Genomic DNA, 72,089 nt, shown 5'->3' with positions numbered 1-72,089 from the left:
ATTTATTTGCCAAATCAGTATCTAAAGCAGTTGCAAGTTTTCTAGAATCGTAGTTGTTTTTAGTAGAGAAATCATGAAAAGAAAGGAGATCAACCTCAAAACTTTCTTCATCAAAAGAATGAACTAATCTTAACTGCTATAAAAACGTAAAAATCTTGAGGTTTAATGGGATTGTGATATTACCACTTATTTTCCTTGTTCTTGAGTGGGAGGTACGTAAAAATCTTATTTTGAATTATGAGGTTTAATGGGATTGTGATATTACCACTTAGTTTCCTTGTTCTTGAGTGGGAGGTACGTAAAAATCTTATTTTGAATTATGAGGTTTAATGGGATTGTGATATTACCACTTATTTTCCTTGTTCTTGAGTGAGAGGTTGGAGAAGCTTCGATGGATTTCTTCGATCATTTCGAAATCAGGGTCTTCTTCTGAATCACCCCATTCAGAACTTGGGTTGGATCCTTTCACCGCTTATCATCTTCTTATTAATTCATCATAATCTCTCCTTGTTGCATAGCCAAACAATACCTTAGAACAGATAATAGAAAGCAGAGATTATGTTACAACATAAATTACAGCGAATAAAAAAAACTACATAAATCAACAAATCAACATAAATCACTAAAAACTACATCAGAAACAACATACAAATATATAACAAAACACAAATTAATGTTGTATAAAAAAAACAAACAAAATCGGCCAACTGCGTCCTAAAACCAAAAAAAATTCATCACAAACCCAGCTGAAATTCGAAATATGTCAAGAACGGTAAAATTAAACCCAAATAAAAGTTATTACAAAAGTAGAAAAGAGAGAACATAGTACTAATTTTACGGTATGGGGCAGTGAGAAACAAAAAATTGAAATGATGATGAAGAAAGTGGTGGGAGTAGATGAAGTAGAAAGTATGAACATAAGCGGTGGGAGTAGATGAAAAAGAAGAAAGTATCCAAGTCAAAGAGATAAGAATGAATTTGAAAATAGTGACTTTACTACCAATATCAATTCATTGAGCCAAGAGAGTATAATTTAGAGAGTATAATTTAGGGTTACGGGAAGTTGAAGCGTACATGTAGGTATTATCAGCCTAAATATTCAAATTAATGAGCTTTCATTTTCTTTAACATAAACCAACAAAACTAAATATATTGTTACCCAATTAAATGCTGATACATAAGCCCGCATTAAATGCCAGATGAATATGAGTTACTTATTTTGCCAAATGTCGAATTTACCCCTAAAATAAGACCAGTTGAAGTTATTTGACTTGTGTGGTCTTTTCCAAATACTTTACTTTTTATATATTATAATTAGGGTAATGCTAACTTGTGCCCCAAGGGCACATGTTTAGAAATTTATAAATGGAATGTTTGTGTTTGATATAGAAACTTTGTGTTTGAAAATTATGTATTGATTTGATTAAAAGTTCATAGTTAATTAATTTATTTACTTTTTCAATAAAAACATTCCATTTATAGATTTCAAAACACGTGCCCTTGGGACACAAGTTATCATTACCCTTATAATTATAATTATAATAGAAGCTTGTATTAATACTTTTATTTTTTGCACAAAATAATTGAAAAATTATTTTGGTTTTCTTTCGAGTAATTAAGGAGATATAAATATAGTGTTTTAATACTTACGGATAAGTCTAGCAAATAGAAATAACTATTTAATCTTAAATTTTTAATTAATTAGTAATATTGCTATGATTAGAATCTATAAATTTTTAATTAATTAGTAATATTGCTATGATTAGAATCTATAACAGTTTTAAATATTAATTATCATACATTTTAATAATCTTTGCAATCTGTTACAAAGTTGATAGGGTAGAATTTAAGATATTTAATAGTCATTATTAAAATTTATAGTAGTTTTAAATATTATTTATTGTAATGTTTTTTTGCAATATCTTGCAATATTTTTATTCAGTTTTTCTTAGAATAGTAATAGTTGGTTCTACAAAAACAAAACAAAAAAAGTTAGTAGTTAAAATTTTGATACTACAAAATTAATCGAAATTATTCAATGGATTTTTGCTAGGTTTTTAAAATATTAAACATGTAACACAAATGAAATTATATGATACACACTTTATACTTTTCAATGTTGAATTAGTTGCTTCAAATAGATTAGTTAGTAATATTTTTGCATCTACCCTGTGTATCATTAATAGGATGAAACGGCTTAGGCACAGGCAAAGCTGCGGTGAGTAAGGTGGCTTCGTTATTACAATTAATACAACATGAACAAGTACGGTTAGGCACATCTTGTTTGCATTCACAATTGGTAGCCATAGTCCATGATCCTATTGCAAAGAATTCATCCCTACATTTTCTTAGGCGTAAAGTTGTTCCTTCATCACCACATTTACCATCTGCCATCATTTCCATTAGACAATAGGTAGTTTCAACATCTGTTGTTGAACCATGCTTTTCATCTACAAACACTGTTAACCATATTAGATCATACATAATAAATTAATAATAATAATAATAATAATAATAATAATAATAATAATAATAATAATAATAATAATAATAATATTCTAGTAGCATACCAGACCCATTGCCATAGGTAAGAGTGAAAACAGCAGCAACCAATACAGCAATGCATCCTAGTTTCATCATCTTAATTATTATAAAATACCGAACAAAATAGAAATTACTACAAGACGACATATTATATACAAACATAATAACTGACTTTAAATATATTTAATGATTACATTCAATATATACTTAATGATATTTATATTTACATTTAATATATTTACATAGGGAGGGTAGCGGGTCGGATCGGATGCGGGTTTTGAACTACCCAAACCCGCATCTGAAATCGACACTCGAACCGAACCTAAAGACTGTTCGGGTGGTAAAATAACACTCACGCTCATATTCGTTAGATTCGGGTTTTTTCATCCAAGCCCGAACTCGCAACAAAATATATTTTTTACCACTTTCCACAAAATATAATATATATATATATATATATATATATATATATATATATATATATATATATATATATATATATTATAAGGAAACTTATTTTTTAAATAATAATATTCAAATATGATAATTTAAAAAAAAATTAATTATTTTCTTCAATAAAATAATGGAAATAAAAATAATAAATTACCAAGGAGATATTTTTATCACATTTTCTCCAATAACTAACCAGTGAATTTTGTTATCAATCTTAATTTTAATGATGTTTAATTATAATTCACTATTTTATTTTATTTACCAAACCGAGTTTCATATTTTAAATTCAATCAATTTTGTCTCTATCTCTCTTATAATTGTTTTTATTTTTTGAATAATAAATTTATTGTCAAATATGACAAATCATTGTATATAAATTTATGATAGAATTTTATAAATAAAAATAAATAAAAAAATGAAGATCTTATTAAATTTCTATGAAAACGTGAGAAACCAAAACTGTTTTAAATTTAAAATATGATGATTAATTTTGTGAATCATATAAAATTGGAAAAACAGAAAAAACCATTTATCGAAAAAAATCTTATTTTGATTTTATTGACAACAAATGTACTCGGTACTGAGAAAAAATTTTATACATAAAAAGATTGAAAATCTCTCATTATTTAAATCATATATTAAAAAATTTCTATATATCGATCTCACAATAATGTACCAATTTGTAAAATTACTTACTTTTAATTATTAAAATAGATATTTGAAGATATTTATTTTTACATTCAATATATTTAATGATTGGACCCTATTAACTTTAAAGACTATAAAGCGTTTTGATTTCACACTTTTTAAAATATTGATTAATTATATTAATTTTAATGATAAAATAAGTATTATTTATTAAAATAATTTCATTAATACTGAAATAGTTATATAATTTAATATATAATAAATAACGATAAGTTATCGAAAATAAATAAAAAAAAAGTCATGCTAACTAGCAGGGATACTCTTTAGAGCAGGGATACTCTTTAAGTATCTCATAAGAAAATATTTCTTAGGTGAATTGAATACGAGTAATTTGAATAAAACAAGTTTTGTTTATAAAAAAAAAAAACAAGTTATGTCTGACAAATGTCTTTGAGGCACTCATTAGCCTTTCCTTAATAAAAATTGACAAATAATTTAAAATAAATAAAACAAAAAACATGACACCTAATTTGTAAGAATTATAATTTTATTTTGTTTTACTAAAACGGTATTTTTATTTCTGTTTCATTTCAATGGTGCGTGATTCTTAAACTACAAATCTATTGTGTTGCTTTCGATAACAAATAAATTTTATTTATTAATGTTGGTCGAATAATTATATTAGTTGAAATACAATAAAATAAATAAGATTTTATTAAGAAGGAAAAAAAATTTTAAACTAATTTTTCAAAAGACAAATATTGTACATGAGAATTTTTTTTATTTATTTAACTTCAATAGTCTAAGTAAAAAACTCACCTTAATTATATAAATTAAGTTTTTTAAGAAATAGTTAAAATGTATTAAAAAAGTCAAATTATTTTTGACCGGAACTAAATCTAATATATTACTTTCATTTACTTTCTCAACAGGATAATACATTAAGATTGGAGGGAACAAAAAGTAGTTGTTGAGCTAGAAAAAGAAAGTGAGAAAGAAGGAAAAAGAATAGAATTGGAGAAAGACCCAACTGAAGAGGCACAAACAAAAAATCAAAGAATAGAGGAGGAAAATTTGAAGAATTCACCTGTTCAAAAACGGCCTTATCCACAAACTCCAATAAAAAATGAAGAAAAAAAAAATACTTCCTCCGTTTTTATTTAAATGTCGTTTTAGAAGATTTTTTTTGTTTTTATTTAATTATCGTTTTATAGTTTAATATTATAATTTGTTAATTATACTTTTACTTTCTCAATAATTCCACTTTACATTTTTCATAATTAATTATTTTCTTAATTAGTTATTGAAAAAATAGAGAGAATATGATTGAATTTATTTGAAAAGAGAAAATAAATGAGGGTATAATAGGAAAAATAACTCTAACAAATTATCTTGGTTGAAGAGTTTTATGTTAAAACGACATTTAAAAAAAACGGAGGGAGTAATATCCAAGGTTTGTAGGCATTTTCAAAGGAATATAAAACACATTAATTTATAAAATATTGAAACAACTGCCTTCCTATATCAAATTCCTAAGAGAAAATAGGAAGAAGGAAAGAAGATATATTAAGGAACCTTAACACACGCGTCAAGCTGATGATGTTAAGCAAGTGTTTGTTGGGAGGTAACCTAACTTTTTAGCTTTAAATTTTATTTTAAGAAAATTATATTTCTCTAACATAGGTAAAAAGAACGGGTTTTAAGACTCTGTTGAACTTTCACTGAGAGAGCTCAACTACCCGATAAGTGAAAACGGTGGATCTATGTGCTTACAGATATTTTCAAGATGATCCAAGGTGGTGAAATTTCTTGACAGCAATGCTGCAAGTCAATTGAGTATTTGTTTAGTTTTGATGATGACAATACCTAATATCAAACGACAACCAGTGAAGTATTTATCTTGTGAAGATAGCCCAAGCAGGAAAAGATGTTCAAAATGGTTCATCAAGCTATCCCCTATAAGATTTTCTTGATGAACAAGTTATATTTTTAAAGTCAACACTTTGGGCAACCGACTATTAAGTGAATACTTTTGTTTCAAGAATTGTTGGTGGTTTAACCTCTCAACTCTCATACGATGGCAATCAATATGAAGTATCTTAAGACTCATTAAGAAAGTTCAAGGTTCTTGTGTGATGCTAAAGTGAAAGATGATGATGCCAAGACGCGAAGCTTCAGAGTTGTGAAAGAGAGAAAATGTGAAAGCTTTCTTAGCTGTTTCCGTCTGAGTGACCATTATATTGTAAAGAAACAAGGGTACTTTTGGAAAATATTATGGAGAAATAATACACACTAAAAATATTTGAGAAGCCTCTCATATTTGACTTAAACCTCATAAAAATATTTGTATGGCCTAACCTGATAGATTGAAAAGCTTTTTCCAACTAAATATTCGATTAGACCACTAGTATGGAAAAATGATACCATAATAGTTGGAGAAGCTTTACCACAACGACTGAACAACCATTGTGAGGTAAGGTGTACGGTTGCGCGACCGTTGTGATAAACTATGTATTGCACTACATATCACAATGGTTAACTAAAACAAATGTTGTCATAAATGTAGGGTCATGGGTTCAATACCCACCTGCAACCAAAATCAAAATGCTTAAAAAAATACTTTTCACTACAGGTATATATTAGAACCGTTGTGGTATATATATAAGAGATTACTATAAAATATGGGATTGTTCATTATTTCTTACACCTCATTAATCATATACAACAATTCAAATATATTTTTAAGATAATAATTTGAAAAATTAAATTATTCTTGAAAAACAGTTTAAACGATCCAATGTTTTTTTAATTACATGCATATTGTAATTCATGATCTCCTCGTTAACCCATAGAATTTGATTCAATCACAATTTTTTCAAAATAATGTTGATGAATGGATGTCTTCTAATTCATTCACACAAAATTTGATTTCCTCTTCTTTTCTAGTTTATTTTTCAAACATCAAGATTTGTGTGAAAGACTCAATCTGACATCCATTTATCAATATTGTTTTGAAGAATTTGTGACATTGAATTAAATTCTATAGACTGAAGAGGAAATTATGACTTACAAGATGGATGCAATTCGAAAAAAACATTGGATCGTCATAGTTATTTCTCAAGAATAATTTTGTTATTATTATTAACTCAAAAATCTGTTTAAATAAATGCATGTTCAATGAGTGGTTAGTGAAACAAGCAATCACATATGAATAACAAACTCACTAACAAAAACATCAAATAATTAAGATAAATTGAGAGAACTTGATAACTTACCGTTCTTGGAAACTATGTGTTAGAACAAAATTTGGTTCTGCATTTAATCTCTAGTTTTGATGATAACAACGCATATATTTTATATGTAACAATTTTGTACTCTAATACTTTCTTAAGTGTGCAGATAAAATATTTTGATTGATTTTGGATTGCTATCTAAAAAGATCATTAGAATCAGCGCTTGCACATCTCAGAGGAACTATTCATCCTTTCTAAAGTAACACCAACAGTTTTGAAGAATGTTGAATGTTCACCATAAAAGGATTTTCAAGTTTTTCTAAAATAAGCTACTCTTCCTGATCAAAAGTTAATATTTCAAGCTCTGATAACCTTTTGCTTCCAACTCAAAAATCAAGATATGTCATTTAGATATGCTATTGCGTTCAAGCTTTGAAGACTAAGTACTGACTCTGAGGACTCAAATACTCTTGGGAATATCATGTTACTTGATATCTTCTATGTTCTCACTACTTCATATCATAAGTATATTTTTAAAGGAAAGATCATAAACTTGCGTTAGAAGCATAATGGTACAATAGTGCACTACCTTCACCACCAAACAGGGTTTCTTACCACCGTAAGCAAGCCCTAAACCACCAATAAGTAATATAATTTTCTTTTTAAAAAAGAACAACAACTATTTAAAAAAAGAACATATCGTCTATTTAAAATGAGCCCTTAATAAATAATATAATATTCTTAATATCTGTCTACATACATTAATATTTAAGGTTACTTTTAAAATAAATAAATAAACAATATAAAAGTGTATATATGATGTCCCTATGCCTGAAATGACAACAACAATAGTCATCCGATGGGATGCAATGGTAACACGTATATTCTTTTCAATATAAATTGTATATACGAAATTTATTTTTTAATTTATAAAGCCCGTGATCAATAATTTGAGGGCCTGTTTTTTATGGCCCTGGGTTGTGGGCCTGGTTGCCCTGGCCCAGAGTCGGCCCTGTGAATGTGTGTTGCGAAAGAAGTGGTTTTAGAAATATCAAGAATTGAATCTAGATTTTTTTCACTAGCAGAAATATGTTTTCCTTCTAGAATAATTGATCATCTATTATTAGAAGGATTAGTACATTAAAAAACTTGTTTTGCGTGGGATGCCATAATGAATGGTTCGTTCATATATGTTTACTTATGAAGGTCAACCCATGTGAGTCATAATTTATCGATTTATACATGAGTGTCATTGACAATCCACTTTCACTTAAATAAAAGACACTTTAAATATAACATAATCAATCTCTCAAATCTCCTCATTGACCCTCAGAGTAAGATTTATATGTTTTTACATGATTCTTATCTTATTAACCAGAAAAGTACATAGACCCCAGCCTCAACCATAATTCGCTATTTAGCATGGCACTGTGCTCATTCTTTAATTTTGTATAAAATAAATATTTACTACGTTATTACATTAAACTTAACCATATATGATATTCATTAGTTTTGTCAGATGCACTCTTATATTTAGAAACTCTTTCATCGAACTCTAGAGTAAATATTTATTTTGTAGGAAGTTATTTTTGGTTGAGAGTTAAATCACTAAAAGCTCTTGTTTAATTTGGGGATTGTCTTAGGAAAATTCCATTTGGTTCGTTAGTTTCTCCAAGAAAAACTCTTTTTTGATTCATAAAGATCAACCATTAAAATCTCCACAACGGTTCTTGAGCTCAACCCAATTAAAAGTTGTATCAGTTCTAGATTATCTTGGTTAAAATCTCAATTGGTTCTTGAGTTCAACTAGTAAAAGCTCATTTGGTTAGAGATTAAATTGTATAAAATCTCAACTTGGTTCGTGATTAACCTATATAAAACCCCGGTTTAGTTCATATAATAGCCAACTTAAAACTCCATCTTGATTCGAGATTAGCCATTGAAAAATATTTGTTTAAATTGGAGGATAAACACTTAATACCTTGTTCACTGTTTGGTCGAAAGTTAACCGGTAGATAAATATTTGAGCCTCGTTAATTGAACGAGAAAATCATCAAAGATTTAAACTTTATCCAAATGTTCGAGGAAGCCAGATTAAAGAACTTCATCTTTGAAGTACCTCAAAAAATATTTCCTACCTTAGCGAGATTGTTCTATGCTAACCTCAAGTATGTGTATTGAACTCTTATCTCTGAAGTAAAGAAACATAAAATCCACCTGCCCCTTGAGGAAATTGCACAAACTTGCAATCTTCCCTACAAAACCTTTGAGTATGATGACATTGAAGAAGGTAAACTTTAGTTGTGTAGTGTTATATTTTAGTGATAAATATACGTTACCCCCTGCATATAGGCGATTTAAATTTTTTTTTGGATTAACCCCTTTAAATATAAAAATTCTATGTTTTTGCCCCCTATTACCCCCTGTAAAATGGTTTTTTTGATTTACCCCTGGTTTTTACATGCTTAGGGGGTACCCTAAAATTACAGGCGGGTAATCCAAAAAATAAATAAAAGGGGTAACCTGAATCTCGCCTATATGGCAGGGGGTAACGTATATTTATCCATATATTTTATCGGGCTCTCCAAAGAAAGGGGGAGCCGCACCCCTAGCGCTAGAACTTGGTCACCCAAAAAAAGGGTGAGTCACCCCCCAAGACTAGCACCTGGTAGCTCAATGAGGGGAGAAAGCTCCTTATTGGACTTAGGTTAAGATACCCAATCCAAATAGTCAATCAAAGGGAAAACCATTTCCTTCATGATTCTAGGAAGAACAAATTTTCCGTTGACCTTGTTCTTGGTAATAGTGTTAGGGGATAACGACATACTAACTCTGCAACTTAGGCCCGATAGAGCCTCTATAAATACCTAAACTCTAGCAGAGGTGAAATTAACTCATACAGATAACACCTTATGTACTCAAAAGCATATAGACAGGACCTCTCACATTACGTGAGCAGGTACTCAAAAAAATCATAAACACCACCATATATGATTTTTTGCCGCTATGGGCAAACCCTAACTATCATACATCGTAATATACCTACTAAAGTCTTTGAGTGTGCATACCCTTATAAGGGTAACATGCAGACCTATACTTTTGTACAAATACAAATTGTAATGATGTTGTTTCCTTTTTGGTTGATTAAACATCTATTATTCCTACTCCTTTTACCGTCGACATAATACGCATAAATATTAAATTAAGTCACTATACAAAATCATGTTCTTTTTTTAAAAAAAAACTCTAGTCACACTATCAAATCAGACATATAAAAAGTATAATAGAAAATGAGAAGTGGAATAATGAAATATGCTAAAAAAGGGATATGACACTGAGTATGCAATTTGAATCCTCGGCAGCCAAGGAATGTGGCAGCCATTTGTGCAGCCCATTGTTGGTCATTAGATGCATCAAATTAATTATTTCAATAATAAATATCTTAATTGTTTCAATAATTGATAAAAAGGGTAATTAATTGTTATCAAATCAAATATTCTATTTCTCAATAATTAATTAATTAGTGAATGATAATTCAATTTGATATTTTAGTTTAATTATAATTTTTATCTTTTTAAATACACCAACTTTTATTTTTAATTCATAGATAAAACCAATCAATTTTTAATTTAAGTTTCCCTTTAAATTGCAGTCTATATATATTTTGTTTTGGGTTAATATCTATTTTCACCCCTGTCATATGGGGTTGGCTTGAAAAACCCCCTGTCAAAAAAAAATGCATGAATTCCCCTAACAATTGAAGATTCTCTGGTTTTAAACCTTATAAAAAAATTATTTTTAAAACCAACCTTGCCACTTGAAGGATTCTATCATTTTGAACCCTGTAAATTATTATTTTTTTAGTAAAACCAACCTTGCCCGTCATACTCCAGAGGATTTAAAATGACATAATCTACAAGATTATATGATTTAAAATGATTGAATCTTCAAATGGCAAGCTTGGTTTTAAAAACAAAAATTTTACAAGGTTTAAAACGAGAGAATCTTCAAATGTTAGGGGAATTCTTGCAATTTTTTTTGCAGGGGGATTTTTCAACCCAACCCCATATGACAGAGGTTGAAAATAGGTATTAACCCTTTTGTTTTTAACTCAAGTAATGAACTTATTGATCTAATTGCTCCAAATATAAATATTTGAATGTTAAATCATCAATTTAATATTCATTTTAAAACTACCAATAAAATAATATAAATTAAATAATTAAAATGGAACTAAAATTATTATTGAAAAATTTATATGAATTAAAATTTAAAAGATATTTTTAAATCAGTATAAAAAAATATATAGACTTCAATTTAAAGGGAATCTTAAATTAAAAATTGATTGATTTTATCTATGAGTTAAAAATAAAAATTGGTGTATTTTAAAGAATTAAAAATATAATTAAACTAAAATATAAATTTGAACTATCAATCACTAGTTAATTAATTATTGAGACATAAAATATTTGATTTTATAATAATTAGTTATCTTTTTTTTTTATCAATTTAATATAACTTTTTTTTTATATTTTAACAATTTTGTTTTGAGATAATGACAACTCAAAAATATTTGAATGAAATAGTAGATTTTTTTCTTCTTTTAACCAAGGTTCTAGGTTAAGTTATTATATAGAGGGTGGTATAGTAGGAAATATAGGAAATTTTTTGCTGAATTAATCATTTTGTTATACTTTTCTTTTTGTCATTTGTGAGGGTTAGATCCAAGCGATCACCATTGTAATTATGTGACTTTTTGAATTAATCAAAATTTTGTTTGCTCAAAATTATTTTTATTTAAACCAAGCACTTGGGTTCCAGTGGTAAAGGAACTTCTGCAAAGGACGTAATTCAGAGAATATCAGATTCGATTCCTAGGTGGGAACTAGGGGTGGCAAAACAGGCGGTGGCCTGCCAGGCTGGCCCGCACATCCGCCAAAAAATAGCGGATTGGTTTAGGATTTTGGGATTGCCGCCCGCCCCGCCAAAACCCGTCGACCGCTAAAGCCCGTCTCACCTATTTGTTAAGCTCGTATCGCCTTAAGCCGCCCTCTTTTAGTTAATTCTAGTAATTCAAATTCTTGATTGTTTTATTTTATACATTTTTTTAAAATATATGCAATATTTTTTAGGTAAATTTTATTTAAAAGATGTTTTATAAAAAAATTGTACGAAAAAATAAGTGAAAATTTTAATTGAAAGATAAAAAAAATTAATCTATTAAAAAAATTTAAAAAATAGGCGGATAAGTCCGCCGCCCACCACTTTGGCGCGACGAACATGATTTGTATGTCCATTTTACTTGGCGGGTTTACTCGCCCCACTGGCTTCTTGGCAGGCTTTAGGTGGGGCGGGCACAGGACGGGGTGGGCGGCCCGTTTTGCCATCCATAGGGGGAACAATATTTGGCCAGTACCTGTACTTCTCGGTACAAGTTTTAGATTACTATGACCCATTTTCCCGGAAACAAAGCCTAAAAAATAATAATAATAATAACTAGTTACAAAGTTGATAGTGCAGAATTTAAGATATTTAATAGTAATTATTAAAATTTATTGTAATTTTAAATATTATTTATTGTAATTTTTTTGCAATATCTTGCAATCTTTTTTAAAAAAAATTCAATTTATTTTAATAGTAATAATTGTTTTTACAAAAAAAAAAAATATTAGTAGTTAAAATTTTGATACTACAAATTTAAGCAAAATTATCAAATGCATTTTCGCTAAGTTGAGAAAGATGAATGAAGTTTTTTTATTATGGACTGACACATAAGAATTCTTGTTGATCTAAAAGAAATATAAGTATGTGATACATGATGGATGACATGTCAATGTAAAAGATTTGGAGTCTGATTTAAGAAATACAAACCTTATACATTTCAATGTCAAATTATTTGCTTCAAAATAGACTTCAAAATTATTCAGCCGCAAAGTTAAGATTGAACAAGTAAAAATAGTACCATTCTTATAATATTCATATAGGTCAATGCTAAAGATAAATTGAATAAATTGATAGATAAATAGACTAGTTAGTAATATTTTTGCATCTTCCTTGTGTATCACTAATAGGGCGTAGATCCAAAGCATGGGTGAGTAAGTTTGCCTCGTTATCACAATTGATACAACATGAACAAGAACGACTGTTAGGCACATCTTGTTTACATTCACAATTGGTAGCCATAGTCCATGATCCTATTGCAAAGAATTCATCCCTGCATGTTCTTGTGCGTAAAATTGTTCCTTCATCAGCACATTTACCATCTGCCGTAAGTTCCCTTAGACAATAGTTAATTTTAACATCTGTTGAAGCATGCTTCTCATCTACAAACATTTGTTAACAATAATAGATTATTCATAATAATAACAATAATATTAATAATTAATTAATTAATAATTAATAATAATAATAATAATAATAGTAATAATAATAATAATATCGTACCAGACCCATAGGTAGGAGTGAAAACAGCAGCAACCAATAGTATAACAATGCATCCTAATTTCATCATCGGTTAGCAAATATTAAACCGAAATCAACCCAAATATATATACACACACATAATAATTGACTTTAAATATAGTTAATGATATTTATATTTACATTCAATATATACTTAATGATATTTATATTACATTCAATATATTTAGATTCAATGTACACACAAAATGACAAATATTATAAATGAGACAGTTAGTTAATGTTTTAATATAGACAACACTCACGTTAATTTTGATCGAAAATGAATATTATTACTTTCATTTTTCTATTATTTTTATAATGAATTATTTTTAAATAATACTTACTATTTAAATATGATGATATTAAAAAGAATAAACGATTTAAACAAAGAAATGAAAATAAAAAACAAATTCTGAAGTAGACAGTTTTATCGAATTTTCCCTTATAACCCACAATTTAATTTAAAAAATATTTATTGAACAAAATTTTAATTTGATTTTATTAAAGTTTTAATTTTGTTGACGGTGGTGATTCTGGATATAGAACCAAAGTCTTAGAGGTTAAAAATTATGTTTGAAACTTAGAATCGATATTTGGAGATTTATCTAAAATGAAATCTAAAAGACGTGGTAAGAAAACTAAACCTTTTCTTAATGGTGAGATATATAAGGAGGCTTATTAAAGAAAAAATTTAGAAAACAATTGGTTGCCTCCATGGTCTCAATGGAATCTCATTCTAAAGGATCATTTTCACGATCCATGGAGAGTTCTAGTTATTTGTATGTTATTAAACCGAACTATTGGTTTACAGGTACATTCTTTATTGTTTTATGCTGATGTTTTCCTGTTGGCCCTGGCCTTATTATGCCATGTTATTGTATCAATCTGTTTTCTGATTTGCTTTAGAAGGCTTTACTGCTATTGTTTGTTGATTTGGCTTCTAAACTGTTTATTATTCCCTTAGAAAGCATTGCTATAATGAGAATGAGACTGTTTGGGTAAACAATTTATTTGCAGCATATAGCACAAGTACTTATGAAAATAAGCGCTTCAGAGAATATATTATGATTAATAATTTTTTTGCTAATCTGTTGATTCTTTTAGAAGCTTGTTAATGACTTAATTTTGTTTATACAGTGATGCTGCTGATGTTATTGGAGGGAGTGTCAACGTCTCGATGATCACAATTCAAGTGTGGAATTCTCACTTTTGTTAAAAAGATCTTTTCTGTCGTGTGCTATATTAGAAAAAGAATAATTTTGTTATTAGGATCCCATATCATTGATATTTTTCCTTACTTTTAGGCTACTTTGTTTCTTCTATCAGGTATATATATATATATATATATATATATATATATATATATATATATATATATATATATATATATATATATATATATATATATATATATATATATATATATATATATATATATATATATATATATATATATATATATATATATATATATATATATATATACTCTCTTGTAAACTCGAGCTCTAATAATAAAAATTAAGTCAAGATGGCTATTTTTCACTCTACCAATCACATAATGACATGTAATATGGTATTAGGGCCTAGAGAGTGGTCAATTTAGCCACAGGAGAGAAAGTTTCAAAGAAGTTCATACCTTCAATATGGGTAAAACCCTTAACAACTAACCTTGCTTTGTGCTTCTCAATAGTGCCATCAGATTTGAATTTAGTTTTGTTAGACCCATCTACAACCAATTGTTTTCTTACCATGGGGAAGAGTAGTGAAAATCCAAGTCTTATTATCACTAAGAGTTGTTAGTTCATCAGTCATGTCCTGCATCCAATGAGGGGACAAAATGCCCTGCATATACGAGGTGGGCTCACAATTGACAGTAATAGCATAAATAAATTCATGAAAAAAGGAGAAGTATTATGATAGCTAATATAATTAGATATATCATATGGGTGATTAGATTTAGAAGTGCTACGAATAAAATCCTTGATATATGCAGGTTGGTTTACTGATGGTTCTGTTGGATTTTCTTATGGAATTGTTAGAAGTTGAGGTAGGGATAGTTTCAGGGGTGGAGATAATAGGAGTGGCAGTAGGTGGATTTGTGGAAATAGGAGGTTCAGTATTTTGGGACTTGGGTGAAGTGGATTGAAGGGGAAAGTCAAATATGAAGGGGTTGTCACTATCAAGGGACGTAGGTATAGGAGGTGAAGGAGAATGGTTATTGAATGGAAGGTAAGAAAAGTGTGTTCATAGAAGGTACAATTTTATGGAAACAAAGGTGGTTCTAGTGTGATGGTCATAAAGAAGATAACCCTTAATGGCGGCAAGCTATCCTAAAAAAAATGCACCTGGTGGCACGTGGGTACAATTTATCTTTGTTTCTTATGATAGTAGAGGCATAAGTGAGGCAACCAAAGGATTTGGGGTTGGTAAGGTTGGGAGGTGTTAGACGCTAGACTTAAGATCTATTGGGGGTGAATAGATCCTACTAAAAAATTATTTGTTTATAAAATTATTTTCAAAAATGGCTTGCGGAAGCATTCCAGGATCGACTTGCATCTATTCTGAACCGCTATTGGTAGAATCAGATATGTGGCTAAACATTTAATAAATGTGAGAAATGCTAAATATGAGAAGTAGCTTGAATCACTTGGTTTTTGAAATACAGTCGTTTGAATAGTTAAACACTCAAACACATACTTCCAATGAAATATAATTGACAAATTGACTTAGTCAATTTATCGAATACTTGTTGTGCAAATGTTGTTATGGACAAACAATTTCACAAACAATTGGTGTGCAATTATTAGCCAGTCAATATGATCTGTGTTGTTGATTGTGAAATCCAATTGTAATTAACAATTGCAATTCTCTACACAAAAACAGTTTTATATCACAACTTAAACACTTAGAAGTATTAGCAAGTTAACAATTGTATATCAATATCTATAGCAAGTAATAGAGAAATTAGGAGAGAGGAACACAAATAATTGTTTAGGCAGTTCACCGTTCGTCCTTGCTACGGTTACGTCTTCCCCCAATTCCAAATGAGAATTGAGATAGTTATTATTTCTTTGCAAAATGTTATTACAAGAGAAGTTAAAGCAATATATAAACAAACTCAGTTTTGATGTCATTTCTTTATCTTCTCTGCCTTTGATCTTAAGCAAGATCAAGTCTCCCAACAATCTCGAATTAACCCTCTGGTTACCAGTACTCCCTTGACCGAACCCACCGTTCTTAAAGGCTTTCACTCGGCTGAATTGCAATTGCAAATTGTTGTCACCCTAGAACTTTGATTGATCCTCCGTCTACCGTTACTCCCTTGAACGAACCCATCGCTCTTCAAGGCTTTCACTCGGTTGAATCGAATACAAAGCTTCTTGTCAAAAACCTTTAAGTCAATCCGACCTTGGAGGACAAAACCTAATGGTTTTATTCAATGAATCCCCCAAAATTCTTCACCTAATCATAATCTACAAATTCCTAACCTTTGATGTTATCACTCTTAATCTACGATTACTCAAGCAAAAATGATTATGTGTATTTGATGAATGAGCAAGAGAAATAATGAAGATGAGAAAAATGTTTGTCTCTTTCATGTTTCAAAGCTATGTTGACAAAGATGCATGAGTGTATTTATATGTGTGTGAGAAATGAGGCAAAAACTGGAAAATTCGTGCAAAAAAATGCCCAGTTTTAAGCGATGCGTCGACCTCAAAGACTCGATCTATGCAGATCAGTAAGGTCTAGGGGTGAGCAACACAGTATGCATCGACATTTGCACTCATGGGCGTCGACCTATACTCTCATATACGTTGACCTACACCTTTTGTGTGTCGACCTATGCTTGGCAGAGGTGTTTTTCATGAAATTATATTTTTCATGCTCAGTGGAGGTCAACCTCCAAGAGTTATGCATCGACTTCTAGTGTGAATATTCATCCAAAACTATGTTTTTAACTAGTGAAACTGACCTACATGCATATGAACAAGTTTAGAATGATTATGTAAACATTTTTATGCAAGAGTGCACCTTAGGCTAAGAGGATACCGTCCAATACATTCTACTTCTAAAGACCTAGTTTTGACATCACTCAAAATAAACTACTTGAAGTATGCACTCACATACTCCCCCTTTTTTATGATGGAAAAACATGGAGAAGTGCTTGTCTTTAGGTAGATCCCCCTTAATATGTGCACCAATTAAACACTTCCTCTCTTTTGCACTTACTTCTCCCCCTTTGACAACATCAAAAAGAGGACAAGCACAAAAGAAATGTTAGAAGTATCAAGTATGGTTTTCAAACGCACAAACAAAATTCAGAGGCAGTTTCTAAGGAAATAAACATTAACAATCATTCATATTAAATGAGGTTAATCCAAGATAGTCAATAATTAACCGGAACAAACAATTTAAAATACACACGTTGTGCGTAGAAATAGAAATTTGTTCAAGGATAAAATACAGGAAAATAAAAAGGATAACCACTAAAAATATGAACAGGTCTCATATGTATCCATCTAATCAACATCCTCTATCATAAGTTATCACAACCTCGCAAAAAATATGAACAGGTCTGATATGTATCATATATCATAAGTTTGCACAAGATAACCACTGAAAATGTGAAATTGTCTAATCGACATAGTTTATCATAATTTACCATAAGATAAATGTAGTTTATTATAACTCACTTCAACACACCCAACAAAATATACTCCATGATCCCTGTTTAACAATTAAACGACATGTCTTTTAGAAGCGAGTCAAAACAATAAATGGTCCATTATGCTAAAATGCTACTCTTATCAAACACAACTTTCAATAAAAAGTCATACGTACTTATATAAAAACTTATGCTTTTGAGTGTTATGAAGATTCTCGAAAGTTCCTTGAAGCTGCAAACCATTTAAACAACCAAAAATTTAATACTTCATTGTTAAATAAGTAAATAGTTAAAATTGAAATATCATTAAGATTTGAAAGACAAACAAAAAATTTACTGCTATTTTTGTTTAACAGTATGATACTGCAGAAATTTAAATATTATATAATTTAGTATGCAAATATTTTTTATATTCTTATCTAATGGTGACTAAGCTCAATAATATATTTAAATAATCAATTTGTAAAATATGAATATGTGTATAATTTTATTTCATCATAATAACAAGTAAAGGGGTTAGGTTCAAAAATACAATATTAAATCTATCTTTTAACAATTAAACAACATGTCTTTTAGAAGCGAGTCAAAACCATAAATGGTCCATTATGCTAAAATGCTACTCTCATCAAACACAACTTTCAATAAAAAGCCATACATACATATATAAAAACTTATGCTTTCGAGTGTTATGAGGATTTTCGAAAGTTCCTTGAGGCTGCAAACCATTTAAACAACAAAAAATTTAATACTTCATTGTAAAAGAAGTAAATAGTCAAAATTGAAATATCATTAAGATTTGAAAGACAAATAAAATTTATTGCTATTTTTGTTTAACAATATCAAACTGCAATATTTGAAATATTATTATGATTTAGATACCATTTGGCCTGACATTTTTCATCATAATAACAAGTAAAGGGGTTAGGTTCAAAAATACAATATTAAATCTAGTTGTTAGCAATCAAAATAACTTACAAAATACCTTAGGTCGAATGAAGATTGTAGGATATGATAGAGGGAGGTGAGGGTGCGAGGGGCTAAGGTATTAACCTAAAGGCCCTTAAAGAGTATTATACCTCTATTACTTGGGACGAACATTTGTCTTGAGGAAAGAAAATTGATTAAAATTAAACGTTATATTATGATACTATTTGGTAACCTGTTATTTTCTGAACGTACATGTAATAATGTAAATTTTATGTATTTAAGTTTGCTTGGGGACATTGACAAAATAGGAAAGTATAGTTGGGTTTCTGTTGTCTTGGCTACTCTTTATAGTTCGCTATGTAAAAAAGCCAAATATGATACTTGTATATTTTATGGATGCGCTTTCTTGCTCCAAGTATGAGGTTGGTGGAGAATGTCAATACTAGCCCCGACAATAACGACCACTATATGCTCCCATATGCAACAAAGTAAGTCTATAATGCTATTTCAATTTACTCACTTTATTCTAAAAATAACTATAAATAATTTGTTTTCTCTCTTTTTGGTTAAGGTTTTGTGTTGGATGGATGAATTACAACAAAAATCTTAGAGGAAATATCTTGATGTATCGCCAACTTTTGGATCACCTTCGATCGGAGAATGTATTACAACAAAGCTATTCATCTTCTAAGTAATTTATTTTTAATATTCACCTTCTTTTTTAAATATTTTTTCCTCTGCACTTTTATTGGAGACCATACCCGAGTCTGCAACATGATCCCAACCCCGAAGATGAAGAAGTTTGGACTGCAAAAACGACTATCATGCGGTACAACATTATGGAGATGCACCATATTGACCGTGTCAAACTACAACTCGACATGCATCAAGATATCTCAGATCCCCCACGTGTTTAGGCCAATGGCATCTCCATAGAGTCAACTACCAATGGAATGTTAGAAGTTGGAAAATTTTCGCTCCAGAATGACGTCAGACGTGGAAGAGGCGTCACTAACATGTCCTACAATACCCTGTTGCGCCCTTCAAAATGAAGCCAACTCAAGAATATATGATTTGGTATAGATTTGTTACCACGCTTGATTCGTTTGTGTCCAACCCATAGTATTTGATCAACCCACGCCAACACACCTACAATCAACCCAATGACGACAACGATCCGCTAACACCCTACCTCAATACCATGACCAAGACCAATACAAAAACCAACCATACACTTAAACTCAATACCAAAAACAAAGACAATACAACCAACACCCCGGTGCAGGCCCATCCAGATCACAACCTAGACCTAACTTGGGCCAACCTGGCCTGACTAATACAACCCAAACGACCCATTAATTCCGCAAACGTCACATCACCATAGTACCCAACAAACATATGACTTCAACACGCCACAAGAAACCTTGTCTTTTTACCGAGTCAATTTAAGTGCCCAGTGCTACCAACCAGCCATCGATTCCCCACAACAATAAACCTTTGACGGACATGGGCAACCGACTTTTTGACAACGATTATTCAGAACAATTTGGTGACCTGACAAATTACATGGACCTTGAGCGCATTGAGGAGATATTCCAAGGGACATCGACCTAAACACAACAGAAACCTCAAAGGGTTAGGGGTTAACGAGTTAGGCGAGCGCCTCGATGCGGAACCCAGGACCATTACGGTGAACCGAAACATTAAAATATATGTATTTCTTATTTACCAAATGTAATGGTTTTTTTATAATTCAATAGTAGTACTTTTTTTATTATATTCAATATTTAATATTATTCATGAAAAAAATATAAAAAAATACACATAAGCATCATATGAGATAACATATCATAAAATTTTACACTTAAACGCCATCTCATATGACCTGTACACATATTCGTACACATAGGTGCCATGTGGGATGGGCGAGTACATCCATTTTCAAACTCAAAGTTGATTACTTTTACTTGGATAAATTTTTTGAAAAAATAATCATTTATGTACTTAGTTTGAAAATTCTGATTATTTCAAAAAATATATATTGAAAGTTGAAGGGTAGCCATAAAGAGTATTTTAAGGTCGCAAACTTATTTTATATTTTATTTTTACTTTTTTATTTTTCTTTCCATTCATTTCAAAAAAATATTATATTATTTTGTGACCATTGTTTTTCATCATCCCAGAAAATTTAGAACCAAAAAACCATGTATCCACGTAGGAACATTGAAAGAAGAAGAACAACAACAAAAATGCAACAAAGAGATCCAACATTGAATTCTTGTGTTGTTGATTTTGCTGTGCTTAGTTCTCGCCAATGTTGTTTTTCCAAAGGCCAAAATTGAACCTTAACGTGTAAGTCATTTTCACCCCTTTTTCTTCAATTCAAATCAAATCCTTGATCCTCTGATTCGATTGAATTTGCTCCAATTTTTCCACCTTTAGAATAGATTTGGTAGTTATTGGGTATCCATTTTTTGAATCTGGATAATTTTGGATTTTGATTGATATTTTGAGTTTGATTGATGACACCTTGGGTGCCCATTTTCTTCAATCTGGATGATTTTGTGTTTGTTTGTTTGTTTGTTTGTTTGTTCTGATTTGAATGATTTGGTTTTGAAATTGTTGATGTAGGTGCTGTGGAGTTTGGTTCATTTGGCTTATTGGTTAGAATTGCTTATTAGTGTTTTCATAGTTACTTTTGGCTTTTGTAAATAAACCTAGGTTCCTTCCAGTGCCCTAGGTTAGAATTGCTTATTAGTGAAGTTTCTATTGGATATTGAGCATGTTGATGTTAAATTCGAAACCAATAGGACGATAAATTCGACATGAACCTTGGGTGATTCGGCACCGTAAATTGGGAAAAGAATTAGCAGCTTGATTGAGTTGCTGAGAAATTGTGATTATGGCCCTAAATAAGACGGGAAACGAGCATGGGCTGTTTCCTCAATACAACCAACAAGAATCGCGTAGTGGTGTTGCAAATGTACATAATAATAGTAATAATAAAAGTATCCCTAAAGAGGTTGGAAGAGTTTTTGTTTCACCTGATGTATCGCAAAATCGTGAGAGTAGGTTTGGATTGAATAGGGAGAATGGCCATGTGAGGTACGAAGATCTTACAAATATTTTAGGGTTGAAGAGAATGGACTCGGAGAGTTTTTCTGATGTAGGTGAGTTTATCCCTAAAAAACAGCCGATGGACAACGGCCTTTCTGTCAATGTTTTAAGCAAAGGTCAAAAGGGAGACAACAACCATGGTGGCCGTGGTGCGTTGAGGAAGACATATAGTGAGTCAATTAGTGAGCAAATTGGTACTAAGCTGGCTGTGTTATCGCCTGTTTACTTACATAAAAGATCTCACTCAAATGGGTTTTCCGGTTCTGGAATTTTAGAAGATTCTTTGTCTGGTGGAAAAATGAAGTTTCTTTGCAGCTTCGGCGGAAAAATATTACCGAGGCCCGGTGATGGTAAACTCAGATACGTTGGGGGAGAAACTCACATTATATCTATCCAAAAGGATATTCCGTGGGAAGAGCTTATGAACAAGACTTTGCGTATTTGCAGTCAACCTCACACAATCAAATACCAACTTCCAGGGGAAGATCTTGATGCTCTAATATCGGTTTCCTCCGATGAGGATCTTCAAAACATGATAGAGGAATATCATGAACTTGAAAGTCACGAAGGTTCTCAGAAACTTCGAATTTTTTTAGTTCCTTTGAGTGAATCTGAAGAGACAACATCAACCGATGCAAACACCGTTCTGCAGAATGACCCAGATTACCAATACGTTGTTGCTTTAAACGGCATAATAGACCATAGCCCTAAGAAAAACATCGGTGGGCAAAGTTTGGCAAACGAAACAAATTATTCAGGGAATAGTTTCAGTTTTGCCCCAACAATCGCCTCTTCTCCTAAGGAGATCAGGGATGGTAATAAAGGTATGAGTGGTTTAAATCCAGATAGAATTTTGAATGATTCCGTAAATCTTCAAAGTCCATTGCGAATTTCTCCTACTCCGGTTCAAGCTGCAGGTTCTAGTACAGGTTATATACAATTGCTTGGCGGTAACTCATGCCAGGGAAGTATTGACAGCAATGCATCATTTGTTACTGCTCAGATGCATTCTGGAAACTCGAGCATCAATGCTGCTGATTGCCGACACCCTCAACAAGCTGTTCCTCGTCAACATGGTGACATTGGTCCGCCCAAAAATCTCAATGAACAGTATTTTGATAACTGCAATGCAAATAATGGTTACAGCGATGATGTTTTTGGTGGAACCTTGCTCAATGATAAAATATTCTCAAGAAATCTGATCACTCAACAGACCGAATCTTATGGAATTAATAACGTTCTGCCTCATGGGATGCCTCATGCTTTTTCTGATTCACAGTTGCATCCAAGTGGATCAAAGTCTATTTACTGCTCACAAGAAGGAATTACCCCGTCTTTCTCCTTGAACCTTGAAAAAGCTGAATTATCTTCGACAGTGGGTGTCTCACAAGTGAACCTTATCAAGGGTCAACACGATCCCTTCCTCCATCATCCTCAAATACAAAGTAAGATGCCAAATGTGGAGTCAGCTGAGATGCATAGACGGCAAGGTGTGGCATCATCATCTCCCTACCCGGAATCAGTTGGAACGAATGATCGCATTAATAAGGACAGCATTTTAACGGAAAAAAAGTACCTTGTTGCTCAAACCGACGTGAGTGGATCCAACTTTGTTGAAAACGACGTGCAGGAAAATCCTTTGAAGTTAGAAAGGATGATGGTAAATGAAGATAAGTATCCTATTTCTAAGAAGGATAACAACGCTTACGAGGGAAATTCAACTGTCAACTACATGAGTGAATTGCAGCTTTTGGATACATTCCCGACTAATAACATAAGTTCTCAGATTGGTACGCAATATAATTGGGATCAACCTCGTGAGGACACGCTTCCTTTGTCATCAGGCATAACAGGACTCTCACTAACTAACCTTGTCGACAAGACTCCGTCTGATCTTCTTGACATTGGCCAAAAGACAAGTTATGGCAGAAATATCAATTTAAATTCTCCAATCTCAGAATATGCAGAAAACTCTCGTGACAAAAGTTCTGTCAGAGATGATATGTTCAATTTCTCCTTCGATCCACATTCTCTTAAATCTGCACAAGTTCAGCCTTCTCAGAATCAGAACACTACAGGTTTTCATGATAATCCAACAATAAACTCTGAAAGTTTGAGTCCTGCTGTACTTCATGATGATGTCTGTCCAAGTTTGATCTTGCCGGTTGATGGCCTGGATAATTCAAGAAAGAATATTTCTTTTAAAAAGGAACCTTCTTTTCTCAATGACTTCATTACAAGCACCGATCAAATGGTTGATCAGTTTAATCACGAACATTCTGCCTCTGGATTGTCAAAAGTTGAAGGTGAAATTTTAGGACAATTGAAAAAATCAGAAAGGTCTAATAATGCTAAACTAGTGGAGTCATTTGCTGTAGCAGAAGATGCGATTGGTGTTCCTTCAAATCGCAAGTCTTCACCAGTGCACACCCCACATAATTTTGATGAAGTTGGAAGTGATGTATCTCCATCTCCAACAGAAATAGAGAGCACCATCCCAGAGTCTGATCCCGAGGTAGGAAAACCGAATTAGACTTGAGTTTATTTATTTATTTATGATAAAATAAAATGTTTATGTTTTCTCAATCTTGTATTTTCATTTATAGGATTATAAAGACGATCAAGCCGACGTGAATGACTTTCTTTCTGATGCAATGATAGCAGAAATGGAGGCCAGCATATACGGTTTGCAGGTAGGCAATTACTGAAATGTTCTGGTTTTGGTTTTTTTTATTATGTTTTAAGATTAGAATTTCATTTTGATGTTATGTCCTGCAATAATATTCTTCACCTATGAAGCACAAACACCAAAAACACGACACCGATACTGACACTTTGACATTAGTAATAATTTGAAAAAAATGAATAAATTAAATGTAATCACAATTGTTCCTGTCGGTTTCGGACACCGATACTGACACACCTTTTTTCAGAGGTGTCGGTGCTACAGAGACTTTCAAATTCAGATATCTTGATAGAATATGCTATTGTGTCTTTCGTAGAAGACCTTTACTTTTTTAGCATCATAAAAAATAATGCATACATACATAAATACATACTTATTTTGTAGAAATCAATTTCTATGATGCCATAATCTCTATCCTGTAGACAATCATTGAGTTGTTGAATGAACAGAAAATTCGGTTGTATCTATCTGTTATTGATAATCCCCATAACTTACATTTTATGTTTTGTCATTCAGATAATCAGGAACACTGATCTTGAAGAACTTATGGAGTTAGGATCTGGTACCTATGGAACTGTTTATCATGGAAAATGGCGAGGAACAGATGTTGCAATCAAGAGAATCAAAAAGAGCTGCTTTGGAGGGAGAACTTCTGAGCAAGAACGGTTGGTGAGTTGTCAGTGCAGTTTTCTTCTCAATAATACCATCTTTCCAAAAACTGGAAGTAAATTCACTTGAAAAATGCATTCGAGATTAAAAAGTACTTCTAATTCTATGGAATGAAATAATGTAATTATTACTATTTCGGTTTCAAAAGTAGACACCTTTTTTCTATTGAAACAGAAAGAAGTAAAATATGCACATGAATCTGACAATGTATGCTGGCTTGGGTAGGCAAAAGATTTCTGGAGAGAGGCACAGATCCTGTCAAATCTTCATCATCCCAATGTTCTCGCATTTTATGGAATCGTACCCGACGGAGCTTGTGGGACTTTAGCAACTGTAACAGAATATATGGTTAATGGTTCCCTTAGACATGTTCTTGTCAAGAACAACAGGTAGCCTCAATTTTTTGTGAATATCATTTTGAGTAAATGCACGTACTGAATCTCAACTTTTATGCAGATTACTAGATCGTCGTAAAAAGCTTATAATTGCCATGGATGCAGCTTTTGGCATGGAATATTTGCACTCAAAGAATATTGTCCATTTTGATTTGAAGTGTGACAATTTGCTTGTTAATTTAAGGGATCCACAGCGACCCATATGCAAGGTTAGAATTCCATAAGTCAAGCTTCGTCTTGTTTCACATACAAATATAAAATAATAAAAGTTTGTCTTAGTGTTTTAATTATACTCGAATTTTCCCTTGGAAATTAGCTTATTTAAAGCTCAGAATAGAATCGTAAACCAAGCATAGTAATGTGGTTGGTGAGAAATTAGTTGAGATTTCTCAACCATCAATCATTATGTCGCAAAAAATCCATGTTAAATAGGTTCATCGGAGTTTTACGCTGGTCATAAAAAAACACAACTTAACTCCTTCAGCCGGCAGGTGTAAGCTTGGCAATTTAATGCATATAGGCAGAGATTCAAGGGGTAAAATAAAAAAATATTTTAAAATATTTATTTAAGATAGAGAGGATCATCCTTCCATGACCCTGTTTCTACAAATTTTCGAACATATTATTTAGACTTGTTAAAAGAAACTAGTTTATGAAATTTTGTTCACTGGGGGAATGTTACTATAGGGCCGATCCCTCTGAAATCACCGCTAGATTTCATGAAAATAATCTTCAGATCGCAGTGGTCTTTCTGTGCATGTCAAGCCTGGAAAAGGCATTTTGTAAATTAAAGTCTCGATGTCAAAATGATAAGGAAATTGGTCTTTGCTAATGTGCATTCTCCATAAACTTTAGCACAAGGTATATTATAAGTTTTTAGATAGACAAATGTTACGTATATTAGTTGCTCTGTTAGTATTTTCTCTTTCACAAGGATTCAAACCCGGATCCCCGACCGATTAACTTATACAATCCCTTTAACACTTGGCTCAAACCTTTTGAACTAACCAAATGGGGTTTCAAATGATTGATAGTCTTAAAACTTGGGTTGGACGTAACTCAACCTTACAAAATTGGCTTGTAAAGTGTGGACTGCCCAAACTTTATAAACACTACACAAGTCATATCTCTAAGCAATGTGAGACTAAATCCACCCCTTTAAACTCAACACAATAAAGATGTTAAAGGCTGCAATGAAGGCAAGTCAAATGTTGCAACTAGCCTACTAGGGGCGAACCACAATAAAAGGGAAATTTCCAACACACCCCTTACGCTTAAGTCTTAATGAGTCTGAAGCGTGGATGATGCAAGAAGTCCAACAACAGATCTAGTATAGGCTTTGATACCATCTTGGAATTTGGGTTGAGTCGAACTCATCCCTACAAAACCAACTTGTAAGGTGAGGATTTCTCCCACTTATAGACACAAGTTGAGATCATATCCTTTTCAATACGGGACTCTTTAACACCCCCTTCACGCTTAGCACTATTGGGCTTGCTGCGTGGATATAAATAGTGGGTGGCCCGATAACGGAGATTTAACAGCAAGTGATCCAACGGATCTTGGATAGGCTGTTATGCCATCTTAGAAACGCTACGCATGTCATATCTCTAAGCAATGTGAGACTAGTTTGAAGGTGTTGGAGGTTGCAATGAAGGCATGTCAAATGCCTTAAGTGACTAGGAGCAGATCTCAATAAATATGGAATTTCCAACACACCCTCTCACGCTCAGACCTCAGTGAGACCATCTTAGAATTTGGGTTGAACCTAATTCAAACTTACAAAACTGGCTTGTAAGGTGGAGGATATTAAAGCTTTTATAAACACTACATAAATCATATCTTTAAGCAATGTGGGACTAAATCGACCCTTTAAACCCAACACAATGAAGGTGTTGGAGGCTGCAATGAAGGCCGCCCAAATGCCGCAATTAGGCGCCTAGGGGTGGACTGCAATAAAGGCGGAACTTTCAACAGCTAGTCTTAGAGATATAAACTATTGGACCGTTGGATTTTCATGAAACTCTTCCAATCTTCTGATCTTTACCTAGAAAGTGAATAAAACTCTATTGAGTCATAGGTTTTTTTAAGCAAAAAAAGTTAAAGTGAAGCAATGAGTCAATTAACAAAACTCAGTATATTATGTAAATGTAATTGTCGTCTTGCGTAAAATAAAAGATGCTTTTTTGTTATTTTAATAACCGTTGTTTGCTAATTATTTTTTCCTAGGTTGGAGATTTTGGATTATCAAGAATAAAACGAAATACCCTTGTATCTGGAGGTGTGCGGGGAACCCTTCCATGGATGGCACCAGAGCTGTTGAATGGTAATAGCAGCCGGGTTTCTGAAAAGGTAATAAGATCATTCATATGTGCTACCTTAGAATAGAGCACAGACGGGTAAACCCTTGGACGAGAGTTTTATCTCCGATTCTTTCCAATTTGCTAGGAGCTCAAAATTATATTGAATAGAAAGAATACATTTATTAAGAAAATAGGAAAGAATAAGAGAGAAAACTCTCCTCCAAGGGTTCCACTTCTAGAACAGATGACAGTGTTGAATACAAAGTTTAGCAATATAGAGTAATGAATGAATCTTTCTCCAGGCACTTAGTTTGTGGAATGACTTTGACAGGTTGACGTTTTCTCATTTGGTATCTCAATGTGGGAGTTATTGACAGGAGAGGAACCTTATGCAGATATGCATTGTGGAGCCATTATTGGTAAGAATCTTTTACCAGACAAGAAATCTTTGTGGAAGGAACCTAGAAATACAGAAAACTGGAATCTTATTGTAGGAGGTTACATTATTTTCTGCATTATTTGGCGTTAACCTGTTATTTGTGACTGACTAATATCTTTAAGATTTAGAATGTGGAGGTTGTTATTTCTTTCTTAGAACATTCTGTGTTTGGTCTCTTTTAAGTTTTAACTGTAGCATAAAACATTTGTTTCTTGATGGAGCTTTGAGTGGCTGCTCTTATCCTATGAAGTACAAATGCAGACACCGGACACAATACTGACTCGCTGACGTTGATACTACTATTAGTTGGAGAAAATAAAATAATTGACTATAATCACATGTGTTATTGTCGGACTCGTAACATGCCTTCGATGAGAAGTGTCGGTTCTATAGAGCTCTTATCTCTAACTCTGTTATGGTTGAAGGACAAAATAGAACAAAAAGAACTATTCCAAAATGCTAGTTTAGTTTCTTAATTTCTAATCATTAGGATTTCATTAAGTTTTTTCTAGTATAAAGAATCTTGTATGTGTAGAGTTGAAAACCAAATCAATATTATTGCAAGTTGCAAGTGTTGTATAGGATCTTTCTCTCTAACTACCTACTTGCTTTCTCTTTTTGTTGATATGTTCATTTAGGGGGCATTGTAAAGAACACACTTCGACCGCCGATTCCAGAACGATGTGATCCTGAATGGAGAAAGCTTATGGAAGAGTGCTGGTCACGCGACCCTGAATATCGTCCATCGTTCACCGAGATAACAAACAGGTTAAGATCCATGTCTATGGCCCTTCAAGGAAAGGGGGTTGAAGAGAAGGCATGGCAATTGAGAGCTACTAAAGTTCCATAGGCATGTTTGACTGTATATAATGTGATTAAGAAAGCAAGACTAGGATTAGCTTGCTTTGAGGGTTACCACAACATTTACCTTTTCTTTTTTGTATTAGCAATTATATCTTCATTTGTTTATTCTTTTTCTTGTAAAAGCTTGAGGTTGGGATCATTTGGGATAGTTGTTTAGATATATCATCAATTTTGTATTTGGTGCATCATCCAACATTTTGTAAGAAGATATCTATACAAAGAGAAGGTGTATTTAGTATATATGTATGTATACTTACAACAATGCTTGTAATATATGTTTGTTTAGATTAATTTGGATGGTTACATTCTAATTGATGGTTTATTTTAGATTCTACTATTTGAATGATGTTTTGTTAGTTCGGATTGTAAAATATGAATTGGAATTGATGGTTTCTTTCAGATTCTACTATTTGAATGATGTTTTGTTAGTTCGGATTGTAAAATATGAATTGGAATTGATGGTTTCTTTCAGATTCTACTATTTGAATAGTGTTTTGTTAGTTCTTGTAGAATCTGAGCTGGAATCAGACTATAATTAGTGAAACAACACCAAGAATAACAATATTAAATTCAATGATAAATTAAATAAGTATAATAAAATATTATTTATAAATTAAATATATGTGGTCGATTAATCATATACTAGTACATTTTTAGTATTTTTTTTTTTTAAGAAATATACTTTGATTAATTCAAAAAAAACAGGGGTTATACATGGGATCCAAAGTGGATCCAGCAACTCATAGTGTTCTTAAAGACTAAAGGACCAAATTTAACAAAAAAAAACTAACAATCTCCCATCATTAGGGTAGTTATATGTTTTCTAATCTTCTTATTCCTCCATCCTCTATAAACTATGGTGACTATAATGTTTTTTCCTATATTTGTGGTGTCGACCTCATTGCCAAAATTGCTGTTATTTCTCATTTTTCAAAGTTTGTAAATAGTTTCTGTTGCCGCCATTTGTAACACACGAGCTCGGGGACCTTTACTCTTAGTATGTTGGACTAGCCAGTGAATCTCATCATGCCAACCGCTGGGACTATGATTGATTTGCAGCCATTCCAGAATTTGCATCCAAATTTTTCTCATTTCACCACATTCAAAGAATAAGTGTTGGGTCGATTCCTCCTCCGCACAAAAACAACAATTCATGTTATCAATCATGTCGAACCTATACAATCTGTCCTTTGTTGCTAATTTATCATGGCATGTGAGCTATAATATAAAGCAAGCTCGAGTCAATCATGTCGAACCTATACAATCTGTCCTTTGTTGCTAATTTATCATGGCATGTGAGCTATAATATAAAGCAAGCTCGAGTCAATCATGTCGAACCTATACAATCTGTCCTTTGTTGCTAATTTATCATGGCATGTGAGCTATAATATAAAGCAAGCTCGAGTCAATCATGTCGAACCTATACAATCTGTCATTTGTTGCTAATTTATCATGGCATGTGAGCTATAATATAAAGCAAGCTCGAGGACAAACATTATTCCTATAAATCAGATCTCTCCATTCCCATTTTGTGCCAACATCCAGTAAGTTTCTGTATATTTTATTCATGCTGAATTTTGTCCATCCCATAATGTCTTCTCAGTCAGGTAAACTCGCCACTTCACTTCTCTGGTTTAGGGTAGATTTCAGGATCCATGTATTGCTGGGTTTAATATCAATCTCCATCAACTTATTCTTCTTTACATAGTACGCCTGGATCCACCAAACCCAAAGCGAATCTACTTTATTATTGCTTAAAGGTAGTAAATCGTCTATGTAAATTAGTATCATACAAACATTTAATCAAAATATTTTAAAGTGGTAAATCATATTAGTAGTTTAAAAATAAAAGTGTGATTTAACATAATATACGTCTCTCGTTAGTTGACAGTCCTTTTTTTTTTCTTTTCATTTTGTTAAGACTTTATATCAAAATATAATATATAGGGTCATCCTCAACACTCTTAAGACTCTATTAAATATCATAGTATGTCTAAAATGTAATTAGTGGCATAATCATATATGTTTTAACTAATCTTTGTATAAGTCTATCATTATTGTCATGCGTATCGAGATCTTTACTCTGTATCGGTTTAGCATCATCTTCAACTATGATATCACATTGAGCATGAGTGACTTCGTTAGGAAGATTTATACATTCCTAGTCTGATGCTTTTGGCTGACAAAGTCTTTTTCACATTGGACATGTCTTCAAATATACTCTCTATCTTAAAAAAATGTTTTATTTGCACTTTTCTTTGTCTTAAAATAAATTATACTCTTATTTATTAACTTTAATTACTCTCAACTATTCTACTAACTATGATTAATAAAGATATTTTAGTAAATAATATTAATTATATCATTAAAATTAATACATCTAATATTTTTTTAAGAATACCGCATTACTCAAATAAAACACTTATTGTGAAACTGAGGTAGACAATATTTTTTTCAAATATATATGTGTCTAAGGTTATGACAGTTGTTACACAAACAACATGAAATATAAATTAAACATTGAAATAAATTTACCTACATGAAATGAATTTTACATGAATATCCCAGGCAAATTATTTTGGAGTAAGAGTGTGCTTGACCTGATTCAACTGACTTTTCATTCCAAATAATTGGAGATAACCCTCATGCTTATTATTTAACTCTTTTGTAAGATCATGACAAATGCTGATATGGGATTCAATAGTTATGCCAAGTAATTCTGATACAACACGAGATCCACAATTACCATCTCCTTTAACATCAATAACATTTTCAAAATATTGATGCATAAATAGAGGAAATTCATCTTGACTTGGAAAGTTGTATCGGATTGGGGGAGGATTAGGTGACTAATTAGTATGATGTGCACTCTTTCTAGTTGAACATGATGAATTTGTCTATGAAGCTTCTATATCAGGATACAAGGAGTCGACATGCTCAACTAAAAATGGCGAATGCTTAGTGTAGCGTTCATTATGACTAGAACAACTTCTCTTTGGTGCACCTTTGATCTTAACCTCGGTTGTAGGTGGACATATCAAATTTGTTTATGGATAATCGGACTGAAAAAACTTCTCTTTCATAGGTACCCTTGTATAGTTGTACTATGGCCAACAACTATAATTCACAAAAATGTATTATAATCTTTGAACAAACAAACAAAACTGTCACAATGTTATCGATATAATTCAAATTCTACAATCTGAACCAGCAAAACACACTCTGGATTGTAGAATAAATCATGAGCTAAAATAATAAGGAAGTTGAATATTTTGGTGTTTGTTAACAATGTGAGAATATTCGATGGTTCATTAAGATTACCTTATCTCTAAACCATCATTAAGTTCATCATATTTACCATTACGATCATAATAAGCAATGTGTGTCTACTCACTATTTAACCGTATTACTTATTGATATCCATTTATTAATCACTAACGAAACTTATCAAATTGTTATCTAACTCAGTTGATTAGGCATGGGGTTTATACATATATCATGAATATACAAGAATCAAATATGACATAAAACCATAATTCATCACATTCAATATATTATTTGTTCATAGAACTTCAAATTATCCAACAAAAAAAGAATTAATTCATAGTGATCTTAGATACAACTAAGAAATGAGAATTAAGAATACACTAACAAACTAATTTACAAGTGATGAACTCAACTATCTAGGACTTAAATAATGGTTTTTTCTTTAGCCACCTCCCTATGGGGGTCACCCCCAGCGAAAAACCCAAAATACCCCTGCTTCGAAAATTAACTTCCGAAGCATTGATTTTTTTAAAAAATTTTCACAATTCGGAAGTGCATCTCCGAAAACACCTCATGGGGGGTGTCTTCGGAGATGAACTTCCGAAAACACCTCATGGGGGGTGTGTTCGGAGATGTACTTCCGAAAACACATTTATTCAGATTTTGGGGGGTTTCGAAAATGAACTTCCGAATTATGCAGAAACTGTGTTTTTTTTTAATGTTTTTTCTTAACAGTCTCGCATTTTTAATTAAACGCAAACGCCAAATAAAATAAGCAACAGATAAACTGAAAATACTAATATGATAAATCAAATCCAAATAATATATACAAGCCGAAAATAATAATAATAATACTGTGCGAAAGATACAATCCGAAAACAAAAAATAAATAAACCCGACCACTACTGGGTGTGCCTAACCCTCTTTCCCTGGGACCTCCTCTGCCGCCTGTATGTCGCCGCACGGCCCGCATCAGTGACGATCATCTCCATTACGGCGACTGCCTCTGGACCGCCCTGCTGAACGACACCTCGATCCAACGCGTCCCGCCCAAGCATCTCTATCCGCTGGCAGATCGACATGAGATCAATGGCGTGGTCATCCTCGGCCTGCTGGTTCTCCAGGATCTCCTCGTGTGCTGGCCTAGGAGCGCCGGGAACGTCGGGTCTCAGCAGAGGATGTGACACCCGATAGAACCATGTGACGTATCCCTCCTCACTGTGCCAGTCCTGTGTGACCCGAGTGAGACGGTACTCCTGCGGTACCACATGATGCTGTCAGTCCTCCCATATGGCAGTGAGCTGCACTCGGGTCACTGTGTCGGGAGCAGCCTCAAAGGGTGACCTGGGTATCCGCTGCACGAATCCGAACTGACGCATGCACCGCTCAGGGAGATACCGGACCATGATGGTAGTCCCGCATGCCAGCCAGCCTGAATATAGAGCAATGCCGTCAAAGGGGACAATCTGAGCGTAGTCGCTGAACGACCTCCAGGTGACGTCGTCGTGCATCGTGTGGTCCAGGTATCCACGGTATGGTCCCATCGCATCGTTCCCCCTCTAGAGAACGTATCTGGAGGCCCTGGGCATGGCGTCCACGTACGCAGGATCAATGTGAAAGCCGTGGATGCGGGAGAAGTAGGAGATGATCCAGCTATGAAACAGAAACACGATAATGTATTAAAAAAAATACGAAACATAAATAAATAAATACGATAATGTATTAAAATAAAACGTACCGTAAGTAGTGTGCAGGATCCGACCAACTGCCTCGTCCTCCAGTTGGAGGCCTCATTCAGCTTCTGGTAGAGGTATGCCAGAGTAGCTGCCCCCCAGTTCCACTGGTGAACGGTATCCAGGTCCATGAAGTAGCGGAGGTAGGTCACGTCGACGTACCTTGCACTCTTGTCCACAAAGCATGCAGCGCCTACCACATGCATGTACCAACACCGGAGAGCGCAGCCGCGGTGATAGTGTGTGAATAGCTCGTCACCCGCCTCCTCGGCCTCGGCCGCCGCGTCCAGGTGGTGCTCAAAATAGCAGCTCAGTGTGGTGAACCGGACATGAGGCCCAGATGTCATGACGCACTCAAAGTGAGCAACCTCGTGCTCCATGCCCAAATAGAGCGTCATCCACTCAATGGCCTCGACCCTCTGGATCCGGAAGTGGTGCAACAGCGGCCCCCTAATCGGCAGGTGGAGAAGACACTGCACGTCATGCAAGGTGATCGTCATCTCCCCAACCGGCAAGTGGAAAGAGGACGTCTCCTTGTGCCAGCGCTCCACAAATGCCCCCTGCATGCCGGTGCTGATGGTGGTGTACTCCGTCATGCAGAGCCCGCTAAGCCCTGAACCTCACACATGGTCGTTAAACCACTCAGCTGCTGGTTTAAACAGACTGAAAATCTTCCGGACGTGGTTCACCATTTTCAACGGCTCTCTCTCCTGTTACAAAAAAACAAATAAGCGACAAATAAACAGTTAAATTATAAAAAATGGTGACAAATAAACGGTTAAATTATAAAAAATACCTCTCCCTCCCAGATACGCCGAGCGACGTGATCGTGGTAGTTAATCAGCACGGAAGTGTCAAAGGGCCCTTCCGGATAGCTGTCCTCCTGCTCATCCTCCTCCCCGGCTGGAGGGTCAACATCCGGTACCCCCTCCGGCTCGTGGTAGGGCACTGCCGCCACCTCCTCCTCATCCTCCTCCTCCTCCTCTCGCTGGCGGGAAGAAGATACCCGAGCCAGCCGACTCCTAGATCCTGAAGCAGATGTACCCTCTCCCTCGCCCACGGGAACTCGCACACGTCGTCCCCGGCCCTGCCCCCGTCCCTGTGTCGACGCCAGCTGCGCCGCCGCCCGCTCGCGTCTAGCCGACTCAGTCTGGGTCTCCCTACCCTGTCTGATGCGTGCTGGTTGGTTGCCTGACATGTTCCTGTAAACAATTGAAATCAATTAATATGCCACACAAAAGAAAAAACTAAAAAAATTGAACTTCTGATACAATTCGGAAGTTCATTTCTGAAACTGGGATGGAGGTGTTTTCAGAAATGAACTTCCGAAACACCCCTGCGATGAAGTTTTCTGCAACTTCCATGGCAGACCCCAAAACCAGACTTAAAAATAACTCAAAATGCTTCTAAACAACCTAAATACTACTAACAACCTACCCATATATCATTTATGCAATTGAAAACCTAAATAACATGCATTTGAATAATGGATCTAACAAATTCAAAACTTACAAATTGAGTGATTTGAGGGCTTTTGAATGTAGTATAGCAATGTGATTGGAGCTTTGATGCAGCCTTGGAAGTGTGTTTGCACAAAATTTCTTCTTTGGTTGTGTTTGATGTTGAATTAGGGTAAATGAATGGGGGAAAGCGAGTGTTTTGCTTAATCTGCAAAACGCGCATTATTTCGGAAGTTCATTTCCGAAATGCTGTTTTCGGAAATGAACTTCCGAAATAAGACAATTATTTCTAAAAAAAGGCGCTTTCGGAGATGCATCTCCGAAAACACCTTTTTCTTGCATTTCGGAAATGCATTTCCGAAGTCAGGGGTAGTCTGGGTTTTTCACCAGAGGTGGACTAGAAGGTTGGGAGGTGGCCAAAGAAATTTTCTAAATAATTCAAATAAACGGAGTTATCATAATCATAGTTTTAGTGGGGTCCTTTCTAATATGATGCGAGTAGATTCCATCCTATTGGTTATTGTATGTTAAATATCTTACCATTTTCTTTTTCACCTGTCCCAGTATTGTACCTTCCACATATTTCACAAGTTTTGGAAAATTTTCACATAGAACTTTGAACATGCGAAGATACTGGAGATATGTTTCCTTAGAGTTAGACTCCATGATAATTTCCCATGTATCCATTACAATTTTCCATCCTTCAGTTGGTTTGATCCTTAAATATTAAATATTTCACATTGACATCCAACTTACACCTTGCTCTCACATTATTGAAAATGTGATACCTTCATAATAGAGTAGTATACTTGTGAAAAGATTTGTCAACAACATTCATCGAAGCATTATCCCGGTTAATTACAATTACCTTGGGAGGTTTTTTTGCATATTTCAACAGATGACAACACTTCTCTGAAGCCCAAATGAAACTTTATTCCTTTCCAGACATCATATGAGAAACTAAAATTGACTATTTCAACAAAATAGAAGTGACACAGACAAACTCAAACAATGGTAGGTATTAGTTGTTAGTTTTATAAATGGAATCCATTTATAACATAGTCAGATATATGTTAAACAAGTTAATGCAATTTAAATGGATCCCGAAAATATCTTTGATAATTAAATGGTACGTGCACTGTTAGTTCTTTTTACCACAGTCGCATGAGAAATGAGTTAGCTCCTGTTGATACCGTGTGGAAGAGGATTTGGAACTTGAAGGTTCTTGAAAGAGTCAAGTATTTTATTTGACTGATGAATCATGATAGGTTGATGACAAATTTCAGAAAAAACGTCATTGGCATTGGAGGAGCTGCTTGCACTCTATGTGGGAACTCGTGTGAGTCCTCTATGCATGCTATGCGGGACTGTTTGCAGGTTCGCAAAATTTGGATCAATCGTGTGCCACCTAGTATTATAGATGATTTTTTTAAGCTAGATTGGCATGATTGGATTCGGTTGAATGTTTCTTCGTGTCCTCATGAAGATGTGGATTGGAGGAATTTCTGGGTTGTTGGGTGTCATACTATTTGGTCTTGGCGTAATGCAGAACTTCACACTGTGAATTATTCTAGACCTCCGGATCAGTGCATGGTTATTGCGAATAAGGTGCAAGATTATGCTATGGCTATGAAGACTCAGACGCAGATTATCGACGCAGTGCAGACGAAGAGAAGTATTCGCTGGATTCCTCCTCGCTTGTCGTTTGTCAAACTTAATGTGGATGCTTCTAGAGCGTTAGATGGAACAGCTGGTTGTGGTGGGCTTATTCGCGACTCAAATGGTAAATGGATCAGAGGTTTCTCCAAGTTTATTGGAAATTGCAGTGTTATCAAAGCTGAGTTGTGGGGTGTTTATGAAGGCCTTAAAATGGTTGTTGAGCTCAAGTTTGACAGAGTAGAAATAGATACTGATGCTAAAGTGGTGATTGATGTCCTCTCCAAAGCCAAGAGAAATAAGTCTGGCCTCTCGACTGTAGAGAATCAGATTATTCATCTCATGGATAAAATTCCCACCTGTGAGCTCTCTTTTACTCATAGGGAATCTAACGAATGTGCCAATGCGTTAGCGTTACAAGGAAGGCATATGCAACATGGTTTAGAAGTCTTCTTTGACATGCCTCTTTTTATTTATGATAAACTAGAACATGACCTTCTTGGTGTTTTTGACCCTAATGGTCCTCCTGTGTAGTTGTTTCTTTTGGGCTTAGGCCCTCCCTTTTACCAAAAAAAAAAAATACAATAATATGTATCTATGCACACACTTATTTTCAACCAAACATTTCCTCATATGTTGTATTTCAGATCTTGGAGCCATAATAGACTGTCTAAATATGTGTCATGTATTATAGATGTGCTAGGTGGTAGTAGAATTGCAACAATTTAAATTTTTCAGCGTCATACAAATTTTTCTCGAAAGAACTATACCATATGTCATCTCACAAACAACCTTTACCTCTTCTGGTTTTAGATGTTTTATATATGTACATCCTTCAATTTTTTGTCAACTTATGATTGTGTTCCTGATAAGGGATAAATGCATCATTTTCTTGCTTGTTTTATTTCAATTTTTATGTGTGTTTGCACCATTTTAGTTCGCTTTTATGTGATTTTGTCTTCCTTTTGTGTTTTCAGGCAATAAGAGGTCAATGGAGCGAATGAGGACGATTAAGGTCCAAGATCACACGAAACAGATCGCTTCCAAGACAAATTTCCTGAAACCAACACGGCGTGTCTGTGTCCCATGACACAAGCTGTGTTGGCCCCTTTGAAACACGCCTTTAGAAGCATCTAGAGGCTAACACGGCCAGCCCGTGCTCCCTCACACAGCCCGTGTTAGCACTCAAGCAGTCACAATCTTTTAATTTTTGGATAACTTTTTTTGGATAACTTTTTGTGACCTTTCATCATCCATAAACTACATGGCATTGATAATATGTAACTAGTGTTAGTAATGCACAAAATTAGTGCCAATTATGAGTCACTTATGGCTTGGATTAGTATAAGTATAGGCTTGGGCATCAAGCAAAAGAGGGGAGACACCTAAGGGTGAGACTTAGGAAGATCCATCACTTTCTACCACTATCACTTCAAACAATTGTTGTTTCTCTTTGTTCTTAGTTTAAGTTCTTACTATTTTCTTGTAATTTATCCACTTGTGATATTATAATATTACCTTTATCTTTATTTCCTTTTGATATTGCTTTACTTACTTTTCAATTATTTATATTTTTTGCAATGCTCTTAAATTTGTTTATTATTGTTGTTCATCTCACCATGAGTGAGTAGATCTTTAGGGACTGGAATTATGAGAGTCCATCTAATGAAAAACCCTATTGATTCATCCTTTTCGTAAGCACAAAGAAATATAGGCCTTCTTTATTTTAGGATTTAAATTCTAATCCATGTCTATGTCGGTTGCCAAAACAAAGGCAAAACAAATGTCAATCATGTATCGAAAGATAATGATTCGACATCCAAAAGCGGATTACTAAACAATTGAGTAGAGTTTCCATTGACAAGGTGACTTGGTCTCAGTTGAGAAACAATTAAGATGCGGTGTCGCTTGACAAGGCGTAATGCTCTTAATTGAAATGCACAGTTGTGCCTGAAACACATTTAGATGTGCATGCCACGAAAATGGGTGTCACACACATTTATCTAATATTTATATAAGAAAAACTTAGAAATTCTTCTGATTCAAATACGGATGACCATAAGGGTGAGTCTTGATTGTTGCTCATAGCTCCTAGTCATTCTTTCTATTACTCGTTAAAATCTATTTATCAATCTGCATCAAACAACCCTTTTTTCTTATCACTTTAGATGAACATAGTTGAAGTAATATTTGGTAACCACATATCTCTCTATGGGTTCAATTCTTTTTATTACTTGACACAACTGTGATTTTTTCGGTTCATACAAGATCAAGTTTTTGACACTGTTGTCGGGGAGATTGTGTTGATATCAAAATTTTGTTTTAACGTCGTCTGGACTAAAGCATTTTTTTTTGCTATTTTTATTTCTTTTGTGTACTCTGAGCCCTCTTTTCTGAATAATTCTCGCTAAAGGATATGTTCGACGGATGGACAGTTTCATGAACAATAACCATGGAAATTCTTACCCCGATACCGATAATCCAGAGTGGAACAATCACCAAAATCTTCTTTATAATAACCACCCATAGTATATCGAGGAACCATAAAATTTTCAACAATCCAACCTTGAAATGTTAATGGAGAACTTTTATGCAACACAAACTCACTCTAACCTAGAATCTATGGTGGAGAGTTTTGTGGCAACACAAATGAGGAAGCTTCTACCATGAAGATGAACAAGGACAAAAAGAAACCTAAATCTCAAGAAAACGGAATACCTAACGGTAAAGCCCCAATTATACCACCAACAATGATTTGTTGTGACAATGTGGATATGCATGTAGCAACTCCCGCAGACTTGAAGGTTCATCCAAATTCATATATGTATGAGATCGATATGTCGGGATTGAAATCTGATGGTGACATAAAGGTTTACATTGAAGATGATGATTATTTTGTGGTTAGCAGAGAGAGGAAGAGGAAAGAAGGTGTCGAGTATTTGATGATGAAGGTAAAGGTGGAAGTTGGTGCGCATATTTGTTCTTCCTAAGAATGCTAGTATTGATGTTGTCTCTACTATCTATCAAGATGGAGTTCTTAGTGTTACAGTTCAAAAATTGCCTGCTCCTCCTCAGCCTAAGAACCCTAGAAGAACTATTGAGGTTACCATTGCTTGAAACATGTTCATTCAATGATGTTTTTCTTTTTTAGGATCATTTTAATAAGTTTTTTGAATTGATGTTCTAGAAAGTAATGTTTAAGTTTATTTCGAAAACTCTAAAACTCCAAAATCCTAACATATTTGTTACTGGTAGCAATGAAGAAGAGACAATATTCATCGTCGGATTCCTCTTCATGATCATCTTCTTTGGAGGAGGAAATTTTCTCAAAAGATTTTTGGATGCCCTAAGGCAGAAAAATAAGATTTGATGAGTTGAGGTGGGTTTTATGTGGAGACAAGCCTTCGGACAGGGAGCTCTATAGCAGTATGCAAAGTCATAGGGATCGAAGAGGCTTGTGCCCAACCACTTCCTTTTTCATCCAAAAGTTTTTATTCTGAAAGAGATAAGGCAAGTAGAGTCATGTTTCTTTATCAAAGGACAAGTATTCGGACCATGAGGTCTACAACGATATCTTAGCACTCATAGAGGAAGAAGTTTGTGCCCGATCACTCCTTTTTTTAGTCTAATAAAGAAGAAATCATACTTGTTTTATTTAGAGTGTATTATCTTGGAAGGCAAGCCTCTGGATAGGGAGTTCTACAACAGTATACAAAGTCTTGGGAAGAAAGAGGCATGTGCCCAATCACCCCTTTCTCCATTCCATTTTGTTGTGAAAAAGAAGTTTGAAAATGACAACTTGATATGTAGATCAAGTGTTTGAAATTTTTCTTTTGTTTTTTATTTAGTTGTGTGGAATGGATGAGATACTTCGTTGAACCAAGCACTCACGTGTGATGTATTCACTTGATTTGTTTTTGAAAATACTTGACGTTGGATCAAGCTTTGTTCTTGGTCTTATTTTGAAATTGTTATTTTTGTCGATTTGTTTTATCTTACTTATAAACATGCAAAGAAATCAATAAAGAAAAGTAAAACATACGCTATTACATGTCCATGTGATAGGAGGAGCATTTTACCTACCAAGAGGGGGATGAATTACAATTTTATGAGAATGAGAGATATTTTACTAGGGGTGGCAAACGGGCATGTCCGCCCTGTTTAGGTCTGTCCCGCAAAAGCCCGCGAAAAAACGGGGCAGGGCGGGCATATTAGAGAGTGCGGATCAAAAACCTTGCCCCGCCCCGCATAAAAGTGAGGGAGGGGCGGGGAAAGTCCGCGGACATTGAACCTTTTAGGCCTAAAAATAGTAAAATTGAATGAAAAAACTCATGCCCGCAAAAAAACGGGGCGGGCATACTAAAGGGAGCGGACCTAAAACCTCCCCCCGCCCCGCGAAAAAGTTCGGGTAAAACGGACTTTCCCCGTGGACCGTGCCCGTTTTGCCACCCCTATATTTTACCCACAATGGGGGATGAAACCACAAACCATACAAAGGATTAAACCATACACAAAACCATTAAAAGTGCAAGAAAATAAACGATACAAATCAAAGATAGAACATTCAAGAAGCCTAAATAATGACAATTTATGAATTAAAATGTAAATCACGATTAATATGCAAACATGATGAAAAACCCTAAATTTTAGTATTTAAATTAGGAGGAAGAAAACCAAGATTAGTGCATTATAATTAGCACGCAAAATCTAAACATCTAACTGAATCTAAAAATTAAAGTCTAATTTAAAGAAAATTTACTTATTATGAAGGTATGTTCTAATTCTTCTTAAAAGAAACTAAATCTAAAAAAGAGAAATTAATATGAATAAATACCCAGGGGTGCCAATTAGAAAATAGTGTAAGGAAATCGTTATGGGCGTAGGCCCAAGTAAAACAAGCCCAGAGGGTTATCTGTTTTTTGGTTTTTTCTCTATATTCGTAAGCAAGGACGATTTAACGTAGGGGTATGCTTTTACCATAACACCCTTGCATAAAGTCATTCGTTTTAAAAAAATATGCGTTTTTATCAAAAAATTTGAAAAAAAATCAAATTTTTATAAATTTTCGTGAGTTTTTATTAGAAATTTCAAAAATATATCAGAAATTTTGAAAAAATTTCAAAAAATTTCATACTTCGCCCCACTAACTTATTCAAAGGCAATTTTATAATAAATAAATATGGGCTGGCATATTAAATCTTGGTAAGCAAGAAAGGGTTTATGCATCAATAAGTAATAACCCTAAAACTCCAAAACCCTATTTTTGTTATTGGTAGCAACGATGAAGAGACGCTGTTCATCATCGGATTCCTCATCTTCATTGTCGGATTCTTCATCATCTTCATCGTCGGATTCCTCATCTTCATTGTCGGATTCTTCATCATCTTCATCGTCGGATTCCTCTTCATCATCATCTTCATCGGAGAAGGAAATTTCTACTAAGCTTTCCGTGCTGAACAACAAGAACAATAAGAAACCTAAACTTCAAGAAAAGGGAAACCCTAACGGTAAAACCCCCGTTATTAAGCAACAACCACCAACAATGACTCGTTGTGACAATGTGGAGATGAGTACTGCAACTACCGCAGACGTGAAGGTTTATCCAGATTCATACGTGTACGAGGTCGATATGCCGGGATTGAAATCTGCTGGAGAGATAAAGGTTTGGCTTGATGATGATTATCTTGTGGTTAGCGGAGAGAGGAAGAGGGAAGAAGGTGTTGAGTATTTGATGATGGGGCGAAAGGTTGGGAAGTTCATGCACAGATTTGTTCTTCCTAAGAATGCTAATGCTGATGCTGTTTCTGCTATGTGTAAAAATGGAGTGCTTAGTGTTACTGTTCAGAAATTGCCTCCTCCTCCTCAGCCTAAGAACCCTAGAAGAAATGTTCAGGTTTTCATGGCTTGAAACCATGTTTTCACTAATCATCATGTAGTGGTTTATGTGTTGATGTGGTGATTTGAATCATTGTGTTAACATTTTTGGAACGACTCTTAGCATTACAAATTAGTGATTTTGAAATGGTTCTGTTTGTAAGCTTCTGGTTTATGATGATATATGTATGGTAGATTTATTTTTAATCTAAAGTTTGTGTTTTGTGGAGATATTTTTGTTGTTTATGTATCTGAATGTATAGCATCAAACGGTTTAGGTCATCAAATAGACAAGATGCTAACTTAACTCTTCAAATTTTTAGCTTATTGTTCCGGGTTCAGATTGTTCAATGTCTCATCACATGTGTTGGTGTCTATTACATGTGTTTATTTATTTGTTGGTATCGCTTCTGTGTTTGTGTCTGTGTTTCATACATATATGCACACAATTGTGCTAGAAATGGTATGAGATCTGAATTATAACTAGGATTTGAGGTTTGAAAGGATAAATTAAATTAACTACAACTGATTTACAGAAAGACCAATTTTAGTAGTAGAGTTCTATAAATGATGTTACCTGTAAATAACAAAGTTGGTCTCTCTAGAACTTTATGAACAGGTTCCTTACATTATCAATATTCTGAACATTGAAATTTTAAGCTATTGACTAAGTTTTGTTAGTATGTCCAAATTTGTTATTATTCATTTTGTGACATTATTCACTTAATGTTTAACTAACTCTCCATATTATCTTTTTAATATCAGTATCATTCCACAAATATCAACAAAGGAAGAAACCAAACTCCACATTTAAATAGATAAAATATGAAAGAATGAATAAATAATGACATTTTTCTGTTTACAAGTCAGTTTTAAAATGAGATGTTAGATGATATTAGAGTCCATCTATTTATGGCATCCCGTAAATTATCTACAGACCAAAGTTCAATAGTTCTTCAAGGGTCAATCCTGTGTGAATGTGTAAGGAGATACACCACATAGGACCTCTAAATTTTAAGGAAATTTCTTAATACACCCCATGACTTTCTAGTGTTCCGTACGAAAATACTAAAGTGTTTTCAGATTTTATAAATGTATCTCTGGATGTACTAAACGTTTACTTAAACACCAATTATTTTAGAGATGCATATTTGAAATAATATTGAATGGCTATTTTTGAAATTTTGGGTAGCAGAAGGCAGAAAAACATTGAAAAACACCGACTAGACAAAATCAAAATAATGTTGATATCATAAGATAAGATGACAAAATTCCATTGAAATATTTTTGATTTTTTCGGAGATGTATCTCCGAAATAATCTGACATGCAAAAGTGACATGATTTCAATTTTCCGCACAATTTTACTGAAGTTACATCTCCGGAATTATTTCTATAATGGTTCTGAAGCAATTTATTATATCACGTTTCCGAATTTATTATATCACGTTTCCGAATGAGACAGGCCTACTCTTGTAATTATGTGGGCACAGGTCCCCACTAATCTTGTAAATTTGGAGGCACTATAATGGGTGGTAGCAGGGAGCGATATCTTGTAGGTGGGTCCATTTTCATTTTGGATAAGCTTGGTTTTGGAATGTTTTTATAAAGAAGTGAATAGTGATATAGAACTAGAGCCTAGGAAAGAAAGATGGTAGATAACAAGAGGCATTTCGTTTTGGTTCATGGAGCTTCCCATGGAGCATGGTGTTGGTACAAGCTTGTTACTCTGTTGGAATCTTCTGGCCATAAAGTCACTACATTAGACCTGGCTGCTTCTGGAATCCATCCAAAACAAGTGAATGAGGTTGATTCTGTTGCAGATTATTATGAACCATTGATTCAACTTGTTAGGTCATTGCCACAAGAGGAGAGGATAATCCTTGTGGGTCATAGCTTTGGTGGCATTTGTACATCTATGGCTATGGAATTTTTTCCAAACAAAATAGCAGTTTCTGTATTAGTTGCATCTAAAGTGTTTTCTACTGAGGAGGTACTGTTTTGTGTTTTCTCATTTTTCTAGTTAGACTTTTATGAATAAAGTTTTTATTTTGTTATTTTGATAACTGCAGGGTTCCTCCAACTCTGAATCAAAGATTTTATTTGGCATTAGGATTAGCTCAAATAATAAATCAAATGGATCCATACTATTACCCCCAGAATACATGAAATCCCATATGTATCAACTATCTCCACCTGAGGTATGTTGGCTAATCAATATGCTTGTGTTAATCCCAAAAAACTCTTATAATTTTTTTTTTTAATTAGGAAAAATGAATGTAGATTATTTTGAAAATAAGATGTTCATAGTAATTCATTATTTTGATAATGTTGATTATATATGAATCAGGACTTTTCTCTTGCAATGACATTAGTAAGGCCTATAAGTACATTTGATGATAAGTTCAAAGAGCAAACAAAGGTCACAAAAGATAATTACGGAACTGTTGCTAAAGTTTGCGTTGTGTGTCGAGAAGACAAATTGGCAACGTATGAATCTCAAATGGCAATGATTGAACAAAATCCTGTGAATGATTTCAGAGTGATTCCTGATGCTGATCACATGGTCATGTTCTCTAAACCTCAAGAGCTTTTTGCATATTTTCAAGAAATCGCAAAGACATATTATTAGCAATTTAGTAAGTATGTTAATTGTTGATTTGAATTTTTTAATTATTAGTGTTTTTTTCGGACGATTTTGGCCATATTTTTTGATCCGTAGATCCAAATGACGTGTCGTTTGAAGCGTTAGAAAGGTAACACGCAGAGCTACCTCACGGTAGTACTGGATGAAATGTTGGAGTCGTAGTCAATTACCTACTGTAAGGATGTTTGTAATGATTTGTGTGATTGGTTAGCGAATCGTTATGTTTATACGATGATGTGTTGTGGTTTTGGTGAAGTAACATGAATGAATGCTATGATGAATTTGCTTATGAGTTGTGCGTATGAGTTGATAAATTATACATGTTGGCATGTGTATTGTTGAGTTAAAGATGAGTTGCATATATGTGAGTTAATAATTTTATTGAGTTGAATTATTATATGTGCTCGAGAGTTGTGTTGCTATGACGAGATGTTAAGCATTGAGAATAAGTATGAAATATGGGAATATTGTGAATATAGATTATTTTGAGTTGCATATATGTGAATATAGATTATTAGCATGCATGTGTTTCATTGTTGATTAATAATGAGCATTTTGTGATTTTGGTGTGATGTAATTCAGAGAGGGGATTACTTGAGTTGTCAATGAATTTATGTTAGGATTAGAGAGGGGGTCTTAACGCATTGATTTGATGATATGATCATTCAAAGATGTTGGTCCTAACGTCATCAATCAACCTTTGTCAGGGCATGACAAGTGAAGCTTCAATTAGAGTCAGCCAGATCACTTCCTAAAGCCAGTGTTTCAGACAGGACAGCTCATCCTCGTTGCTGATTAGCCATTATGCCATGTTTCCTTTCTGTTTGCATTTCCCTTTTGACTGTATTTGCTATTTTGCTTTCAAATTCTGTTTGTACTTTCATGTTGATTTTAATAAAATAAGCATTGCAATGTTTTGAGTCAATTCATTTACATCCTTTTATGCTTTCTTTTTTCAAAAAGTATGTATATATCTCTTCATTGCTTTCTTTATCAAACTTTTGTTTATCAGTTTATTCAAAGATTGGAGGAAGGATGATGAAAACAAAATATCCATAATTGATGTTGGTATGCTTTCAAATAAAACTTTGCTGACGATGTAAGGCATTGTTTCAACTCCCAAACACTGGAGAAATAAGGAAGTTAATCCCCCGTTCACACCTTTGAGTAATGAGGAACTTTTGTTTTTGGTTTTTGGTTTTTGTTTCTTTTTTCAATCTCGAGTTGATTCTAGTCAGAGATTCTAGTACAATGAACCAGTTTTTCTTTTATTTTTCCGTTATATCGGTTGTATTGAAGTGGATTGATATTTTTAGAAGGGCCACATGAATGAGATATATTGAGATCAAATAAAACTCAACTTATGATAATAATAGATAGATTACTATATAATGGCCAATATCTAAAATGAGATTCATACGTGTATGAGATCGACATGCCGAGATTGAAATTTGGTAGCGAGAGAAAGGCTGGCGTTGAAGACGATGATTACCTTGTGATTAGCGGAGAGAAGAAGAGGGAAGAAGGTGTTGAGTATTCGAGGATGGAGCGAAGAGTTGGCAATTTCAAGCGCAAATTTGTTCTTCCTAAGAATGCTAACGCTGACACTACGCCAAAAACGATTATAGACAGCGCCATTTAGATAGCGCTTTATTACAAAAGCGCTGCCATAATTAAAATAAAAAATAAAACACGGAGATTGTATTAAAAGATGAGGCAAAGCGCTGGTATAGGGACAATCTTAGATAGCGCTTCTTCAAAAGCGCTGGTATAGGTTAACATTAGAAAGCGCTTCAAAAAGCGCTGGTATAGGCCCATATTAGCCAGCGCTTTTTTATAAAGCGCTGTAGAAAGTCCAATAAATTTTTTAAAAAAAAAATTATAAGCGCTGGTATAGTTTCATATAAGAAAGCGCTTTAGTGAAACGCTGGCTTAGGTTCCCATTAGAAAGCGCTTTTAGTAAAAGCGCTGGCTTAGTATAATTAAAATTGAAATTGAAAAATAAAATATCACGTAAAATCCTATTCCCAATCCAAAAACCCTATCGTACGTTCTTCTTTTCCTTGAACAAACTCTCTCAATCACGAAATTCCTTCAATCCCCAAACTCTCTCAATCCCCAAACAAACTCTCTCAATCCACAAACAAAGCTTCTGAATTCGAAGAACCCTAATTGAACCCCTTGTGAATCCCTTCTCCGCTCAAGAAATTCCCTCTTCGCTCACGAAATCTCACGAATTTCTTCTGGTTGTATATCTTTTTCTTCGGCCACCGTAACACAATCGGTGGAAGCCTCCGACTACGTTTCACAGGCGCTCGTACTCCCTCCGATTACGGCCGCACAAACTCCCTCCGACTACGTTCATTTTATTCGGCCGCTCCGTTGACACTAAGTTTCTCAGCCGTTCTTTTCTTCTCAACGTTTGGCCGTCGTTTCGGTAAGTCTCGACATCCTTTATATGCTATACATTCTTACTGTAATTTCTGTGAGTTGCCATGTGGCTTTGCTGTAACAATAAGTACTCTGTGCAAAAATGATAGCTTAGAAGTGAACGTTTGACAACACATTGGTGGTTTTTTTGTAGTTAATGTCTGTTCTTTCAACATCCCCTGTTAGATTAACCTGGATTCTCTACAGTCATGAGATCTGTTAGTTGATTGACTGTGTTTTCTTTGAAATCTTAACTTAGAGCCTGAGATATGAACACCCCAATTTTGACCCGACTGCCATAAATTTCCTGACTGAATGTATGCAGTCATTGACTGTGGGGAATTTGGCTTTCAAGTTAGATGTTATCCATGCTAACAATTGTTTTGAGAAGACTCGGAATCTAGGCCGAGTTGTGATTTGTGAACAGGATGGATTAGAGTGTTCTGTACATGTCAAAGTTCTTGAAAAAGATCTGGGATCTTTGACGCAGTTGGCACATCTTGTTATCTTAATTTCTTACCTAGGTGTTGCTTATATATTGGCCTGGCTCCATGAAACACTAACTGTGAAATGCAAATACAAACTTTCCTTGTTCAGTAGTTTGTAGCAACACCCATGTTCTCACTTGAAACCTTAAATTTGAATTAGGTATTGAATTAGGGCATTTAAAACTGGCTTGTGTAAAAATAAATTTAATCTATGTCGTGACTATATTCATCATTGCTCCAAAACTCAATTTCCTTGCTTTTGTTAAACCAACATTAGTCTAGTCATTGTTAGTCGTGGAAACGAGTTAGTGGTGTTTTAGTCTTTTTTTTCTTTCTTTCTTTTACTTTCATGCTTTTTGCACTGTGTATGTGTATCTGTGGAATTAGATTTGATAGATCATTGGTAGCCTAGAACAATTCCATTCAACTTTGTCTCAATGAATGTCAGTGTATTTATTTTTTCTTTTACCATTAATTTAGATTCTTTGTGGTTAATTAAAAACTCTACAATCAAGTTATTTAAGCTATCTAATTTTCATCTTACATTTAACAAAACATGGAAATTTAGATCATTAATTTTTAATTTAAATAAGAAATAATAAGTTTAAGAATTCAAATATTTTATTTTGATTTAAAAACTCTTAATACAGTTAATTACTGCATTTATGCACAAAATATATTCAGTTCATTGAGAAAATATTTTGATTGGATTAGACTACACCTAGCTTTTATAATTTCAGTGGATGGTTGGATTGGATTTCCCTTATATTATATAATTTTGATTAGACGGGTGGTTTAAAATATTTTTGTATTCTCTCACGTTGAAAGTTGTATAGGTATATTGAAATTTTACTATAATTGATGAGAATTTTGAGTATAGCCAAGTGCATGTTGCAATATTTGATTTATCTACATAGACTATTAAGTGATATGTAGGCCGTTTGAAATACATTCGTGGAAAATGTAGAATGGTTTTATATACACTAATGTAGAATGTTTTTCACCTTTATATTATTTTGTTTTTGGTTTTCTGTTATTATGTTTTGTGATTATAATGGTTAATTTGATGCAATTGCAGGATATTGAAGGGTAAAAAGGTTAGCAGCTGGCAAGAAGAAAAAGTAGATATTTAGCATCCTTTTGACTTGTGTAAAAAATAACAATGTTTTGGATAATGCAATTGTTTACATTGAATTTGATGTAATTTTGTTGTTGTTTATTAATATATTCTTATATAAAAAATTCAAAGTTTATTCGTATATATATATATTCTTAGCATCTTAGCTCTGAAAAATAGAGTTTCTTTTTGTTGTTTATCGGTGAAATTTGTAATGGTATATTGTACAGGTGCAAAATGTGGTGAAAACCTGGGGAAAGCCTATTTTAAATAGACCCATTTAAAAATTTCATGGACATTAGACAGCGCTTTAGAAGAGAAGCGCTGCCTAAAAGCTATTTAAAAACTTTGTTTTAGAAAAGCGCTGCCTAAAGGGGGCCTTTAACAGCGCATTTAAGAAAAAAGCGCTGGCTAAAGTGGTACTTTAGCAGCGCTTGTGGTGAAAGCGCTACTTAAAGGTGGCCTTTAGCAGCGCTTTTAAGAGGCTTTTTCTTAAGAATTGTTTCAGAAAAACGCTGTCTAAAGGGGGTCTTTAGCAGCGCTTTAGATATAAAAGCGTTGTCTAAAGTGGGCCTTTAGCAGCGCTTTATAGGTAAAAGTGCTGACTTAAGGGTGCCTTTAGCAGCGTTTTCAAGGTGAAAAAAAGCGCTGCCTTTACCTACGGCAGCGGGGGAATAGATAGCGCTTTTAAGCGCTGCCTAAAGCCAAAAAAAGCGCTGTCTATGTGCATGTTTGGCGTAGTGTGATGATGTCTTTGCTATCTGTCAAGATGGAGTGCTTAGTGTTACTGTCCAGAAATTGCCTCCTCCTCCTCAGCCTAAGAACACTAGAAGAACTATTCGGGTTATCATTGCTCGAAACCATGTTTTCACTAATCATGATATAGTACTTTATGTGTTAATGTGGTGATTAGAATCATTGTGTTAACATTTTTGAATCCCCTGTTAGCATTACAAATTAGTTATTTTGATACTGTTATGAAATGGTTCTGTTTGTAACCTTCTGGTTTATGATGATATATGTATATTAGATTTATTTGTAATCTAAAGTTTATGTTACTGATGATATATGTTACTGATCAAAATATTAAATATTAACGAGAACACGAAGTTATTGATCAAACTATTGAATATTAACGGGAAAACGAAGATATTGATCTAACTATATTGAATATTAACGGGAACATGAAGTTACTAATCAAAATATTAAATATTAACGAGATATGAAGTTAGTAATCAAAATATTTAATATTAACGTGAGTATTAAATTACCGACCAAAGTATATAATATTAACGCGAACATGGAGTTACTGCTAAAAACATTGAATAATAACAGAAACATGGCGTTATTAATCAAACTATTGAATATTAATATGAACAAATTTGGAATATTAACGGAAACACGAAGTTAGTGATCAAAATAATAAATATTAATGGGAACATGAAGTTATTGATCAAAATATTGAATTTTAACGGGAACATGAAGTTACTGAACAAAATATTGAATATCAACGAGAACACGAAGTTACTGATCAAAATATTTAATATTAAGGGGAATATGAAGTTACGGGTCAAAATATTGAATATTAACGGGAAATGAAGTTTATTGATCAAAATATTGAATATTACTGGGAACACGGAGTTACTGATCAAAAATATTGAATATTAACGGGAGAACGGAGTTATTGATTAAAATATTGAATATTAACGAGATCACAAAGTTAATGATCAAAATTTTGAATATTATCGGAAACATTAAGTTACTGATCCAAATTTTAAAAATTAACGGGAACAAATTTTGAATATTAACGGGAACACAAAGTTACTGATCAAAATAATAAATACGGGAACACGGGGTTATTGAGAAAATATTGAATATTAACAGGAACACGAAGTTACTGATAAATTTTTTAATATTATCAGAAACATTAAGTTACTGATAAATTTTTTGAATATTAACGGAAACGAATTCGAAATATTAACGGGAACACGAACTTATTGATCAAAATAATGAATATTAACAGGAACACAAAGTTACTGATCAAAATAATGAATATTAACAAGAACATGAAGTTACTGATCAAAATATTGAAAGTTAACGAGAAGAAATTTGAAATACTAACGGGAATACGAAGTTACTTATCAAAATAATGAATATAAGCAGGAACATGAAGTTACTGGTCAAAGTATTTTTCTATTAATTATGTATTTTGAATGAATCATTATTATAAATGGAGTTTGTAGTGGTTTCTCATTGGCCTACAAGAGAGAGCTGATAGTTTGAGATTGGGCTGATAGTTTGTAGTTATAATTGAGCCAAAATAATTAATTTTCTCCTTAGCTAGCCAAAAATAATCGATTCTCCTTAGCTGATAGTTTGAGATTGGGATAATAGTTTTTAGTTTTATCAATTGTATTAAATAGTTATCACTAATTGAATTTTATAATTTGATTGAATATTTCTTTATTATAATTTGTGAATTTGCGATTTTAAAACTTTTCCTTCATTATAATTTGTCAAATAAAATATTACTATTTTTATAACTTTTTCAATTTTACCCAAAACTTAATCTTTTACTAATATCTTTTATTTTTCTCAATCATAATGTGCGAAAATGACGGGTACCTGTGCGAACGCACGGGTAAGACACTAGTTAATTTTTAAAAATAAATATTTAAGTGCGTTTGAAATAAGTTAGAAATAACCCATTTTTAAAATTTATAAAAAAAATGTTAGATTTGTTATGAATATTTATGTTAGTGGATGTCCATCCATCTCCTAGTTTTTCATCTTCCTATTACATACTTAATATGTGTTTAATATGTATGATTTTCTATCTCCCTTGAGTCCTATAAATAGAGACTCATATTACAATGTAAAGCACACTTGAAAGAAGATGATAATACAATATTACTTAGTCTTGGGGAAGAAAGAGGCTTATGCCCAATCACCTCCTTCTCCATTCCATTTTGTTGTGAAAAAGAAGTTTGAAAATGACAACTTGATATATAGATCAAGTGTTTGAAATTTTGCTTTTGTTTTTTATTCAGTTATGTGAATGGATGAGATACTTAGTGTTGAACCAAGCACTCACGTGCGATGTATTCACTTGATTTGTTTTTTAAAATACTTGATGTTGGATAAAACTTTGTTCTTGGTCTTATTTTAAAATTGTTATTTTTGTCGTTTTGTTTTATCTTACTTATAAGCATGCAAAGAAATCAATATAGAAAAGTAAAACCTACGCTATTACATGTCCATATCAAGAGGGGGATGAATTACAATTTTATAAGAATGGGGTATTTTACCCACAATGGGGGATGAAACCACAAACCATACAAAGGATTAAACTATTCAAAGTGCAAGAAAATAGACGATACAAAGCAAAGATATAACATTCAAAAAGCCTAAATAATGACAATTTATGAATTAAAATGTAAGTCACGATTAATATGCAAACATGATGAAAATATGTCAAGATGCCATTAAGATGAATTTAAACCAAAAGTGAATGGAAAGCCCTAAATTTTAGTGTTCAAATTAGGGGGGCAGAAAACCAAGATTAGTGCATTATAATTAGTACGCAAAATCTAAACATCTAACTGAATCTAAAAATTAAAGTCTAATTCAAAGAAAATTTATTTATTATCAAGGTATGTTCTAATTCTTGTTAAAAGAGACTAAATCTAAAAAAGAGAAAGTAATATGAATAAATACCCAAGGGTGCCAACTAGAAAATAGTGTGAGGAAATGGTTATGGGCGTAGGCCCAAGTAAAACAAGCCCAGATTTTAGTTTTTTCTCTCTCTATATATTCGTAAACAAGGATGATTTAACGTAGGGGTATACTTTTACCATTATACCCTTGCCTAAAGTCATTAATTTTAAAAAAATATGTGTTTTTATCAAAAATTTCAAAAAAATATCAGATTTTTAGAAATTTTCGTAAGTTTTTATCGGATATTTAAAAATATACTAAAAATTTTGAAAGAATTACGGAATTTTTTTTTAGATTTTTTACAAATTAATATAGTGAAAATTTCAAAAATTTTACCAGAAATTTCATACTTCACCCCACTAACTTATTCAGGGCAATTTTGGAATAAATAAATATGGGGTGGCATGTTAAATCTTCTTAAGCAAGAAAGGGTTTATGCATTAATAACATCTTTGTTATTTGTAGCAATGAAGAAGAGACACTACCCATCATCGGATTCCACATCTTCATCGGACGATTCCTCATCTTCATCGTCGGATTCCTCATCATCTTCATCGGAGAAGGAAATTTCTACTAAGCTTTCCGTGCTGAACAACAAGAACAATAAGAAACCTAAACCTCAAGAAAAGGGAAACCCTAACGGTAAAACCCCCGTTATTAAGCAACAACCACCAACAATGACTCGTTGTGACAATGTGGAGATGAGTACTGCAACTACTGCAGACGTGAAGGTTTATCCAGATTCATACGTGTACGAGATCAATATGCCGGGACTGAAATCTGGTGGTGAGATAAAGGTTTGGCTTGATGATGATTATCTTGTGGTTAGCGGAGAGAAGAAGAGGGAAGAAGGTGTAGAGTATTTGATGATGGGGCGAAAGGTTGGGAAGTTCATGCACAGATTTGTTCTTCCTAAGAATGCTAATGCTGATGCTGTTTCTGCTATGTGTAAAAATGGAGTGCTTAGTGTTACTGTTCAGAAATTGCCTCCTCCTCCTCAGCCTAAGAACCCTAGAAGAAATGTTCAGGTTTTCATGGCTTGAAACCATGTTTTCACTAATCATCATGTAGTGGTTTATGTGTTGATGTGGTGATTTGAATCATTGTGTTAACATTTTTGGAACGACTCTTAGCATTACAAATTAGTGATTTTGAAATGGTTCTGTTTGTAAGCTTCTGGTTTATGATGATATATGTATGGTAGATTTATTTTTAATCTAAAGTTTGTGTTTTGTGGAGATATTTTTGTTGTTTATGTATCTGAATGTATAGCATCGAACGATTTAGGTCATCAAATAGACAAGATGCTAACTTAACTCTTCAAATTTATAGCTTATTGTTCCGGGTTCAGATTGTTCAATGTCTCATCACATGTGTCGGTGTCTATTACATGTGTTTATTTATTTGTTGGTATCGCGTCTGTGTTTCATACATGTATGTACACAGTGCGTGATACAAAAATTGTGCTAGAAATGGTATGGGATCTGAATTATAACTAGGATTTGAGGTTTGAAAGGATAAATTAAATTAACTACAAATGATTTACAGAAAGACCAATTTTAGTAGTAGAGTTCTATAAACGATGTTACCTGTAAATAACAAAGTTGGTCTCTCTAGAACTTTATGAACAAGTTCCTTACATTATCAATATTCTGAATATTGAAATTTTAAGCTATTAACTAAGTTTGTCAGTATGTTTATTCATTTTGTGACATTATTCACTTAATGTTTAACTAACTCTCCATATTATCATTTTAATATCAGTATAATTCCACAAATATCAACAAACAAGAAACCAAACTCCACATTTAAATAGATAAAATATGAAAGAATTAATAAATAATGACATTTTTCTGTTTACAAGTCAGTTTTAAAAACACCAATTATTTCAGAGATGCATACCCGAAATTTTGCATGGCAGAAAAACATTGAAAAACTCCAACTTGACAAAATCAAAATACTATTGATATCATAAGATGACAAAATTCTATTGAAATACTTTTGATTTTTTTTGGAAAAGATAATTGTAAGGAAACACAAATCTATATAACAAGTTTAGTGGACAATATGGGAGCGATATCTTGTAGGTGGGTCCATCCATTTTCATTTTGGATAAGCTTGGTTTTGGAATGTTCTTATAAAGAAGTGAATAGTGATATAGAACAAGAGACTAGGAAAGAAAGATGGTGGATAATAAGAGGCATTTCGTTTTGGTTCATGGAGCTTCCCATGGAGCATGGTGTTGGTACAAGCTTGTCACTCTATTGGAATCTTCTGGACATAAAGTCACAACATTAGACCTGGCTGCTTCTGGAATCCATCCAAAACAAGTGAATGAGATTGATTCTGTTGCAGATTATTATGAACCATTGATTCAACTTGTAAGGTCATTGCCACAAGAGGAGAGGATAATCCTTGTGGGTCATAGCTTTGGTGGCATTTGTACATCTATGGCTATGGAATTTTTTCCAAACAAAATAGCAGTTTCTGTATTTGTTGCATCTGCATTGCTTCCTACTGAGGAGGTACTGTTTTGTGTTTTCTCATATTTCTAGTTAGACTTTTTATAAATAAAGTTTTGATTTGGTTATTTTGATAACTGCAGGGTTCCTCCAGCTCTGAATCAAAGATTTTATTTGGCATTAGCTCAAATAATAAATCAAATGGATCCATACTATTTCCCCCAGAATACATGAAATCCCATCTGTATCAACTATCTCCACCTGAGGTATGTTGGCTAATCAATATGCTTATGTTAATCTCAAAAAACTCTTGTAATTTTTTTTTTATTTGGAAAAATGAATGTAGATTATTTTGAAAATAAGATGTTTATAGTAATTCATTATTTTGATAATGTTGATTATATATGAATCAGGACTTTTCTCTTGCAATGACATTAGTAAGGCCTATTAGTACATTTGATGATAAGTTCGAAGAGCAAACAAAGGTCACAAAAGATAATTACGGAACTGTTGCTAGAGTTTGCGTTGTGTGTCGAGAAGACAAATTGGCAACGTATGATTCTCAAATGGCAATGATTGAACAAAATCCCGTGAATGATTTCAGAGTGATTCCTGATGCTGATCACATGGTCATGTTCTCTAAACCTCAAGAGCTTTTTGCATATTTTCAAGAAATTGCAAAGACATATTATTAGCAATTTAGTAAGTATGTTAATTGTTGATTTGAATTTTTTTAATTATTAGTGTTTTTTTCCGAGCCATATCTTTTGATCCATAGATCCAAATGACGTGTTGTTTGAAGCGTTAGAAAGGTAACACGCAGAGCTACCTCATGGTAGTACTGGATGAAATGTTTGAGTCATAGTCAATTACCTGCTGTAAGGATGTTTGTGATGATTTGTATGATCGGTTAGCGAATCGTTTGTTTATACAATGATGTGTTGTGGTTTTGGTGAACTAACATGAATGAATGCTATGATGAATTTGCTTGAGTTGTGAGTATGAGTTGATAAATTATACATGTTGACATGTATACGTTAAAGATGAGTTGCATATATGTGAGTTAATAATTTTATTGAGCTGAATCATTATATGTGCTCGAGTTGCGTTGCTATGACGAGATGTTAGGCATTGAGAATAAGTATGAAATATGGGAATATTGTGAATATGAATTATTTTGAGTTATGCTTATTGTATTGTTGCATGTTTGAAATATAATTCTATTGAGATGAATTATTAGCATGCTTGTGTTGCATTGTTGATTTATAATGTGCATTTTGTGATTTTGGTGTGATATAATCTAGAGAGGGGATTACTTGAGTTGTCAATGAATTTATGTTAGGACTAGAGAGGGGTCTTAACGCATTGATTTGATGATATGATCATTCAAAGATGTTGGTCCTAATGTCATCAATCAACCTTTGCCAGGGCATGACAAGTGAAGCTTCATTCAGAGTTAGTCAGATCACTTCCTAAAGCCACTGTTTCAGACAGGACAGCTCATCCTCGTTGCTGATTAGTCGCTGTGTCATGTTCCCTTTTTGTTTGCATTTCCCTTTTGACTGTATTTGCTATTTTGCTTTCAAATTTTGTTTGTACTTTCATGTTGATTTTAATAAAATGAGCATTGTAATGTTTTGATTCAATTCATTTACCTTTTTTATGCTTTCTTTTTTCAAAAAGTATGTATATATCTCTTATTGCTTTCTTTATCAAACATTTGTTTATGCAAAGATTGGAGGGAGGATGATGAAAACGAAATATCCATAATTGATGTTGGTATGCTTTCAAATAAAACTTTGCTGACGATGTAAGACATTGTTTCAACTCTCAAAGAATGGAGAAATAAGGAAGTTAATCCCTCGTTCACCCCTTTATGTAATAAGAAACTTTTGTTTTTGGTTTTTGTTTCTTGTTTCAATCTCGAGTTGATTATAGTCAGAAATTCTAGTACAATGAACCGGTTTTTGTTCTACTTTTCAGTTGTATTGGTTGTATTGTAGTGGATAAATGTTTTTAGAAGGGCCACATGAATGAGATATATTGAGATCAAATAAAACTCAACTTATGATAATAATAGGTAGATTATTATATAATGGCCAATATCTAAAATGAGATTCATACGTGTATGAGATCGACATGCCGGGATTGAAATTTGGTAGCGAGATAAAGGTTGACGTTGAAGACGATGGTTACCTTGTGATTAGTGGAGAGAAGAGGGAAGAAGGTGTCTAGAGGATGGAGCAAAGGGTTGGAAAGTTCATGCGCAAATTTGTTCTTCCTAAGAATGCTAATGCTGATGCTGTCTCTGCTATCTGTCAAGATGTGGAGTGCTTAGTGTTACTGTCCAGAAATTGCCTCCTCCTCCTCAGCCTAAGAACCCTAGAAGAACTATTCCGGTTATCATTGCTTGAAACCATGTTTTCACTAATCATGATGTAGTAGTTTATGTGTTAATGTGGTGATTAGAATCACTGTTGACATTTTTTAATCGACTGTTAGCATTACAAATTAGTAATTTTGATATTGTTATGAAATGGTTCTGTTTGTAAGCTTCTGGTTTATGATTATATGTATGGTAGATTTATTTATAATCTATAGTTTGTGTTTTGTGGAGATATTTTTGTTGTTTATGTATCTGAATGTATAGCATCAAACGATTTAGGTCATCAAATAGACAAGATGCTAACTTAACTCTTCAAATTTTTAGCTTATTGTTCCGGGTTTAGATTGTTCAATGTCTCATCACATGTGTCGGTGTCTATTACAAATGTTTATTTGTCGGTATCACGTCTGTGTTTGTGTTGGTGTTTCATACATGTATACACACTACTTGTTGAAGTAATTTTGGTCTTCTGTTGAGGCTCATATTTTTAGTAGTAATTTTGTAAAATCCTTGATGAACTGTTTTTCTTGATTGGTTTGATGTTTTTCTCAAGCTCGAACACACGAACCATAATCCCTTAATCATTTAATTGCACATCTTCTTCATCGATCGTTTGTCTTTTGATACACATTGGCCCTCCTAAATCCAAAAATATTGGGTCGACTAACCATTTCAAATCGTACTACTATGAATTAAGACTTGAGAACCGTCTTAGTCTTGCAATTTATTCTCTACTCAGACAAATAGCTGATTCATTGTTATTGGGACTTTATACATGGTTTTGTCTATTTTTATGTGATAAAATGTCAGATCTTAAGAACACTGAACTTGAGATGACAAATATTTGTGTTAGAAATGGTATGGGATCTGAATTCTAACTAGGATTTGAGTTTTGAAAGGATAAATTACATTAACTAGAAATAAATTTACAGAAAGACAAATTTTAGTAGTAGAATTCTATAAATGAAATTTATGAACAAGTTCCTGTAGATAACAAAGTTGGTCTCTCTAGAACTTCATGAACAAGTTCCTTATATTATCAATATTCTGAACATCCATGGAATTTCACTATTAACTAAGTTTGTTAGTATGTCTAAATTTGTTATTATTCATTTTGTGACATTATTCACTTATTGTTTAACTAACTCTCCATATTATCATTTTAATATCAGTATAGTCCCACAAATATCAATAAAGAAAGGAGAAAAAAAAAACTGCACATTGAAAATAGATGGGATTTGAAAAGAGTTAATAAATAATGACATTTTTCTCATTACAAATCAGTTTTAAAATTATGTGTTAAATGATATTAGAGTCTATCTATTTATGTCATCCCTTAAATTATCTATAGACCAAAGTTCAATAGTTCTGAAACTTTATTAAGAAAAGAAGTTAAATAATGCTGAAAATAGTTTATAAAGATGTTGGTCCTCTCAAGTCAAAGTGGTGGTCCTCTCTTGTGTTACGAGTATTTTTCATCAGATTTAGAGAGTTAGAAATCTGCGGAGATTTGAGGATGTGAAGCTCCATTGAAAAACTTGTTTGTCGGTTATTTTGGCTAATGCAAAGTTGGTTGGGAACAGAGCTTCGAGTTGCTACAGTGCCTTCCTTGGTGAGGAAACGCCTGAATCGGCGGAGTTACTTGCAGTGATTATCTCTATTGAGAAGGCTAAAATGTTTAATTGGAAAAAACTTTGGATTGAAACGGATTGTTTACTTGTTGTGAAAGCGTTTCCTAACTCTAACTTAGTTCCATGGAAGATCGGATCTCATTGGCTTATGTGTCAAACTTATACTTTATCTATTGACTTTATGGTTTCGCAGATATACCGGGAAGTCAATTTCGCAGATATACCGGGAAGTCAATTTTTGTGCTGATATTCTAGCTAATATTGATTATAGTAGACGATTTGATTGGTTCAATTATGTTCATATTGATATTTTGAAGGATTTCCTTTTTGACAAGGAGGATACCTCTAGACTTAAACTTTGTTATTAAGGGGTTTTGATTTGGTCCCCTTGTATTTTGTATTCCTTCTGTTTTTTTGGTTTAATGGAATCATCATGTTTATTAAAAAAAGTTTATAAAGATGAGGCTATCCTAGATATCATCTTATCTACGTATTCGATCGTAAATTTGCGTGGACATCATTGTTTATACTTTTACATGTATTTTATGGGTATCTAAGTGCCCAATATATATTAAAATTTAATCTGAATTTTCAAATAAAGGTTTTTTATGTTTATATTTTTTATTAAAATTTTAATTATAAAGTTTTTAAGATGCAAAATATTTATTAAATAATTCTAATCAAAAGAGTGTTTATTAATGATGCAGATTTTACTTTTTTTTTATGCTTTTAGAAAATTAAAGTTGCAGTAAAATAATATTGAGTCAAAAATGCAACGATATACCACTAAAAGTCTAAGAAAGGAATATAAAAATAACAGCATATTTTCAAGACTTATCTGTTACACATAAAACATACCAGCATTGATTTTTTCTTTCATTCATTCTCCAAACATTTGCTTCATTCATGTAATGAAAACCTTTTCATCCAACTTGCTTTAAGAACCTTTAAACAATCGATTAAGCTATAAGAAATTTCACATTTTTCAGTTCAAGACTCAAAGCAAGATACACACATTATTACTAAGAGTCTCTAACCTAAATGCTAAATTTCCACAAACTAAACATAATATATCATTCCAACTTCAATAAGACTGATGTGAGGAATGTTAAGAGCCACGGCCGGACCCCTGCAATTCTTCCGCAGAAACGAGTACCCCATATCGATCACAATCTTTTTCAAGAACGACGATGATTTCCTTGCCTTCACATACGAGTGTCCCATTATGTACGCGATCCCCGCTTCTTTGGCTTGGATCAAATCTAGAATCTCTTCTTTAACAGCATTATCCAACCCGGGATTGTTAGGCACTTGAAATTTTACTCTACGCCTTCTGACTTGCGGGTTCTCGTCTTCGATGGTGGATTGCAAGCGTCGTAGTGTTATAGATCTGCTACTAGGGATGCTTTCGTCGATATCAACGTCTTCTTGCTCGGACGCGATCAAGGTTGGAGTTGATTCTAAGCTTCTGGTGCCTATGACAGCCATTCTCGCGTCAAATGAAGAAGAATCGGAACTTGAGAATTGCGGTTCTACAGCTTCCATTTGGATGAACTCCATTATGCTTTGTATGAGGTGGTTCTCAAACTCGCCGTCGTCCCTTTTAATGTCTTTGTAGCCGTATCGAACAATGCACCTATACATTCGAAACGGTCTTGGACAAGCTCGGCCTATCAGAAAGCGTTCTTCAGGCGAGACATGTGGAACAGGAACCGATTTCACGCAGACAAAAACCAGAACCTTGTGAAATGCAGGGAGGTTAGTTACGAAATGGGTGAATATCGCTGGTATTCCCGTCGCGAGTTCCGAGTAGATGAGACCGATTCCCGGGACACGAACAATTCCAAGACTAGGTCCCAAACCTAGTAACCATTTCAACGAAACTTTGTTGTGTAGATCGTATTTGTACTTCCTACGGATACCGTAATGCCATACATACATAACGACCAAAAAGAAGAACGACAGGACAAGAGGAACCCATCCTCCTTGGTGCACTTTTAGGAACGCCGCCGATAGATATACCGCTTCTACCACCCAAAAGAACAAAAGGAATAGTGTAGCAATCACAATGCTTTTCTGCCACACGAAGACTATGACTAGTGCCATCAGAAACGTTGTCACAAACATTACCGTCATACAAGCAAGTCCTGCAACCAAAAACAACCGGAAAATGAGCACTGGTTTCAACGTAAAAACACGTATATTGTTTCGAAATTAAATAAATTACCATAAGCATTTCCGATTAAGGTTGTGTCCTGAAATCCAATGGTTACAGCGAGAGTCAGAACCATAAGTATCCAGTTTATTTCTGGGATATAGATCTGTCCAAACATGTGTTTCGAGGTGTGAACAACTTTGACGCGGGGAAAACAATCAAGTGCATGACACTGCTTGATGATGGAGAAAGTCGCAGTGATCGAAGCTTGACTTCCAACAATGGCTGCCAATGTAGCAATAACAAAGACTGGCCAAAATACGGGTTCTGCCACAAAAGCCAAAACAGTAAAAACAAAAAAAAAAACAAAAAAAAAAACTATGGCATCATTATCAAGTGTCAACTAGTCAGAAACTCGGAAAAACTAACCAGGTATTGAGTCATAAAAACTATTTTGAATAGAGTCGAGGTTTTTGGATAAAAAAGCTGCTTGACCCATGTATTGCATTACCAAACACGGGTATATCACAACCGCAAATGCAAGCTGCATACAAACAAGAAAGTTCAGAAATCTCTTCTTGCAAACACAATGCAAAAGAGGTAAAACCAAATTATCTTAGTTGTCGAAAATACATAAAATTCAGTGAAGCGACAAGCTTACCCTTATTGACGTAGCAGTAAAATGGCCAAGATCTGCAAACATAGCTTCGGCTCCTGGTGAGACGCAAAAACAACATAATCATTCAACTTATCTCAGTGTTAAACATAGCTTCGGCTTTTTGTGAGTCGAGAACTAACATACCAGTGATACAGAGAAGTATCCCTCCGAGAGAAATCCAACCCTCGGTACCAGTCTTGATGAAGAACTGGATAATATAATGTGGCGAGATAGCAAAAACTATTTTTGGATTCCAGAGTATTGTATTATAGATCCCAATAATAAAAATCGATAGAAGCCAGATGATTACGATTGGTGCAAACATAAACGCAATTCTGTGTGTTCCACAATGTTGAAGAGCAAACATGCCAACTAATATGACACATGCTAGAAGAACGAGTTCACCTGAAAACAACATGAAACTTCTATGGTGATATAATATTTATCACTATAGGAGAAATTCATAAGCAATGATATGAACTGAAACATCTTTAACATACGAAAATTGGCTCACCGTTATTGAATTTCGTTATCGTAACTTTTAACCCTGATACCGATGCCAGAACTGTAGGGTAAGAGGCAAAATAATAGTGAGTTTCTTATCAGAATCATGATAATTTGATAGAAACCAACTGATTACAAAACAATATCGCAGAACTTCCCAGTTATTTTGTAAAGAACCAGTTTCTTTCATAATTCTTATGAAAAGTTTATTATGATGAACAAGTTAAAGGAGACGACTTGTGCATTAAACTTGGAAGGGCGGGTAATTTCCACAAAGTTGTATTTGCATTGTGACACTAGGATTATACAAAAATCGACTTACCTGAAATAGCTGGTGAAAGCACACCATCGCCTATGACCATACAAGCACCAAACAGTACGACAACAAGCAGGACTGTTCTTAACCGTTTGTGCTTCTCCAAAAACATCTTGAGCGGAGACGAGGCTCCTCCGGTCTGCGACGAGGGACCGTATTTGTAGGACGACAGCTCCTCATCGGCTGCTTGTTGATTGGGAAGCAAATTAAATTTGGCATGCCTACATAGCAGTGAATAGAGAGCAAACGTCCCACCTGACAATATTGGCATCATAATTAAAAGATTCGGTTCATAATCTTTCGACTAGAAAAATTAATTGAAAGGGAAAATAGACGTCGATTGAATACCTTCACCGTTATCATTGGCGCTCAATATGATGAATACGTATTTAAGCAATGGTATTAATGTAATAGTCCAGAAAATCAATGAAAAAACACCGAAGATAGTTTCTTCATCATGGTGATCCTTCAACTTTCCTTTAAATGTGCTTGTATAAACATAGAGAGGTGATGTGCTTAGATCTCCATATACTACACCAAAGCTTTGATATGCTAACAATAAATTCCTAGACAAGTTCATCCATGATAACTGCGGAGAAACCCAAAACAAATCAAAACATTTTCGTTGTTTAACTGGATAGTAATACAGAAAGAGTTATAAGTAGCACTGTTATCAAATATTGGTCATGGAGGCTCTATGGCAGATATACATGGCGGTTTTTGGGCTCTCCGGAATGGTAAATATCGGTGAATATTGCGGATTTTTCCGCCATAATCTTCTACAACGACGCCACAAAGCGGCCAGTATGGCGGTGCTACGACTGATATACATGGCATTTTTCGGGCTCTTTGCAATGGTAAATATCGGCTAATATTGTGGGTTTTTCCGCCATAATACTCTATGACGACGCAGCAAAGCGGTTGGTATGGTAGGATTTTGGCTCTCCGCCATGAACCGCGCTATCCGCCATAGACAACAACGATAAGTAGGCAATACAAAAAAAATATTGCAAGTAGAAACCAAAAATAGTGGAAATCCAAAGGAATCAATAGCTCTTAAGCCCCAACACCTCCGAACAAAGGTGTTTTGACTTTTGATTACGATCAATTTATTAATTTTTCCAATTATTACCAATGTATTCAAATTATTACCATTGTCGACATCTTTGTGTCTGTGCCAGTGCTTCATAGATTAGTGAGATGATATTTTTTCCTGTAACTATGTTATTTGCGCAAAGTATCGCCAACGACTTTGAAAATGACTAATCTTTGCAGGAGAATCTGGCTAATCACCTTTAGTGAGGTCTACCCTCAAAATTCAAATTGCCTTCAGTTGGCAATCTCCGTATTCACGGAGTCATCACATCGATGCCGTTAAATCAAGATTGGATAGTCCAAATTTCAAAGCAAATTTTGGTTTTTCTTAAACCAAAAATAACCCGCTTGAAACTCGGACAGTTCGATCTCAATCTAACCGCCCGCCACCGATGTATTGAGTGTGAGTGCCAGAGATTGCCCATCCGAATTCGAATTTGTCTCCCTTTCAACGAAATTGTTTCCCTCCACAAATATTGAATCCATAAATTGCACTAAAGATTATTTACTCAACTTAGTTGAAAAAAAAAAAACACTACACAAGAACAATTGAATCATACCGGTGGATGAAAATCCACACCAGAATATGGTTTGGTTCACTCCAGTTAATGAAACTTCACACCAGAATATAGTTTGGTTCAATACAGTTCATGAAAATTCACACCAGAATATGAACCACAAACACCTCTACTATGCTATTGCTTAAAAATCAACAACAACAAAAGTATTAACAGCAATAACAGTATGCTAAAGTTGAAAAGACATGAAACATGCTACAATTATTGGAATCCCCAAATCTGAGAAACTGTGTTGAATTGAAGTAAAAGAGAGTGAATGAAAGGGTTTACCTGAGAGGGATTACGAGAAGACGAAGCTAAGGATTGAGATTGAGATTGAGACTCCATAAAAATAGAGTGAGTTTGGTTTTTGTAAGAAAGGAATTGAAACAGTAACAGAATTATATAGTAAGCATGAGTCTCTTGTCTTGTCAGTTGTCTATGTTATGACCACAAATCATCTAATCTTATATTAATGCATTATTCTCCTCCTTCTCTTTGTCTTATTATCACTAATATCTTTTCTTATAAAATTAGTTTTTTTTATTTTTAATATAATAATTACCATAAAAATATATTTTAGACTCATTTTGATTTTTAACTTAAAAAAAAATATGTATTGGTCTCTCAATTCTTTGTTAGCCAATTTTTTATTTTTTATTTTGTTAGTTTTAGAAGAAAAATTAACATAATAGTATTAGTTTTGAATAGTTAAAGAATTAATATGAATTGTTTTAAATTAAAGAATCAAAATAAATTATAAAATATAAAAAAAAATTTAATTGGAATACACTGGCAGTGTAAAGAAGTTTTACACCGTCAATGAATCATAGTCGTTAATCTGTTGATACTGTGAAAAATTTTACACTGACAGTGCATAGTAATTAAACTCTAAAAAAAATTAAGAGACCAATATGAATCTAAAGGTATAGATAAAAGACCAAAATAGATATTTTATCTTAAATTTATTTAAAAAATAAATAAATAATATTACCTATTAAAAAATACTTTATAATATTCTAGAAAATTTATTATTTTTTTAAATGTATTTTTTTCTTTTTTTAAATTATTAAAAAGTTAATAAATATTGCTATTTTTTAAATAATTATTCTTCTTTTATTTATATTATTTGTTAATTAATTTACTTTAAAATTGAAAATTAATGATTAAAAAAAAAGTTACACTTATAAAGAATTTGGCTGGGCATGTGATATTAAGATTTGTATCACCATCCATATTAATGTTTCTTTATGTGTGTAATTTTTGTGCTTTTATATTTGTTGCTTCTTGAAAGAATCAATTTAGTCACACTTAACATCTCTTGTGATCATCTTCGTAAAGATGTAGTTAATCCAAAGTGGTGAAGTTTGTTTATAGCAAAGATGTAGTTAATTATTTGTTTGGTTTTGATGATGACGACCACATATGTCAAAGGATATATAGTGAAGTCTTTATTTATTAAAGATAGTTCAAGCGATCAAAGATACTCAAGATGTTTTATATAGTTATCCTATTGAATCAAGCTATTCTTTTGGAATGTACTCTTGAATATCAAGTCATATCTTTGAAGTCAACATTATGGCCAAACGAATTTCAAGTGAAGACTTATGTTTCAAGGCTCAGTGGTAGTTTGACCTCTTTGATGATGGTAATCAATTTGAAATTATCTCAAGCCTCATCATGCTAAAAGACTCAAAGTTCTTGAAACAAAATTTTGAAGCTTTAGGGTTGTGAAATAGAGGAGGTGTGAAAACTCATTTGGTCGTGTCAATTTGAGTGATTAGTGTCTTGTAAAGGCACAAGGGTGCTTTTGGAAATACTACGGCAAAATCACACACATACACACACTAAAAAACCTTTGAGAAGCGTATCTTGTTTTAGTAAAACCACCTGAAAATGTTTTAAGGCCTAACTATGGTAGAAGATTACTCTGCCTCAAGCCGATCATTCATGGTTATGAACCTCTTTTGGAGCTTCTTCCCTTTGAGGATCAATTCTTTTTTATAACCCGTGTCAGGCCTGAAGCTCATGCTACGATTTGTGACATAGATAATGGATTAGAGGGATGGTGTGTCGATCGGTTCCCCAAGTACTGGATTAGAGGGCTAGTGTGTCGATCGGTTTTCCCATATAGTGAAAATGTTTTCTTTGAAGAGGCTTAGTATCAGAAAGGTTGTTTGGTGAAGTTCATTGGTAATCTGGGATAGGGGAGCCACCCTAGTGATGAAAGTTAAGTGTTTAAAATATCTTATTGACGTCTAGTTGCTGATAACAGCCCGCTCCCGGTGGGAAGAAAAACCATCTCTGGTAAGAATTGAACTTTTTAGTTTTCTGGTATTTTTAACTTGCATGCCTCTAGTGTATATGTTTTACTCGTTACTGTGCAGGGAGCATGTGTAATGAAGAACAATTCCAGCTCCTACAACGGGGAGTATGGCTGTTCAGGAATGATGTTGCTGCAGAAAACCTGCTAGCTTCATCAAATGCCCAGGTCGATTTGCTCGTCCTTTACTGATAGGATCTAGATCCCGCTCTACTGAAGGTCGTCAACCGCCTCCTTTGGATGAGGATTATGCTTACTTGGCTAGACTTTCTAGACATGTTATTGAGGAAGAAATGGGCGAGCTGACAAGGTGTACCTGGTGCGCTTCAACTGCTTTGGATCTTGGTGCTTCCTATCATTGGAAAGATTTTTGGTCCGATTGAATCGCGCTAAAACATATGCATCTTGAAGCTTCAACAAGATAAGTACTTGCATGAGGCAAAGGAAGCTTCTACCTCTCTCTACAGTGAAGGACGTTTTACTTCCCTTGAAGCTCAATGGCTCTTTTTTTGACCAGATGGCTTAGCTGGTGAGGACCGTGGCGATAAAATACTAAGACTTTCTGTTGTTCGAAGAAGTATAAGGACTGCTCACAAGGAAATAAAGTTCTTACGCACTCAGAATGCTTCGCTAACTCAGCAGTTGGTTGACTGTACGGGTTAACCCTTGAGGCATTTTCCAATTCATTTGAAAATATTTTGGATCAAGTTCAGTATTTTCAACGTCCTTTTACATTCTCCAGGGAGTAAATCTTACTGAATATAGTTGTCGTAGATGTGAAAATCGTTTGTTTGCGGAAGTAGGCCTGGCAGGGACCTTGTCCGGCGCCTTTTTTGTAGTACTTATGTGATAGTACTTCGTAATGAAAAAGTATGTAAGAAATACATTTGTATTAAATGAAATTCTTTTGTTACTTGCTTAAGGTGTTTTTTTATAATCTTGAGTACATGACTCTGGATTTTTGTGAATTTACAAGGTCTTCCTCGAAGTTAATTGGCGTCACCATTTTACGTTGTTTCTCACAATCCCAAGTACATATCTCTGAGTCTTAATGGACTTGTGAGGTCTTCCCTCAAATTTAATTGGATGTTGCCGCGACAATGAAGGATAAAAATGAATTTATTAGGCTTTTGGTACATGTTTCAAGGTATTCGACATGGTCTTGAGTGCACAACTCTGAATCTTTATGATCTTGTGAGGTCTCCCGCAAAGTTTATTGGACTTCACTAGGGTCGTTCCCGATCAATAGTATTTTTGCGTTTAAGTTAGGATCATTATTTTGGACGGGGGCTTAATTGTAATTTATCAATAGTGTATTATCTCTCGAGTAAAATATGTTTCTATAGGAAGTTGTTTTGTTTAGGGAATTGTCTTAGGAAATTTCCCATTAGTTCGTGAGTTTTTCCAAGAAATTCATGAAGATTAACCAGCAAAATCTCCACAAGGGTTCCTAAACACATTCCGATATAAAAGAACTATCAACTCAAAATTATCTTGTGAAATCTCATATTGGTTCCCGAGTTCATCCAGGTATAAAAGCTTAATTGATTCGAGAGAAGCATGTGTAAAATCCTAACTCAATTTGAGGTTAGCCCCGGTTCGGTTTGGGAGATAGCCAACTTAAAACTTCATCTCATTTCGAAGGATAGTCTGTGTAAAACTCTATATTGGTTTGAGATCAACTCGTGGAAAATCTCAATTTGGTTTGGAGGATAACCACTTTAAACCTTGTTTATTATTTGGTTGAAAGTTAGCCTTTAAACTTCATTTTCTTATATAAGGAAGTTTGTTGACACATCCTTCTAAAATCTTTCAAGATTAGTGGATACTCTAAAAAAGAATTCTTGATAATATGAGTAGGTCAATTTAGGTTAAACATATGTATAAATCTCTAGTGTATTTCTCTCTCCCTTATCTCTATTGCATTTTAGTTATTTTCTTTCTTTTGGTTTTTGTTGTTTATTTACCAGTTTGTTTTACAAAATATTTTCAAACTTAGATTTTTGAAATGATTTTGTTTTCAACTAACATTTTTTCAAACCCACATAATTCGCCTTTTTTTTGTGTATGGAGTTACATGTCCAACATTCCTCATTGTATTTTCTCAAGAATATATATATATATATATTGTTCTGGACTGGGCCAAGGTTAGGCCCACTATGATTTTCGGCCAAATAAACCTCAGAGGCCCACGTTCCTCTACGGCCCTCCTACGCACTTAGGATGCCCACCTTAGACATGCTCGGCTGCCCTATATCCCCGGAGCATATGACACCCGACATGCTCGGCACGGACGACCCCGCAAACACCTTCGTTGCCGAGGACTCTGCTCCGCGCAGGGTTCCTTCACATTCAACCCTCCGAACAACTCGGATTCCACGTGGCTCCTGAAAGACCGCGTCTCCCTGTGTTAGAACAAGATTTGTTCTGATCAATTATCTTAGTTTTGATGATAACAATAATATGAATTTTGCTTAAGATAATATGGTACTCTAATCCAATGCAATTTCCTTTTCAGGAAATATATAAAGAGTATGCATAATTCAGCGCTCAGAAGCTTTGTCTCAAATGGTTCAGCATGCAACATCAGAACATGGTCTGGCAAGACATCAGAAGATGGTCGAAGCAGAATCAGAACATGGATCTATGGAAGCATCAGAAGAACATGAGATCAGAAGCACTGAAGTTCTGATGGTATCACGCTCAGAAGCACTTCAAGGTCAGAAGATCAGAAGATGCTATGCACCAAGCTGTTTGACTCTGATGATATTCAAACGTTGTATTCACAAACATCAGATCAGAAGAAAGTACAAGTGGCAGGCTACGCTGACTGACAAAAGGAACGTTAGAAGCTATTAAAGGCAACGTCAGTAGACACAGCGTGAACAAGGCTCGAGGTAGTTGACAAAAGCGTATAACATTAAATGCGATGCTGTACGGAACACGCAAAGCATTAAATGCACTCAACGGTCATCTTCTCAAACGCCTATATATATGAAGTTCTGATGAGAAGCAAGGTTAACGATTCTAAAGCAAAACAACTCATATCAACTTGCTGAAACTCTGTTCAAATCAAAACTCAGAATCTTCATCTTCATCAAAGCTCACTACATTGCTGTTGTAATATATTAGTGAGATTAAGCTTAAACGTTAAGAGAAATATCACAGTTTGTGATTATAGCTTTTAAGAAGCATTGTAATACTCTTAGAAAGATTACATTAAGTTGTAAGTAACTAGAGTGATCGTGTTGATCAGAATACTCTAGGAAGTCTTAGCTTGTGTCTAAGCAGTTGTAATTAGAGTGATCACGTGGTGGTCAGGATACTCTAAGAAAGTCTTAGCTTGTGTCTAAGCAGTTGTTCCTGGAGTGATCAGGTTGTGATCAGGATACTCTAGAAGACTTAGTTGCGGACTAAGTGGAAAACCATTATAATCCGTGCGATTAGTGGATTAAATCCTCAGTTGAGGTAAATCATCTCTGCAGGGGTGGACTGGAGTAGTTTAGTTAACAACGAACCAGGATAAAAATAACTGTGCAATTTATTTTTATCTGTCAAGTTTTTAAAGCTACACTTATTCAAACCCCCCCCCCTTTCTAAGTGTTTTTCTATCCTTCAATTGGCATCAGAGCGCCGGTTCTAAGGTGCAAGCACTTAACCGTGTTTAGAAAAGATTCAGGAAAAGAAAAACGCTTCAGTTAAAAGATGGCTGGTGAATCTCAAGCAAATCCAACTCCATCTGGCTCTGCTGAGCAATACAACGGTAACAATGGTTATACTAGACCACCAGTATTTGATGGTGAAAACTTTGAATACTGGAAAGATAAACTGGAAAGTTACTTTCTTGGTCTAGATGGTGATCTATGGGATCTTCTGATGGATGGTTACAAACATCCAGTAAATGCCAGAGGCGTAAAGCTGACAAGGCAAGAAATGAATGATGATCAAAAAAAACTTTTCAGAAATCATCATAAATGCAGAACTGTTTTGCTGAATGCTATCTCTCATGCTGAGTATGAGAAGATATCTAACAGGGAAACGGCCTATGACATATATGAGTCCTTGAAAATGACTCATGAAGGAAACGCTCAAGTCAAGGAGACCAAAGCTCTTGCATTAATCCAGAAGTATGAAGCCTTCAAAATGGAGGATGATGAAGACATTGAAAAGATGTTTTCAAGATTTCAAACTTTGACTGCTGGATTGAGA

The 72,089-nt window shown here is 33.8% G+C and overlaps 6 protein-coding genes across 8 annotated transcripts; 5 read left to right on the top strand and 1 right to left on the bottom strand.

The window, feature by feature from the left end:
* The first annotated feature begins 21,097 nt into the window (after positions 1 to 21,097).
* LOC131652986 (uncharacterized) lies at positions 21,098 to 29,729 on the top strand. The gene is made up of 9 exons (XM_058922991.1): positions 21,098 to 21,285; positions 21,565 to 24,565; positions 24,657 to 24,743; positions 25,253 to 25,405; positions 25,631 to 25,794; positions 25,862 to 26,009; positions 28,030 to 28,152; positions 28,435 to 28,522; positions 29,181 to 29,729. The coding sequence occupies exons 2-9, from the start codon at positions 21,836 to 21,838 to the stop codon at positions 29,390 to 29,392; spliced, it is 3,705 nt and encodes a 1,234-aa protein (XP_058778974.1). The 5' UTR covers positions 21,098 to 21,285; positions 21,565 to 21,835; the 3' UTR covers positions 29,393 to 29,729.
* Positions 29,730 to 42,741: 13,012 nt separating this feature from the next.
* Positions 42,742 to 43,603, top strand: LOC131652985 (17.9 kDa class II heat shock protein-like). Its single transcript, XM_058922990.1, has one exon. It carries the CDS (start codon positions 42,804 to 42,806, stop codon positions 43,428 to 43,430), a length of 627 nt encoding a protein of 208 aa, XP_058778973.1. The 5' UTR covers positions 42,742 to 42,803; the 3' UTR covers positions 43,431 to 43,603.
* Positions 43,604 to 44,970: 1,367 nt separating this feature from the next.
* LOC131652983 (methyl jasmonate esterase 1-like) lies at positions 44,971 to 46,966 on the top strand. Of its 2 annotated transcripts, none has more exons than XM_058922989.1 (4): positions 44,971 to 45,387; positions 45,467 to 45,595; positions 45,745 to 46,037; positions 46,749 to 46,966. In XM_058922989.1, exons 1-3 carry the CDS (start codon positions 45,046 to 45,048, stop codon positions 46,024 to 46,026), a joined length of 753 nt encoding a protein of 250 aa, XP_058778972.1. In that variant the 5' UTR covers positions 44,971 to 45,045; the 3' UTR covers positions 46,027 to 46,037; positions 46,749 to 46,966. The 2 variants fall into 2 exon arrangements, with proteins under 2 accessions (XP_058778972.1, XP_058778971.1); XM_058922988.1 differs by having other exon boundaries at positions 44,974 to 45,387; positions 45,745 to 46,033.
* A 7,206-nt stretch (positions 46,967 to 54,172) lies between these two features.
* LOC131647464 (17.9 kDa class II heat shock protein-like) lies at positions 54,173 to 55,009 on the top strand. Its single transcript, XM_058917350.1, has one exon. The coding sequence runs from the start codon at positions 54,198 to 54,200 to the stop codon at positions 54,834 to 54,836; it is 639 nt and encodes a 212-aa protein (XP_058773333.1). The 5' UTR covers positions 54,173 to 54,197; the 3' UTR covers positions 54,837 to 55,009.
* An 895-nt stretch (positions 55,010 to 55,904) lies between these two features.
* On the top strand, positions 55,905 to 57,901 carry LOC131652982 (methyl jasmonate esterase 1-like). Of its 2 annotated transcripts, none has more exons than XM_058922987.1 (4): positions 55,905 to 56,318; positions 56,399 to 56,521; positions 56,669 to 56,961; positions 57,684 to 57,901. In XM_058922987.1, the coding sequence occupies exons 1-3, from the start codon at positions 55,977 to 55,979 to the stop codon at positions 56,948 to 56,950; spliced, it is 747 nt and encodes a 248-aa protein (XP_058778970.1). In that variant the 5' UTR covers positions 55,905 to 55,976; the 3' UTR covers positions 56,951 to 56,961; positions 57,684 to 57,901. The 2 variants fall into 2 exon arrangements, with proteins under 2 accessions (XP_058778970.1, XP_058778969.1); XM_058922986.1 differs by having other exon boundaries at positions 55,908 to 56,318; positions 56,669 to 56,957.
* Positions 57,902 to 61,075: 3,174 nt separating this feature from the next.
* On the bottom strand, positions 61,076 to 65,995 carry LOC131652981 (potassium transporter 4-like). Its single transcript, XM_058922985.1, has 9 exons — positions 65,849 to 65,995; positions 64,254 to 64,494; positions 63,912 to 64,160; positions 63,600 to 63,650; positions 63,230 to 63,490; positions 63,089 to 63,141; positions 62,857 to 62,971; positions 62,500 to 62,754; positions 61,076 to 62,419 (listed from the first exon to the last, which is right to left on the bottom strand). Exons 1-9 carry the CDS (start codon positions 65,903 to 65,905, stop codon positions 61,332 to 61,334), a joined length of 2,370 nt encoding a protein of 789 aa, XP_058778968.1. The 5' UTR covers positions 65,906 to 65,995; the 3' UTR covers positions 61,076 to 61,331.
* Between the last annotated feature and the right edge of the window lie 6,094 nt (positions 65,996 to 72,089).

This window comes from Vicia villosa, linkage group LG2 (genome assembly GCF_029867415.1).
Source record: "Vicia villosa cultivar HV-30 ecotype Madison, WI linkage group LG2, Vvil1.0, whole genome shotgun sequence".
Classification (NCBI taxonomy): domain Eukaryota; kingdom Viridiplantae; phylum Streptophyta; class Magnoliopsida; order Fabales; family Fabaceae; genus Vicia; species Vicia villosa.
Note: the sequence above shows the minus strand (reverse complement) of the source record. Positions and strands in the feature narration are given on the sequence as shown.

Bases quoted from the DNA above. Each gene is read 5' to 3' on its own strand.
- LOC131652982 (XM_058922987.1), top strand. From the start codon at position 55,977: ATGGTGGATAATAAGAGGCATTTCGTTTTGGTTCATGGAGCTTCCCAT. The intron at 56,319-56,398 runs GTACTGTTTTGT...TGATAACTGCAG, and splicing joins CATTGCTTCCTACTGAGGAG to GGTTCCTCCAGCTCTGAATC. The intron at 56,522-56,668 runs GTATGTTGGCTA...TATATGAATCAG, and splicing joins ATCAACTATCTCCACCTGAG to GACTTTTCTCTTGCAATGAC.
- LOC131652986 (XM_058922991.1), top strand. From the start codon at position 21,836: ATGGCCCTAAATAAGACGGGAAACGAGCATGGGCTGTTTCCTCAATAC. The intron at 25,795-25,861 runs GTAGCCTCAATT...ACTTTTATGCAG, and splicing joins GTTCTTGTCAAGAACAACAG to ATTACTAGATCGTCGTAAAA. The intron at 26,010-28,029 runs GTTAGAATTCCA...ATTTTTTCCTAG, and splicing joins CACAGCGACCCATATGCAAG to GTTGGAGATTTTGGATTATC.
- LOC131652983 (XM_058922989.1), top strand. From the start codon at position 45,046: ATGGTAGATAACAAGAGGCATTTCGTTTTGGTTCATGGAGCTTCCCAT. The intron at 45,388-45,466 runs GTACTGTTTTGT...TGATAACTGCAG, and splicing joins AAGTGTTTTCTACTGAGGAG to GGTTCCTCCAACTCTGAATC. The intron at 45,596-45,744 runs GTATGTTGGCTA...TATATGAATCAG, and splicing joins ATCAACTATCTCCACCTGAG to GACTTTTCTCTTGCAATGAC.
- LOC131652981 (XM_058922985.1), bottom strand. From the start codon at position 65,905: ATGGAGTCTCAATCTCAATCTCAATCCTTAGCTTCGTCTTCTCGTAAT. The intron at 64,495-65,848 runs GTAAACCCTTTC...GTTTCTCCGCAG, and splicing joins CTTCTCGTAATCCCTCTCAG to TTATCATGGATGAACTTGTC. The intron at 62,420-62,499 runs GTAATTTATTTA...TTTTGGTTGCAG, and splicing joins CTTAATCGGAAATGCTTATG to GACTTGCTTGTATGACGGTA.
- LOC131647464 (XM_058917350.1), top strand. From the start codon at position 54,198: ATGTTAAATCTTCTTAAGCAAGAAAGGGTTTATGCATTAATAACATCT.
- LOC131652985 (XM_058922990.1), top strand. From the start codon at position 42,804: ATGAAGAGACGCTGTTCATCATCGGATTCCTCATCTTCATTGTCGGAT.